Source organism: Thunnus albacares, chromosome 24 (genome assembly GCF_914725855.1).
Source record: "Thunnus albacares chromosome 24, fThuAlb1.1, whole genome shotgun sequence".
Classification (NCBI taxonomy): Eukaryota; Metazoa; Chordata; class Actinopteri; order Scombriformes; family Scombridae; genus Thunnus; species Thunnus albacares.
Window position 1 is genome coordinate 2,007,526 of NC_058129.1, and position 72,089 is coordinate 2,079,614.

The 72,089-nt window shown below is 39.9% G+C and overlaps 1 protein-coding gene across 1 annotated transcript; it reads left to right on the top strand.

The window, feature by feature from the left end:
- Positions 1 to 14,995: 14,995 nt before the first annotated feature.
- prkx (protein kinase X-linked) lies at positions 14,996 to 59,087 on the top strand. Its single transcript, XM_044344979.1, has 9 exons — positions 14,996 to 15,902; positions 27,268 to 27,436; positions 30,973 to 31,236; positions 38,690 to 38,809; positions 44,923 to 45,018; positions 49,227 to 49,284; positions 54,505 to 54,582; positions 55,453 to 57,850; positions 57,886 to 59,087. The coding sequence occupies exons 1-8, from the start codon at positions 15,755 to 15,757 to the stop codon at positions 55,576 to 55,578; spliced, it is 1,059 nt and encodes a 352-aa protein (XP_044200914.1). The 5' UTR covers positions 14,996 to 15,754; the 3' UTR covers positions 55,579 to 57,850; positions 57,886 to 59,087.
- The last annotated feature ends 13,002 nt before the right edge of the window (positions 59,088 to 72,089 follow it).

Consider the following 72,089-nt stretch of genomic DNA (forward strand, 5'->3'; position numbering starts at 1 on the left):
TTCTGTGGAATAAGAATTTTATCTTGATTCACCTTATCTCTGTACCTCATGCACACACTTATATTTTGTACATTCAGTCCACAGTGGGAGAAAAAGTTCACTGCCGAGAACTGTTGCTACTTCTCTTCAGTTGTTTGTAACAGCATTAAAGGAGCTTAGTGAATCAGTTTGGGGCCAAATTGTTTTCCCAAGTGCAGAAAAACTCTCCCAGTGCTAAATTGCAGGAAAATTGAAAATTTCCAATGGGGCAGTACATGTGCTGGGTAGATGTTCACGGAGAAGTCATTTAATCCAGAGCAAAACAAGGTAGACTTAAAACGATCATACCTGTCTGAATGCCAGTATGAATGTAAAATATAAAGCTAGGATGAGACAAACTGCAGGTTTAATTGGACTAACATTTCATTGTTTCACTGCATTTCACAAAATCTTCTACATGGATAAATCAGTGTTTATAATTTATGAACCATTTTATGTAGTAAAATGCAAAAACATTCAGGTGTGGTTATGTTTCTCTTTCTGGACATGCTGACTTTCGCAGTATCAGCTCCACACTGAACAACAAGAAGTGTTACTCAATTTTGCAGAGATTGCTTTTCTTTTTGGCTCTAAGTTAAACAGAGGAGTATTCATTTCCCAGCGGAACAATGAGCCTAAATATGCAGCCACAATACATGCTGATGTGCATGTAAACATACTCAATGCCTCGATCACATCAATCTGTGAGATGTCATCCTCAACTGTTGAGATGACTCACTCTGTACAGAAAGAGACTGGCACTAATGTATACAGAAGTATGAATAACTGGGTTATTGTTCCATACAAACACCATATGTACAACATGATCAAAGACAGGATAAGACTTATAACCTAGAAAGCTGCTGTTTATCTGAAAATATTCACTGTAAAACAGTATTTTTGAAGATGTAGTTTTTCTTTTATTTCTTCCTGGGAATAATGTATGGTAATGTAATGTAATGTATGTATGCAAAATGTATTGATAATCCATCTTATTATTAGTGAATCTGCTTGAATTCAGTCAAATTTAATTCCATGATCTGCATGTTAATCAGACTAAGGCTCAATTCCATTCCACCCCCTACACTCTGACTTCATTTGCGCGTTCATGAGGGTCCGCCACATTAAATACCATTCCAAACCAATTAGCGTTAAGTGGGAGTGGGTTATAAAGCCCTCCACCACTGAGTCTGCTTCGATGCTGGCTTACAGACCACAGTCCTTGAAAATGTGCAGCACATTTTGTGTGAGATTACCAGAATTTATATAGCCTATATTTGGTCTTCTCATGTGTTTAACACAGCAAACAAAGACAGAAAAAAAGAGTTCATCAAATAAAAGATAAATGGAATAATAAATGTAAGCCTACACAAGTTAAAATATGGCTTACAGTAAAATAATGAAGCCTAATAAGACTAATAATAAAGAACAAGAAAGGAGATAAGGATAAGACACATAGGAGCATTCCAGAAAATGTTTTATATGTTGTGAACACCTGAATGCATTTGTAACAGAATACCTGCTGCTGGTACATCAACGCTAAAAAGGCCTTAAAAATCTGTATCCTCCAGCAGGGGATGGACAGCAGCCGCACAAGTCGCCGCAGATGAAAGAGGCTGACAGGACACCATGTTGACACAAGTTCCTGTTCCTAGTGTATTTATACCCCACTCCTTAATTAAAAGAGCCCTCCACAGCTGTAAGTGTGACTCCACACAAAGTTACACTGTTGGTATTTGTTCAAGTACTGGATTATTAAAACTCTGACCTGATGGTGGCACTCAGGGAAAACGATATATTAGCATTTTAGCATTTCAATAATATCCTAAAAGTAGCTGCAGTGTAAGTGTTAAGTCTTTGGGCATTTCTTTGAAAGGGTTATGTAATTTGGTAGTATACAGGAAATGTGCTCATTATAGAGTTTTTAAGGAGCAATCTAATATGCTAATATGTAGTTTGACATAACAAACTACACACTGAAATTAAGTATTTTCTGCCAGTTAAAGAATTTTTAAGAATTTAATTTATTAAGAATGTTTGCAATTGACAACTACATATGAATATAATAATATAATGAGCGAGCACTTATCAACTAAACCATACAATTTTCTCTGTTTTTTCTTATAATGTGTACCAAATTGCACCTCCCTTTGTCCTACAAAATGTCCTAGAAATTAACTGTTACATATCTGCAAATTACTCAGAAAATTTCCAGGAAATTAGTATAAGATAGATAGATAGATAGATAGATAGATAGATAGATAGATAGATAGATAGATAGATAGATAGATAGATAGATAGATAGATAGGTAGGTAGATAGATAGATAGATGGATGGATAGCCTTTATTTTAGCAGGGGAAACCAATTGAGAGCAAAGCTCTCATTTCTTAGAATCTTAAAATGTTCTAGGGATAAAACTTGTCTAATTTAAGGGAGTCATGAAGCTTATTCCACCTATAGAGCATAGTATTGGTAATGCATTCTTGTGAATGAGTGTGGTATCCCATATTTCTAAGTCTTAGAAATGGTGATAAATAAAATGGTAGTTTATTTAGGATGGCTTTATAAATAAAAGAGACAGTGTTGTTCCCTTTGAGTGGTAAGTGATGTCCACCCTACCTTCTCATACAGGAGACAATGATGGGCTCTAAAACTGTCACCTGTAATAAATCTTGGAGAACTATGATACACAGCATCAAGGGGTTTGAGGGTAAGGGCAGCGGCATGCATGTAAATTACATCTGCATAGTCAAGCACTGATAAAAATGTTGCCTGTACAATCTGCAATCTACTGCTAAAAGAGAGGAACTGCTGATTTCTAAAAAAAAGAAACCTAATTTAAACTTAAGCTTTTTAGTCAGTTCCTCATCATGAGTTTAAAAAGATAATGTTTCATCTAACCAGATACTCAGCTACTTATAACAGAATATAACATAACATAACATAACTTTTTTAATTTGAGCCCCAGATATTGTACTAATAGTAAAACTTCATTTGGTATCTGGTGTAGAGCATGTAATTAATCTTATCTGGATTTATTAAGAGCTTAAATTCAATCAGGGCTTTTTGAATTGCCAAAAACTTTGCCTTTAAATTGCACAGAGCTTTGTCAGTAGGGGGCACCATTGAGTAAATTAGTGTGTCATCAGCATAATAATGAATAGAGCTGTTACTAACCATTGAGCCCAGGTCTTTAATGTACACTGTAAACAGGATAGGACCAAGTATTGAGCCCTGTGGCACCCCTTTTGTAACTTCAAGGAAGATAGATTGATGACCATCAGCAACCATTGCTTGAGTTCTACCAATAATAAAATTAAAGGACCTGTCAAATAAAGCGTTATCAAAGTTTTTATGTCCACAGTTTTGTATCTTCAACTTTTTTATCAAAGAACCAGATATTTATTTTCTAACACAGGTATGCACTTTTTTTTACTGATGATTTAACCGGCAGAGTTTCATGCTGATCCAAGCTGTAGTAGAGCTTAAACTGTCGGTCATGTAACACTGTATATGGGAAAAATGAATGGGATTTTTACTTCTGGAACCAGGGGCACCCAAAACAGCTCATCCCTTTTCTCAGCTCTATACTCAAAAGCTCAGGAGCTCTAGGCATCACTATAGAGTCACAAAGACAGACTGATAATGTAAATTACATAATTATTATTATTATTATGTTAAAAAGTTGCATATTATTTCTGGAACCAATGTTTGAATCAGTGATTTGAATTTCCAAATGTTAGAGAAAGTAGTAATTTGACTCCGTTAGATTGCATCCCTTATTTCTATTCTGCTTGTAAAAAGGGAACAATTGCTACAGAAATGTTGTTTTGGGGGGGAAATTGAGGCAGATGGATAATGAGAATGGCTGCTTGCCTCAGGCTCTGTCAGTCTGGATCCTTCAGTTGTCAGAACTGGTCTTTTCTTCCGTGGCCCTGACAGCTCTGTCCTGCTGTGTTTGCTGGTGGAGATGTGAGAGCGAGAAAACATCAAATCAGTTTTTTGGAGATCAAGCACAGTCTGTCCAATTCAAGTCAATTCAGGGCACCGGTTGGCATCATGCATGTATACTTTAGATGGTGCTGAAAGACATCGAAATCCCTCTTGCTCCGTCTCATTTGTTGTACAACACTCTTGGTAGAATGTTATTGCAAAGCTGCCCTTACAAATCTTTGTGTACTACATTCTGTCGATGTAAATTAGATTAATCATGTATATTAATTAGTACAGAGCAGCTTGCCGCCCACACATAAAAGCATTTTGATGTTTCTTTCTTTTTCTCTCAGTAGATGGTTGTGGGAACAGTTAAATGCACAGTGAATGGGGGTTTTCTGACACCTCCAGTAGACAGCTGCCAAAGCTTCATCATTTTATCATGGGCTATAAAGTCAACATCTGGATCTCATGCAAACATAAAGTCCATCAGTAAATGCTGGTTTAATTAACCTTACCAAAAGACCTTTAGAGTCCAATGTGAATATTTGCCTTGCTGCTTTACCTTAATGTTAAGTTACTACCTTGGCTGCTTTTTCTCAGGAAAGGCAACTGAATGGGAACTCAGAGGAAATCCTGTCAGAGAACTTACTTTTAAGACCTCGGTTTTTCTGTATGTGAGACCAAAGACAGAGGACCATCATCAGCTCAGCTTACAGACACCATGATTCTAGAAGAAGGAATAGGCTATCCAACTAACAGCAATGACCAATCAGGACGAGAGAAGAAAGAGGCAAAAGGTGTTTCACATGCGGTAATCAGCTACCTAAGTGTGCTCACACAACCTGCATAGAAAGCAGAATTTATACATAGACAATACATATGTAGAGAGTGTTAAACCTTATATGCACTTAGATATACAGAAAACAAAGAAAAATGAAAAACATCTACATTAACTAATTACTAAATGGACAGCAGCAAGCTGTTACAGAAAATAAGTTAGAGACAGCTCCTCATTGAAACCTTATGAATGAATTGCTCTAATACAGAAAATCCATTTTCCATTCTGATTTAAGTCATTTTTGTTCGTCACCACCTTTTCATGGTTTTGTTAGTTTGATTTATTTGGATCTCTTTTAGCTCACTGGCTAATCACATTAAAAATATTAAAGCACACAATAATTCATAAATAATTCAACACATAATTGTTGATACATACATACATACATATGCATACATACAAACAAATGACCGACATACATTGGCACATATACTGTATGTACCTACATATGTGTTCACATATAGTACCAATACTCTACGAGCCTACTGACAATGCAGTACAATAGTGTGATGATAACTACGTTTGAATCTTAAAATCTTGCCATACTGTCCTTGAGTGACTTAGCGTAATGAATTCCATAATTTAACAGTTCTGAAAAGTGAAAGTCTGTCTTCCCATTTCAGTTTTTATTTTTGGGAGTAAGTTTCTTTTGTTAACTTGATGTTTTTCATGTACTAATAACAGCTTGTCCTTTATACTAACTGGCTTTTTAAACTCTTGAATTTTTAAAAGTAGTGCAATACAATGTTGTCTCACATGCTCTACTACTGTGGGTCATCCCGTTATAATATGTTGTTCACTCACTCCTTATTCAAACCCACACTTTAAGACCGTTCTTGCTGCCATGTTTAGTGTGATTTGCAGTCTCCTCATATCTCTCTGAGCTGCATTGCCCCACACCGCACAGTAATAATTAATGTGACTGCAGATTAGACCATGAGATATTACTTTAAAAATGTCTTTACATAACCTTTTTGTGGTTTTGTTAGTTAGCCAATTAAGTTCATATTGGACGATATTGCACCTCACAACCAGTGCCAGCACTAATACATCAAGTGGTGAGCAATTTATGTAGCAAGGATAAAAGGGTGTTGTGGTCTGAGTGGTGGAATTACATGTAGCACACCTGACTTTCATGCTTTTTTAATCACACATAATCACAAAGGTGATTATGTGTGACATGGACACGCATGCATTTCACATCCTGCCATCAGTTTCATGACATTCTGTCAATGGCGGTATTCGGTTAGTGGTGTTAACGTGCCAGCAAACACAGCAATGCACCAAAAAATGCTAGCAAGAAAACATAGATGTAAGCAATGCATCATTTAAGATCATGGAAACTCACCTCTGCAAATGTTTTATGAGGAAGGAGATGCTTTCCACACATTTTTTAGACATCAAGGATACACACAATGTGTTTGGTGAGAAACACTCAGTGTAAACAGAACTTTTATTTTTTCACAAGAAAACTTTAACCTTTTAACTGAGTGTGTAGTTGTTAACCCTGACCTTGCCATAACCATACTTTATTGCCATATCACAGTCTTTTTCTAATTATAATCATACCATAGTTGCCATGTGCAGTTATTGTAGAAAGCAAGAATTTTAAAAAGGTCCATATGTGTTTTTGGTAACCCTTTATAATACATGATTGCATTCGTAAAGACATGGCTCAGAATTAATTATTATATGTATTAATGCATTGTGACCTCACTTGTCAAGAGTTGAATACATGACCTCAGCATCTGATTCCTCATGTGACCATCTTTAGGGATACCCTATCTAAAAACAATGTTATTTAAACCCATAAGAAAACAAGAGAAGGATCTGACCAGCCATCTCATGTTCTCAGTTGTCATACACAAACCAGGTAGGATCAGGTTACTTTATGTGAAACTATATTTACTCTATTTGGTTGCATAACTGAAGCTCTCAGCATTACGGCATGTGTAGGTACACTGCTGGTGTTGCACATTCAGATGTTACTCTGTCTTATAGTCTGCATACATGAGTAGGCATCAGTGAACAATAATTAAGCACTCCAGTACTTCATGTTGAATTACTAGTTTGGTGCCCTCTCGGTAAAGACATGCAAGGATGCAAAATGAGTCAGTGATTATCTACTGAAAGCACAAGAGTGAGTAAGCATTCATCAAAACTAATTCACCATTAGTGCTTAATGATGATCCAAATACAGTCATTATTAAATAATCAAATCATAATTATAACAAAAAGCAGTTATTAAAGTAATTAATTCACTGGAGCCTCATAGTTCAGATCAGTGACACTGTTCAAGTCAGTGGAACACTTGAACACCCCAGCAGGAGGGGAAAACAGACAAATGTATTTAAAAAAATTAAAAACTCTTTATATCTTATCTATTTTACCAGCCTCACTCCTAACTAAGTACCACCACTTTCTAATGAATGTATGTAGGTACACATCACAGTATTATTGAGTGAGCTAAACAGACCCATGATGACCCATTTTTCTCAAAAGAGAAAACATGTGCAGCTGTTCTTTGAGGTGTTGATGTGTTGTAGTTCAGTCAGAAGTTCTTTAGTCATTGTCAGATTTGTCATTGGTTTTATCTATTTCATCTACAGCAATCTAGCTTAGCACCAGCCTTTCAGCTTCCAGCATTCACAGCACAATTTCTTCAGAAATTGCCTGTTCTAGTTATTATTGGTATTTTCAAGTTTCACAAAAAAATCTCACTGATTTCAACTCTCAACTAATTACTGTTCAATTACTGTTCTATGGAATATCTGGACACCTGAAAAAAATCCTAACAATGCATTTTGTAACTACTTTTCTTGGTGAACCTGAATTCTTTCTGTGTATAATCAAACATTTTCAATTTATAATTAAATGTGATGTTTCAAATGGTCCATGTTATTCTGTGCAAAACACCCATATTTGAAGAAATTGAGAGGCAACAACATTTTTGTCCTGGAAATGGAAGGTGTAAAACCCTCCAATCAGAAATTCTTTCACATGATTCATGCTCTCTAATACAGTATGTGCATCCTAAGCAGGCTGCTGGTTAAAAGTACTGGCACCTTTTTTTTTTATTCCAGTTTAAGCACTGACCTAAAGTAAGCTGAAAACCCTACAGCTGAATGCTGAAATCAGTGTGAGCTGCTTCCATTATCTGCAACCAGGCTCTGCAACTGCACAAATGAGGATTTTCTGGCTCCAGTAACTGTCAAAGATGTTGGTGAAAAACCACAAGTTTATAGGTGAGTTGGAAATGGTTGAAGTCACTTGATGCCACATGTTAAGTGATTCTATATGCGAGGATCATTTATCATGTCAATGTCTTGATTAACTTAATCACTGATAACCGGATAGACTATCTTTATGTATGAACAAGATATGTAACCTCAATGTCACTTTCTAATCTATTTGCGTCGCCTTGAATTTATGATGTTGTGCAATGAGCGACACAGTGAGGGAAGAGTGGAGCGATGGTGGAAAGCAAATAAGATCTGCATTCCTTTCTTGCTTAATGGCAACTGAAAGCATTCAGTATGTGTATCGACCTGTTAGCAGCTTGTCCAGCCATAAGGATGTATTATAGACTCTTTGTATTTGTTTTGTTTTTTCCTACAAAAAGATCCAGAATTCCAATTTTTTCTCCCATTTCCCTAATTCTTGATTCCTTGTTATTTATACTACAAGAGACACTACAATTCTCCACAAAACATAGATAAATAATTACAAAACTGAACAAAATGTTGTATGAGTAATTTCCAGTTAGACAACCAATGTAGTACTGATAAACTCTACAAAACATTTGTAATGAATTAAGAAAAATAATAATAATCACATGAATTTAAAAAAAGTTATGGTATTTCACATGAAATATTTCATATGGATTCATGCTGTCATCTCACATTTTGATCAATTCACTTCCATACATACATTGTATTTCAAGATATTTCACATGAGAAAAATTCACATATAGGCATATGTGGGTTTTGAACATTTCACACGTGAAAAATGATATAAGAACATGTTTTATCCATTTAATTTACACTTGAAATGTACATCATCATATGTGAAAACAAAAATTGCACATTTTTGCACACAATTAAAGCATTTCACAAGTTTATCACATTTTATGTGAAAAAAATGTGAATAATGAGAACATTTTCACTTTGTATAGACCCATGGGATTTTGATGTGAAATATAAAAAAAATCACATGTGAACAATCAACAATTCTCAATGCTATACATGAGACACATTTCACATCTTCATCACTCGTAAAAGACTAATTTAGATGGTTAAAAATGTGGTTTGGGACATTTCACATGTGAAAAATGTACACAGTGGAACATGTGGTTACTGGACATTTCACTTTAGTGATAAACTCACATTTCATTTTTGAATATTTCACTTGTAAAATGTAAGAAATCACAAGTAAACAAGTACATACAACAACTTGACAACTGATAACATACCATATGAATCAAATTTCACATGTTACAATTATAGGTACATGTGGATTTTCACAATTGAAATATTATTTCACATGTGAAAAATTAACATGCACACATATGGTTTTTTAGAGATTTCATGTACATGTATGAAAACTATGTCTTTCTAAAAATGTGATTTTCAGATGTTTCACATGTAAAATATAAGAAGTCACAGTTGACATGTAGTAAATATCACATCCAGTAAGGCACATGAGACTTGTGGACAGTCCACATGTGAAAAGAATCACATGATACATGCACATTTATTCTGACATGTCAAGTGTAAAATGAATTTCACATGTGCTTTTTTTTTTGTAAGGGATACAGCGTCATAGCCATCATTCTAGAAGAAGACTGAAATGACTGTATGGTTCTTCTTTCATTCCTCTTTGAATACAGGAGAAAGTCATGTTAGGACAGGGACAAAGAGAATACATTTTTAGAGCTGACAGGAATTAGGGCCACTGGGCAGACTTCTGAGAAGGCAGACCATTATAAAACCCCACCACCACCACCAACACTGTCTTCACTTCCTCTCCCCCCCCCCCCCCCCCCCATCATCATTCTGATAACACTGCAGCTGAAACACCGGCCAGGAGGCAACATTAAGAAGGAGGAGGAGGAGGAGGAGGAAAAACTTCAAGGGATAGAAGGAGGGATAGACTTGAAATGGGATGGAGAATGTAAGGGGGGCGGGGGTGGGAAACACAGTTTGTAAAGGCAAATTACACAGTCGGATAGCCATATTACACTATACTGACTTCAGCAGATGGGAGAGGCATTTATGAGACCGATAATGGTGGTGGCGGCACACAAAAACACCCGCAGAGAGCAGCGCATTACATGACTTACATTAAAGATATCACAAAAACTTTTTGGTCAAGAACACATTGTGCTCAAGCTTCAGGCGTAGGCTACTGTATCTGCGCACACAGGCATATCTGGGTACCAGGAGGGCTGTGAAATGTGATATTACCAGTATATCCATGGTTACCAGAGGATCATTTCTGATGATTTTGGTGACCCTTTGACCATTTCACTAGTGTTACAATCAGGTCAAGATTTCCTCTTGTATGACAGCTATGATTTAGACTTCGGATGAAAATGTATATTTGTTTTCATTAGATTTTTGTTAGTTTTTGGTCAACAAAAAATAAACATTAACACATTTGTTGTGTCGCCATATTTGTTGTGTAGAGTTACCATGGTTATATGTTAGTGTTTGCTTCTTGACACACACAGTGTCATGTGAAATAGTGTCACATGTGACAAAGTTTCATAAAGGCACGTGTTTCACATATGAAGAAAATCATGATAAAAGCAAATGTTATTTTCAGATATTCTACATATGAAATGCATAATATGTGAAAACAGCAATTGTATCATACATTTCACATGTTTATCACATGTCAAACACCATTTTAGATAAGAAATCACAAGTGAACGATCAACGATTCTCACACAGGCATATCACAAACAGCATTCCACATGGTAAAGGAGAGTGATCTTGATTGCATTGATTTATTTTGGCTGCAGTTCAGTTCTATGTGAGAAAATCTATTACTTGTAAAATGATAATATTACAATCTTCAGGTCCAATTGTATTATAATTAATTGAATAGGAGTAAAACTATCTTCATAAGAAATGAAAAAGAGAATAAGATGCGCAAAAAGCAAGAGTTGGTTTTCTAGCTATTTATAGGTCTGTATTTTTAGTATTTCAGTAACTGATACAGTGCAGCTCTTTCTTTTCCCACCACAACCATCCTTGTGTCTTGTGTAAATCCCATCTGCACTGTTTTTATACGCCTGCTTTTCAGAGGCTGAGAATTTTCTATGGCAAAGTGACCATTGCAAATGATGTGCAAATGATTTTTTTTTTTTTTCCCCCTCAAGTATTTCTCAGGGGTGTAGATTCAGAGTCTCAGAGGAGGAAAAGACCAGATGGAACCTGCACTCAGAAAAAAAAAGGAAAGAAATCCACAGAGATGACATCTGTGAAAAGATATTAGACCTTAAATGTCAAAAATAAAAACTTTAAAAAAAAAAAAGGGGGGGGGGGGGAGGGGGGGGACAGAGAACATTACAGTCAAGAGCTCATCATCTTAACTCTTTCATATATAGTGTGTTGGTTACTTTTGGTCTTTTCCTCAAGCCAGTTTTTTTTTTTAAAAAAGTTGATATTTGATATTCCAAAAAGTTAAAAAAGTGTCATATCAGAATTAAGTGTTGAAATTCCTTCTTTGCTCCTGATGTATGAAGTCATTTTAATAAACTAAGCCCATGATAGCAGCTCATTATATCAGCGAACACATTCTTTGTTAATATAATTACTTAAAGTCTCAATCATGGAGATAACTCATTCAATCACATCAGGTGAATCAGAAGCATTCCAGAGAACCTTATCTATCCCGCTGAAATCCTCCTAAACCCTCATCTCTCCTTTTCTTTGCATTTGACAGACAGCTTCAGAGGAGCTCCGGCGGTATCATAGTGCAGTGCCAAATAGTTTCACAGCTTGAGGACACAAGTGCAAATGTTAGGCCACCTCTGTCTAAATCAAACGCATCTTTATTCCATTCATGCTGCAGACAGTCTGAAAAAAACAGGCTGCTGCATGAATACTAATAGTAGCCGCTCTGCTTTGCATTGCTAATGTGCTCAGATAACTTTCAAACTATGAAATAACTGAATGTGCAAATCAGGAAAATCGCAATTAGGTTTGATAAAAATGAATGCGCTCCTGTTCAACATTCTATACTTTTTATGTGGTGAATTACCCAGATTTATTTAGTCCAGAGGAGGCTAATACCAGACTGAAGGAAAAATTATGTCAGTGTGAAATACAAAATAGTCACAGACTAGACTTCAAAGCGAGCAGAGCTGCTACACCTCGCTCCAAAGAAGTGACAGCGTCCAGGCAAGACTTCAATTCTCTCTGCCTGTAGGAAGTGAAGTGGACAGAGGGCAGCTGCTGACTCAGTATGGAGTATTTTAAGTCTGTGTTAGCAGCACTCGTGTCTTGAGTTTCCTCTTTTGCGCCCTGACAACTTTAACCCCCCCCCCCCAACCCAAATATAGCTTAAACAGCCATGGGCTACTTAAAGGAAACTCTGAGTTCATGAGGTTTAAGACAGCCAGATATACCAGATTCTATACGCAGCACTCTCTTCAGTGTTTGAAATGGCATTTCGAACATGAGGCACGAAACTTGTCCGCTGAAACCATTTCAAATGACATTTCAGCTTTTCAAGGCACTGTCACACCTGGGCTATATTGCTGTCTCTGAACGTACACACTCCCTGAATTTGTAATAGCATCCAATATTATTATACCAAATATGAAATGGTAGGTTGCAATGTTGATATTTTGGCCTGTGGGTGGCGCTAATGCAAAGGTCAATAATGATAAATCTGGTGATATTCTACAGTATGTTCTTATTACCTCGTGTAGACCCAAACCAACAATGGTTTGATCTACTAACAAGAATTTCATGTGTATCTAAAGCTTGATATATCTTATTCCTTTGTACTGTAGAGTTCCATTGTTGTCCAAAGGGTTCAAAGACTCATCAGTGAGCCACACTGTTGCACTGGGTTACATGTTTCTTCATTACCATGAACACTTAACTTTATTCATTTATTTAATCAGGAACAACACACATTAATACACATCAATGTAAATGTGTCATTCACAACCTGGGCAGGTTATTGTCTATCAGCAATAAACAGGACATACTAAAAAAGAGACAAAACATCAAAGCGCATGAAAAAGGTTACAGCATAAATGAATAGACTCTTGATAAAAAAGCACATCAAACAATCCAAACCTGATAAGAACCAACAAGACAAAACAAAGACAAAATCAGAAAATTAATCTTACAGACACACACTTTGACTCAGTCCCACACACACCATCCTGCTGCCACAAATACTCACTAGAGCACCAAATGTGTATTTATCCGCAGCTGAAAATAGTCCCCGACAAATGCACTATTTCCTCCTGTTTGAGTAACGTTTGTTAAAAACTACAGTGACCAGCTGTTTTCGGAAATTGTTAAGCCTTTTTAGAAAATGGAATTATATATCTGTGAGCTGGTTTTAAAGGTATATCAAAGGGCCTAGAGCTGAGAGCCATAAACAGGGTAGGAAAGTTGTAAAGTTTTGTCATACAAACTAACATATTGTTGGTTTTGAGTCTTTTCATGGGATTTATTGCCAGCCTTATCCCTTAAGCATCTAAAATGGAGAGGATTCCTTCTCTGGGGAAGCATGGATGGATTTTTGACCTGATGTGGGCGCTAAATGGAGTCACCAAATCACAGGGACCATTGTCTATGCAGTGGCAGTTCTAGTCCATTTTAAACCACAGGGGCCAGCTGTTGTTGTAGAAGGGCCAGTTAAATTAACTCTGATACTAAGCTCTCATTTTAGCAGTGGTTCAGGAAACAAGTCAGACAGTTTACCATGTCTAAAGAAGTAAAGTACAAAGTAGGACAGTGTGTTATTTTACCGACAAACAAATTGGATCTGTCCCCGTGACTGAGTTCATTAGACAGCACACTGTGACACAACAGCTTCAGTGTCTGGGCCATAAAGCTACAGCACATTATATGATCTGCTTACTGCATTCTTGTTAAGGAGATAAATACAGACAACAGCTGCAGAGAAACTTTTAACCTTCAGAAAAGAAACCAGTGACCAAAGAGACAGAAAGAGAAAGTGTAACTGATTCACATTATCTGATGTCTTCTATCTTTCATGGAGGTGAATGGTGTCATATTACGTGTTATTATTAAGTGTGCACATTAGTGTCCCACTGTATGTGTTGCTGTGTTGGTTTCTTTGTGAACAGAACTCTGTCACAGCTAGCTAACTAGTCTGATATCATGAGCAAAACCGGCAAACAAGCTAATTCTCTCGATTATTTAGTTTAAATTAAGCTAACTTTCTATTGTTGTGAGGACAGACTATGACAAGGTTATTTTCCAGTGACTTCCATTCACAGTTTCACAGTGACATTACTTTGTGTGGCTATTTTTAATCAAAGGATGGAAACTTCACCTTTCTTCCTTTTGATAGATGGCAGTTAGACTTCTATATCATGTTTGACCACACGCTGGCTGACAATTAGCAGCTGTTGTTTCACGCATTTGATGAAACTCAATAAAAATGGGGACGATATGGCTGTGAAATAAGTGTCCACTGTTTGAAAAAGAAATTTGTAAAATATTCATTGAATTTTAGGGGAGGCACAGGAGGTCCAGGTTTGTTGCTATGAGGGCGCTGCCCCCCTGGTCCCGTCCTAGAACTGTAACTATGTCTAAGGACCATATTGTATAGGCTATTTATAACAAATTTCATGACAATTTCATGACTGGCTAGAATAAGTTTGCATGTTTGATTTATCACTTTCTAATGAGAGAACACTCTACCAGACAGTTTAACTTTTTTACTTTTTTTCAAATAACAGCGACATTTAACATCCTTTAATATTAAAATATTTACTGACTGTGGCTTTCCTTGATTTGGGTATTCTTTTCCTTTTTTCTGACTTGATTGAGGGCAGCATACCTGTCTACATCACCACGCCCTTCCTAACACATTATTGGTTAATGTCCCGGGAGAGCTCCATTTTCATTGGCTCCCTCATGTCAACACTGCAGCCTGTCTCCAAGCTGTGTCAAGGTGCTCACAGTCCGGTAGAAAGTACAGGAAGCTGTGCACGTTTAAACACTACGTGTTTGAATTATTTAAAAAATCATGAGTGGAGTAACTTTTTAGAGTTCAGTTTTAATAATTTGATAGTTTAGAATACATTTATTCTTAATAACAACATCAATGTCGCTCATGCTCTTTGTTTCACTGAATAAACGTCGTGACGCCAGGTTATCATTTGCATTTTGAAAGTGTGGAGCGGAAATGACTTGGACGCTGGTGCTGTATCGCTTCCTGGTTGATGTGGACAGAGGGGAGAGCTGCTGGGTGAGGTCTGCTGTTGTAGCTCAGTAAATAATGGAGAAACTCAGTAACTTTGAGTCAGAAAAGCAACGTGATTCTTCGAGTTAGCGAGGCTTTGAAACTCTCTCGTGTCCCGGGCTAACAGCCGTTTATCCCGGAGCACCTCTGATGCCGCTTCCCGTTCATACCGGTAGTGTTGCGGTGCATCTCTGATGTTAACGCTAGCTGCTAACCGAAGTCGCTAACGCTACAGTGCACCTGTCACCGGGTGCTTTGTCTCTCTCATGTCAGTGGCTCAGTTTTCTATTGTCTATTACTTAATATAAACATTAGCTACTTTTCCCGGTTACTTTCACCAGTGTGGAAGCCTTGACTTTGTCCGAAAACAAAGCTAGACAAAGAGGATGAACTGACGACAACTCTCTGCGTCCAGAAATGTATGATATGAGTTGTGTATGCGTCCCACTGGATATTTCTAAACCCAAACAGTAAGCTAGTCTCAAAAATACATAATGGCGTCCTCCAAAGCAAAGGTCGGAGTCAACAATGAGACCAACTCCCTGAAAGACACTAAAAGCAACGCCAGCAGTTCAGCTGGGGAAGCATCACCAAATAACCGGATATATTGCCTTGATGAGCTGGAGACCATTGCTACAGTTGGTGAGTAACAACAACATGTCAGTCAGTACTGGACTGTTGTTTCAGCCAGGACTGGAATGTAACTAAGTACATTTGCTCAAGTACTGGAGAACTTGTATTTTACTTGAGTATTTCCATTTGATACTTTGCTACTTTATACTTCCACTCCACTACATTTATTTGACAGCTTTAGTTACTTTTCAAGATGAAGATTTGAAACAATGGATAATTTAACAAGCTTTTAAAATACAACACATTGTTAAAGATGAAACCAGTGGTTTCCAACCTTTTTGGCTTTTGACGTCTTACATAAAGCAGTGTGTAGTCGGGGTCACATTTCAGATGTCTATGAGTTGTTAACAGCTCCACCAAATAGTGATTTTTCCCTCTAAACTTCTCACATGGTTTAATTTCAATAAATGTTCAAATATTTCAGCAAAAATCAAAGATTAGGGAAAAATTAATCATCTCACCACCCCTCAGATTTATCTGGTGACCCTTTGGAGGGGCGCGACCCCTAGGTTGGGAACTACTGGACTAAACTAGCTAACTGTATATAAAGTAGTGTAAACTAGCTCCACCTCCAGCAGCTACAACAGTAACATGCTGCTCTAACACTGATGTTTCACTATTAATAATCTAATGATGTCATATATAATAATATATCAGTCAGAGGGACCAAATCAATACTTTTACTGTAGTAGGGTTTTTCATGCAGGACTTGTAATGGAGTATTTTTACATTGCTGTATTTGTACTTTTACTCATATACTGAGTACGTCTTCCACTACTGGTCTCAGCTGGCCACAACATGGTCTCCAAACTAGCCTACATCAAAGACAGAAGATTGAAATAGAGCATTCATGTAATAATATAGTTAAATAGTACCTGATAATACATGAGAGGGGCTGGCTATCAAACCTTAATACTTTTTAAATAACAACTGAAATGTGTCTGTAACATTGAGTATCAAACACTGTCAAGAAGAGCTATATGATTATATGAATAATTGAATCATGTGCTGACTAATATCTCAGTCGATTAAATTGTGTAATATAGAACCACAACTATTTTCATTATTGATTAATCTGTTGCTTATTTTCTCATTTAATGAATTAGTTATTTGGTCTATAAATAGGGTTGGGCTGATGTTAAACTTTTCAAACCGGTTTGATATCAAGTCAAATACCAGACCGACCAGTAATACTTAATTTTACTACCAGGTATCACATCAGCCACTACCAAGTGGAACATAATGAGATTCCGTGAATGAGGCTGTAGCGGCGCCACAGTCAGAACAGAACAGAGTGACACATCATGTTTTTATTTCTCACGACAACCATTCAACTTTTTCAAAATGTTCCTCTCGCGCCGGGGTGCTGCGTGTAGCGCACAGCTGGTAAAAAGATCCGTCTCGTCCCTCCGTATCCGTGGCTTGTTTTCAAAACAGGAGCTGCTGTCAGACCGCTGGAAGCTGTAAGCAACCCGGGCCGAGGTTTTATCGGGGTTATTGGTGAGTTCTGCGCCGTTGACCCGGGTCAGCCTACCTCTTCCAGATCGTCTGGGTGGACGGCAGCAGCAGCCAGCCCTGTCGGTGTTGGAGCCTCCGTGTGAGACACTTGGATGTCAGATAATGACAAATGCCAGTTCAGTCGGTTCGCATGAAATCTAACCGGTGTAAGCTCGTACACAGGACCAGACCAGCCAAACCGCAAACCAACCCTATCCCTAGTGAAAAATGTTGATCACTGTTGCCCAAAGTGATGTCTTCAAATTGTGCAACTAACAGTCCACAAATATATTCAGTTTACTGCAATAAAAGACTAAAGAAAACAGAAAATATTCACATTTGAGAAACTGGAATCAGAGAATTTGGAATTTCTTCTCTTTAAAAATGAGTCAGAATGATTCATTGATTAACAATCTGTTAATTCACTAATTGTCGCAGCTCTAATAATCTGAATTACTACTGAGAGCAGAACAACACACTGTACTGTACTGTACACAACATGTAACTCTGTGACTCCCATATAATTAACCTTTTACCAAGGCGACACAATGCACGCTTTTAAAAAAAAAACATAGTGTTACATTCACTGTTATCAAGATAAGCTCTCCCGCAGTTCTACAAATTCATAACGATACGGCGTCATGTCGGAATAACAGCACTTTATCATGTGGCACCCAGTTCCAGCTGACCTACTTGATTCTTCATCTTATCATCTCGTACATTCTGTGCTGGTTTTAAAGTCGTCCCGCTAAAAATCTCTGCAACAGTCCCACAGATATGTTGTGTACAAAATGCACATCCTGTGCTTTGATGGAAAATAATGATTCTTTTTTCCATGCACTGCTGGATTCACCAAACACACTTTAGATCAGGTTTTTAATGAACCCAGGCATGCTGTGTATTGTTTTTTAGGACATGTTAGCACAAATATCCATATAGGAATGGATAGAGGAGATTGTCAGGGTAATATAATGAAAAGTAAATCATAACTCATATAGTATTTCATCTCTAAAGGGCTATAAAAGGCTGTGAATACTTCCTCGTTGTGTGGCGTTTGTGTACAGTTAGGAAAGTTCAAACCTTTAGAATTGGGAGTTACACATTCATCACTAACCACATAATAACCAACGGAGTACAGGTTTGTATACATTCTGTTTCGTGCCGTTGTCATCATAATGAGCGCTCAGTTATGAAGTGAAGCCAGCAGCGGTGCAGTCAGCATGGATAACTTAAACCTCAGGGCTTGATAAGTTAGCTATTAGCAAATTCACCGGAAGAGCTTTACTGTTTCAAAAGCAGCCTGAAGTCATTTTTTTTCCCCAAAAAAAGTCAGAGGTGTGTACACTGGTCAGTGAGAGAGAGAGAGGAAGTTTCTAGAGAAGCTCTCGTGTCAAGGTTAGTCCGTGTTCAAGCAGCAACCTGCCCTTTAGGGAATTAGTCATTACTGTTTGACTTGTTCATCTGATAAAAGTTTGAGTCACACCTACATCACAGGATTACACAACAAATTACTCAGGGATGACCTTTTATGTCCCTTCAAAACACAAAAAAAGGAAGAAGCATCTGCTCCGGGAGAAATCTTTTTGGTTTCTGTTAATCTGATCGTTCTTCATTCCGGAACATATCAACAAGACAACAGTAGTGTCTCTGTGAGGCTGTGTGTCGAGCTAAATGCTAACGTGCATGTTAAGCTGGTATATTTTTTTTTTTTTACTGTCTAGTGATATGTTGTGTTTGCATTTGCTTACGAGCACAAAAGACAGCTGAGGTCATGGTTTTTAGGTGTTTGGTGATAAATTAAAGTGTTGGACAGATTAAAATGTGGAGCTGATAATGAGAGAGAGAGAGGGAAGGAAAGAACTGGGAGAGGGAGGAAGGAAAAGATCTTGTTGTGATCCATCCTGCTCTCTGTGATCACACATACTGTGTTTGAATACAGCTGTATAAGTTCTCATTCACTTATTTTTCTGTTTCTGTCGTCAGACATCGTGTGGGATATGATCACAGCCTCATAAATACTACCTGTTAACCAGCACTCATTACCAAGCTGCTACAGATAAACTTTATATAAATAAACTTTACGATCACGACGTCATCTGATAAAAAGAATAAAAAAATAATGACAGCAGCTGTGATGCGAGATGGGCTATATAGACATGTAAAATGAATGATGACAGAGAAAGTCGGAGGCAACTAAAGGTTGTTATTCAAATACAGCCACGAAAGATCTGTTATCATCCAAAACCAGCCGCGAGCGTGTGTTCAGTACGCTTGTAAAACAAGACAGCCGGATCCTGTGGATATAAGGAGTTAATAACTGTACCAAATTTAATGGCAATCCATGATACTTAAATGATAGCTGTCCTCAGGGGGGGTTTGGGATACTTGACATAGCGGTCAGTAGATAACTGCAGTATATCTGTGGCGTTCACTGCATGTGGGACGTTCGGCCTTTCCAGCAGCAGAGCCACTCAGCCTCATTGATGAAATGTTTGTCTGCACAGATTCAATCTTAAATTTAAGAACTTGTTTGTTTAATTCCAAAATATTTCCATGTGGTCACGATCAGGTGAGATATGAGATGATGTCATCATGCACACACGCATATCATTTGAGTCGTGAATCCACCGTGTGCATCCATCTCTGTTGTTAGACTTTAACATCACACCAACAGATGGTTTTTGTTTCTTACTTTAATTTGGGCCACAGTATGTTCGGCCCCCGCAGGTGGACCTGCGCCTCTCTTGACAGGTGCTATGTGTCTTCGGGCCCCTCACCCACTGTTTCCATTTAATTGAAATGATCCATCCATACGTTTCACAATCCCTCGTCTTCATCATGTAATCAGCGACAGAGCAGCGTAACTTCTCTTCATGTTCCCTCAGCCTATCTGAATGATGGAATTTTATTGTTATTTCTAGCGGTCATAATAGTATTAGTCTGATATGATACTGCACTATAGCAGCAAAGATCAGTGCACTTATTATCAAGTCATGTGTTTCCTTAAGCTGATGACATGTTGCCCCGGAACACACATCCAATTTACACTGATTTGCATGCGGGCGAGAACAAAGCAGTGTTCTGCACACGTTTCACCAATCAAAGAAAAATGAAGAAAAAACATGAGTCAGCGTCAGTTTTTAACAGAGCACATCTCCAAACAAGCGAGCGCTTTACAGAGACACAACCATTATGTTCAGGTAAACATGCACAAAAAAAAAAAAAATAAATGAAATGACTTTCAAAAAGCTATAAATAGACAACAGTGACATCAGGTGGAAGATCTGAAACGTGAGAGCAGATTGAAGAGCAGTGATAGATGCACACGGTGATTATAAATATAAAAAATGATCCCGAATGAATCCTGTACTTTTGAGACACTATTTTGTCCAAGTCCCCAGAGACATGCTGTCCTTTATGACAGCAAGAAATGTGAAATTTAATGGCAATCCATGATACTTAAATGATAGCTGTCCTCGGGGGGGGGGGGGGGGGGGGGGGGGGATACTTGACATAGTAGATAACTGCAGTATATTTGTGGCGTTCACTGCATGTGGGACGTTCGGCCTTTCCAGCAGCAGAGCCACTCAGCCTCATTGATGACATGTTTGTCTGCACAGATTGAACCTTAAATTGTGCTTATTTAATTCCAAAATATTTCCATGTGGTCACAATCAGGTCACTGCTTGATATGAGATGATGTCATCATGCACACGCGTGTATCATTTGAGTCGTGAATCCACCATGTGCATCCGTCTCTGTTGTCCTTTATGACAGCAAGAAACGTGAAAGAGCAGTGACAGTCAGTCTGTAAGTCGTTTGTCGTGTTGTGAGCAAACAGTGAGCGTACGTGAATCCGTTCTGTGTACGTTTTCACTTCAGTCTTGTAAGTCTTGCAGCTCTGTTTTACAGTTGACAGTGTCACAGCGGTGCAGACTGATCATAAAAAGGCCCAGATGGCGTTGGAGTGGAGCGCAGACGCCACAGAAGGATGACACTGCAACCCTCCAACCTTTTTTTCATTAATAGTAATAGTTTCATTCCGCAGGCAGATTTAACATGCTTTCTGATTTATGACATCACGCTACATACTTTATGGGAAGACATCTAGCTCCATAATATGCATTAAGCTACATGAAGGCAACAAAGCTCGATGCTTTAATGTCTGTAAAAGGGAGGTGTTCGGCAGGGGAAAACAGCATCCATCCTGTGCTGTTGGGAGAAAGCTCCGAGCTTATGAGCCCTGTATAAAAAATCCAATTTGCCGAGCCATTTTGTCTGATGAGAGGGGATTTGCTGCCTAAAACAAATCAGCTAAAGCTCTTTATCTGCCCACTGTTGTTTAATTGTCATTGAAATCATGAGGCATCTCTCTTGTGCCATTAGATTTATTCGCCGCTGTCACATGCCTTGGCAGCCTATATGACCCCGAGAATATTACCGGAAGGCAACAACCGGCTGAAAAGTCCTGTCAGGGCAACACGGATTCATCAGCAACATTCCTATCCTCAAATTAATTTTTTTTTTTGTCGACCCGGCTGGCACGAATCTGTTACTCATAAAAGTTGCATCCCGCCAGACGAGAATTTCAGGAGGTGCGTGCGAGTGCGGTTGTTTTTTTCCCTAAGAACCAGAAACGGAGCAGGTGGAAGACGAGTTAAGGGATGACCCAGTTTCCACAGGGGTAAATATCAGTTACAGCACATTACTCTCTTGGAATCAACCGGCCGTTTCTTGATTCAGTCTCATTATCAGTTGCCTTTGTCCCCCGCTCGGTTTCTGATAACAACCCTGGCTCAGGAAATACCAAAGAAGCAGCCCCTATGATTTATAACCCTGCTAAGTGTGTAGAGAGAAGACCTTATCTTGTTTTTCTCTCCCCCCCTCGTCATGTATGTGTTCAAACACTCAAACAATGCAGGCCTTGTGAAGTGAAGGGGTGGTTCAGAGAGGTGAAATGTTACACCGGTTCAGCAGATTGTCATGCAGAGAGGCAGCGGGACTGATAACTGACAGCTTCTCCTGTCTCATCATGGAAAGCACTGACTGCTTGCCCCCCTCCCCCTTGTGTTTTGTTGTTGTGGAACTTCAAAATTCAGGTGATTTTTTTTTTTTTTTCTGCATTATTTTGAATTTGAACCTGATTTGAGGCGTCCTCATTATGCTTCAAACAAAGAGCTTGTTGGATTGTCTGCCAGCGTCTGAAAAGCAATTTCCCAAAGGCAAAATTGTGAGGGAGGCTCTGTCTGAGACTTTTTTGTAATGTTCCAAAACTGATAATCACAGCTAGTTTAAGCAGTGATTGGCCTGATGAACAGTAGTAGTTTGAACCTCAGCAGTTGGAACTTCTCTTTCAAGCTTTTTTTTTTTCATTCTTAATGCAACTAATTCTGTCACTTTCCACGTGTCCACCCGAGTGCAACACCACAGTGCGTCAGTGCGGGAATGTCATACCAGACACCAGATTTACAAACTGTATACTGTGAAATACAGAGAGATTTATCAGCATTGTGTGACCTTGTTTGGTGAGGACTTGAATGTAACGGACGTTCATTTATACGTAAAAGTCCTGCTTTCAATGAACATTTTCCCCTTGTAGTTGTCTGTTAAGGATGATGGGTTTCTCAAGCTGCTCAGACATTCTACATTTATATTGATCTTGTATACATACCTTAGCAACAACCTTAGCAACCAAGGCTACAGAACGGACTGCCGTTTATCTGCACGTGTGACGAGCCGTCATCAGCTCGTCACCTTCACAAGCAAGCGATGGAGCAGGTTTAGCCCTGACTTTTGACTTGCAGGGAGCATTTCTACATGTTCACCTCAAATGTGTTTAACATCCAATATCATAACAGTATATAAATAACAGAAAATCACAAAAAACATGATACGTCACCTGATTTCAAAATAAGTATTATATTAATACTATATTTTATTAATAGGTTTGAATAAGACTTTTATGACATCTGTCATCATCATCTTATTAGCCAACCTCCAGACTGGAGCTCAGGGCAGACTGCTGTACTTGTCCAGGTTTACTGTAGGTAACTTCAGGGTTAATCCGGTCAATATACTCAGTCCTTTATCATAGTGAATGAAGCCGAAGTGCCTGTATGACTTCATTCTCATCCACACCTGCCTCCAGCTGCATTTTTCCAACACTTGAGTCGTTTTGTCTTCACTGGACATGTTTGGTTAATTACATCACTTTTAACTGCAGGTGGACGTTCTGTATGAAGGAATGAATACATTGAATATATTGATATGACTAAAAATAGGTCAGTTAGGGAGTCATAATCTGGATGAAGACTTCAAACACCTTAAAACACCTCAAAATGATAGCAGCACTAGTAGTTACTGTTGAAAAAGATGTTCTCTTATTACTTGGAAAGTTTGTCACCATGGAAATATGCAGTTCTCACCTGACAGCGATGGTGTATTCCTGTTTCTGTGTTGTTATGGCAACACCAATAGGCCCGAGACAAAGGTTCATTGTAGGTAGAGCAGAGTAGCGAGACAGCCGGCATCTCATTAGGAAGTTTGCAGCAGGTCCATGTGTGACTCACAGCGGCTGTTACATCACATATTGTCTTCAGACATTTTATTGTCTCCCCCCCCTCCTCCTCTCCTCTCCGCTCGTCAGCACCGGAGGAACGAAACGCCAAACGCTTCTCCTCACTCTCCTCCTCCGCCGTTCTTCAGGAGAGAAGCAACAGATGTCAGGTGTGACACGAGGCCACGGGAACCCGTGCTCTCAACCCACCTTTCCTCCATTACTGCCCACCCCCGCCGCCTCACCGCCCCCCACTCTGACCCGTCTCCACAGACAGCACTGTTTTCTATTTTTCTACCAAATCCAACCGAGAAATTGATTATTATTTTCATTTAAAGAACACTGGCACAAGCTACCTTTAGTAGAAATACCTTTAGAGTAAAAGTGAAACACAAAAGTAGAAAGAAAAGTTATCTATCATGTTTCTTTGATTGTTTATTGTTTTGCATAGCAACAGATACAAAATAGATGCGCCAGACTTAGCAACAGTGATAATGATATTCTTTTTAGATCAGATTGAAGATGGCAATCTTGTTGAATACCATGACATCTACACAAACTAACAACACAACTCCACAGACAGAGAAAGTGAAAGTGGAGGTTTATAGTTTACTGGAAGGTTAAACCCAGTAATAACAACCAGTCATCAGTTCATCAGAGACTGACTGACACTGGATTCTTAAGGCTTTATTTTCTGTTATTGTTGTCATATACACAAAGGATAGTAATGAAGTCATTAAAGAAGAGCAAGCAGGGTTTGTATTCACACACATCAGTGCTCTCTGGTGGACAAACTGTGTCACAAACACTGTTTCTATATGAACACAAATGTGTCTGTGACATCTCTTATCTGATGTTTACTGTTCATTAGCGGCCGTTCATTAGTAGATAAGATCAATTGTAAAACATTGTAAAAGTTACCGCCACATGTTAGTCCACTCTAATCACAGACTGTTAACACAAACTTGAGGTAAAGCCTTCAGTTATCAGTTGCTACCACTTCAGCTTCAGTCTCAACAGGACCCAAGCTCAAGGAAACATATGATGCCTGATTAAAAACACCCGTGCTTTGGTAGGTTTTTTGACTAAAGCAACAGTATCACATGTATTACATTTGATGCTTTATCTTGTATGTTTATATCAAGGCAGTAGAGCTGGGCCATGAGGACAAAAAATACAATCTTGAGTTTTTATTTTTCTTTTAAATCTTTGGGTTGATTGAATATTTTATTGGGTTTATATTTTTGCCTGCAAACTGTAAGATTGAAACATCCTATTTTTCTGCCAGCATAGGAAGCTCAGCACCTAGAGAGCATACACAGCACGCCTACACAGGTGTCATCCTCAAAAGAAGGCAAGCGTTTGGGTTGCATTTTGGATTTAATAACTTTTTCATGAATACCTCATAAACCATCGCTCAGAGAGGAGTAAAATTAGCAAAAACGCAGCAAAGAAGTCAGCACTAACAAATGAGTCAGACAGCCAGTGAACACTGCAGCTACTGAGAGAAGACTATAACTCTGCTTACACTCTCTCTTTCATTTCTGAGCTAGTGCAGGCTCGTATAACATAACTATGTTGTTTTTACTGTTGCAGCAGAAAACAGTGAGTCCTCCACCTACAGGCAGATACTGTATGTCATGACTCAGCTGCTACTCGTCACTGCAAAATCCTGCCGGACCCAAATTCCGCCTGCATGTCCTTCTCCTCTCTCACTTCCTATAAAACACAAAACAAAATAGATACACGCCCCAACTGCAGCACGGCGGTTAAACTCTTCACATGTGTGCATCAGCGGGTGTACTTCCTACTGCGGTTCAAAATGACTGTTTGTTACAGTCGGAGTTGAACAGAGGCTGTTTAAATCCTCCCTCCACTGATAGTCACCTGCTGTATCACCAGCATCACAAACAGCAAATCCAAATACTGATCACTGATCGGTTACTTGCTCTTAAACTGAACAAAACGGTGTAAAGGCTACCACTTTGCTTCACGTCTATGTGTAAACTGAAGCTGTGCTTACTTCTTAAAACCTATAATCCTCTTTCACAGGGATCAGGCCCCCTTTTTTTTTTTTTTTTTTTTTAGGGATCCCAGGATAAATCTGAAGGGTCACAAGATGATTCAAGTGTTGAGAAAGAAAACCAATTTTAGCTTTTTTCCCCTTGAAAGTTAGTTGAATATAGTAAAGCTAGTTATCAGCAGGTGGTATGTTGTGTTTACTAGCACAGAAAAAGGAATCAATCTTATCTTATTAGTTGTCTCTTATCAGGTTTACTGATGCTAGCAGCAGCTCTGTGTGTGTGAGAAGCACAAACTGAGGCTACAGTTAGCAGTGTGCTGATATTTATACTTGGCAGCATTTCTTCTCTGTGAAACTCATGTACCATTAATAAACATTGTACATTATCTGACTACTTCCTGCTCTTTAAAGTATTTTTTCTTCCTTCTTCAGTTCCAGACAGTGTGATATATCATAGATTATTTCTTTGTGATATATGGCACCTACCTCAGACTTACTGGTCAGCTTGTGTCGTATCAGCTCTCAGATGTACGTCGCTTTGGATAAAAGTTGTAAATTGTAATATTATGTATCAACATTGTTGTAAGAGTATTGTGATAGTGCTGTATGGTGAGTTCATCTGTGATTCCCTTTTCATAGTTTTCTGATGCTTTATAGACAACGTGATTAATCAATAATAATAATAATCATTAGTTGCAGCTCTATTCAGAATATACACATTTTGGACAGTACCAAGACAGTGTTGAAGTTGGAATTCAGCCCCTACAGATATTACTACAAACAAGATGGATCATTAAGAAAGAAAATAGATAAACATCCAAAAGCTAGTTTCATTTCGAGACAACATTAGCTGCATTCATATCATAAGGATACAGCGTGGTGGAGAGCAGACATACATCACTGTCTGAGTGATGGATGTAGTGCTGAAGTGATTCATCGGTTGATATAAAAGTATTTGACAATGATTTTCATTGTTGATTAATCATTTATCAAGCGAAAATGCTAAACATTTGTTCAGTAGTGATTGTTTCACTAGACATAGCCCTTTATTTATTTGTGTGTCATCTATTTTCTGATCAGTTGTTAATGAGTGAATTTTTGCCTGCATTAATTATAAATGATATGTTTAAGCCTCCGTTTAGCACATCACAGCACCCACACATAATCAATACATGCTAAATGTTAGATAAGCATTCATTTGTCATGGTCTACTTCCCCTGTGTGCTGTCATGGTGGTAAATCCTCTCCTCCTCCCTCCCCCGTCCCCCCCCCCCCCCCCCCCTCGTCTCCCGCCTCAGGCACGGGGACTTTTGGCCGAGTCTTCCTGGTCAAGGACAAGAAGACCAGAGCCTTCTACGCCCTGAAGCAGATGAAGATCCCCGACGTGATCCGACTGAAGCAGGAGCAGCACGTCCACAACGAGAAGGAGGTGCTGACAGAAGTCAACCACCCCTTCCTCATCCGACTGTGAGTCCACTCCCCACCACGGTTACCCACACACACACACACACACACACACACACACACACACACACACACACACACACACACACACACACACACACACACACACAGGGAGGGGAGGCAGGGAGGCAGGGACCGCTGGGTGAACGATTATTATAAGAAGTTCAAAGGTCAATGTCTGCTTGTGCATTTTGATCAACTGATTCCAATTAGAATATAGATCTATACAGATCTATATATACACGAGTGATTCTGATGGCTTTAACACATAATTTTATAGTAATTAATATTGATGAGTTTGACTTCCTCTCTCACTACAGGTAATTATCATGAGAAATATAACCCTGTTCTAGCCAGATCTACACATTTCCTATTGTACTTCAATTCAACAGTCTCAACCGCTACTGGTGTTGTAGTAGTTGAGATGAAATGACTTAATTATCATCTGCTACTGTAAAGGGAACATACTACGCACCTTTCCACACACTACTGGAATATCTTTGCATGATTCACAGTTCTAAAAACCTCATGATTTAACGTACATACAGTCCCTCAGTTCAGCCTCTGTCTGAAACAGGCTGTTTTAGCTCCCCACGAGCCCACTCTGTTCTGATTGGCCGGCTTCCGAAAGCTGTCCCTATATGTAAACGAACTACAGTAGCAGGATTTCACTACTTTTTCTTGTTCTTTACTCGAAGTGTGAGCTTTTCAAATACATCCATACATGTTTGAGCCTGATCAGATCTGGAATTTGAGACTCAAACAGCAAAAAGAGAGCAGGGAGCGTTTCCCATACATTCACCTCAAGCATTTGAACTTTGACCGTGTTTAACATCTGACATCATAACAGTATATACAGTAAATTACATGCAATGTGTTCCACACAGAATTAGCAGAGGTGTGTCGTTCATCGACACAGCAAAACATAGACATATTTAGAGCTATTACAGCAGATCTCTTTGAATTAATTAGGGGTGAAACAGTACGTGTATTCGTCCCAAACCATCACAGTACAGACATTATGGTTCAGTGCATGCAGTAGTAAGAAGATTACGCTCCGTGACCCAAACAATTACTGTCAAAACACTTTAATAACCCACTTAGTGCGACGTGCAGAGTTCCACCCGGATCACCACTTAGTTATAGCATGCTCATGGATGTATGCTAGCCGGCTTAGCAAAGGTAGCCTGTTACTCTGGTTACCCTTGTAGTGTCGCTGATGTCAGATTGACAAACCCATAACACTGACCGAGTGCAACACCGTTATTGAAATATATACACCGTTATCTCTGTAGTGAACCAATATCACGTCTCCCCGTCCCCCCTAACTGTTGCCCCCTGCTTTCAGGCTGTATGCTAAGCTAGGCTAACCTAACTTATCACATACATGACACTTGATATCCATCTAAACCCTCATTTCACTATCAGAGAGGAAATTAGTAAGTACATTTACAAAATGTTGAACAATTTCTGTCAAGTACCTTTTGTTTTTTTTTAGTGAATAAACATTCATCCCGTTTGTCCTTTTGTCTCACTAAACATTCATTCTGGTCAATTCTGATAGGAATGAACATGATACATTAAATGTCCCCACTGTTAGAAATCCAATATAATTTCTGTTTATACCAGGATGATACAGAAGAGTCACATTGAACTTTTATTTGATGTAATAAAAACACTGCATCTCTACCTCCCAAGCATTTTCTTTACATAAGTGGGAAAACTGTTTCATGTCTCCCTTGGCAAATTTCCTCCTGTTGCCTTTTATGAATAACAATTTCTCCCATTTTTATGTTGTTGTAGTGTCAGTGTCAAAACACATTTTCAATACAGCTACAAAAAAAAAAGTGAATATATATCTTACATTTCCACTTCCCGCTTACAAAAACATAGTATTTATGACACAAATAGTCCTGTGTGCTGCCTGATCAAAATTATCGTCTGGGTCATAACGGCGTAAGAAGAAGAAGAAGAAGAAGAGAACTTTATTAATCCTGAGGGAAATTCAACATGTTCAATGCAACAGAAACACAGGGTAAACAAAAACATACCTCAGAATCCTGACAGCGGGAACCGTGGAGTGCTAAACTGTGGTCAAACCAGCCGCCATCTGAACTTTGTTGCACCTAAAGTAGTGTAATTACGGTAAGGATTGGCCTCTGAGTGAGGTGAAGGTCCTGAACAATACATATGTGCATTTCTGTGTTCTTTTTTTTCTCATGTTTGACCTGTTGTAAGTCTTCTTTCACCAGTAGGTTATCAGATAAATCCTAACGACTGCTGCTCCAGAAAGTCAAGTCATCCCACTCTACCTGTTTACTGCAAACTAAAATAACCTCTCAGCTCTGTAGGCAGTCTGCTGTGTTTGTTTCATCTATTTTTGGGGGCTTTTTGATGAAACATTTTTGCCTGTCCTGAGGTGCCCTGCGCAGTCAACAAACAATACCATCTATATCACTTAAAGACACCAGTATCTCCCCGATGTTTCAAAATAAAATGAAACTAAACAGGTGGGACGTGTTTGCTTCCATGAAACGGAGCTCTCAAATTCCAGCTGCAGACTTTTCTTTCGGTTATTTATATGCTAAAGTGGCAGCTTGCAGTCCAGCTGTGTGGTTAATTAGTGTGTAGAGTAAGTGTGAACAAAAGTGCTTCTGTATAAACCCAGTGCTATAAGATGCTCGGACACTTATAGAACCACTCCAACTGCTTTACTGTTTTTAACATCAGACTTTATTTCAGGCTAAAACTCACATATTTCCTGGGAAAAAGATTGATTGATATATAAAAAGCGGCAGTTCCAACAATCATGCTGCCTGTTATTGGTTGTCTGGACAGTAAAATGGATTATATAACTCCCCCATCAGCGCTGGTCACTCGTTGACATGCAGGAGCCGTCTACATCCAACTGAGACATGTACTTTTCTCTCTAAATGTACTTTAATGCACTGTGCTTTTTTATTTCTCTTGGGATTTATATGTTTTTATCATTTTTTTTTAAAGGGAATGTTGTTGTTGCACTGCTGTAGGCTGGAAGGAACTGCATTTCATTGTTTGGTGTATGCAAATACACAAGAAATCAAACTGATTATATAATGTTTTGAGGTAACTACGGTTTTAAAAAGCATGAAAAAGTCCGAAGGAGGTGTTGGAGAGAAAGTAGCGGAGTAGAAGAGAGTCAGTAATCGTCTCCGTGGCCAGCAGCCAGCACTTATGGAAAACACTGGAGCCTCTTCCATCTTCATCAGTGACAGTGCTCTCTTGTTTTTTATTCCTCTGAAGTGCCCTTCCAGCTGAAATAGTTGTTGCACACCGCTCCAAATCACACTAGGGGATAAAAGACTTTGAGACTGATACAGCCTCTCATTTTATCTGATTTCCTCACCTTGTCAGACAGTAGATTAACACTTTTTATCTTTGTAGACTGAGGGAAAAACTGATGGGAGTGCCAGTTACTTTGAGCGTTCAAGCAATTATTAAAAGACTTAAAAGATCGAATCATCTGTATGCCGTTTGACCTTTTTTTGGTTGTCGTTCAGGTTCTGGACCCACCACGACGAACGCTTCCTCTACATGCTGATGGACTACGTGCCGGGCGGCGAGCTCTTCAGCTACCTGCGCAGCCGAGGACGCTTCAGCAACACCACGGGCCTCTTCTATACCTCCGAGATCGTATGTGCCATCGAGTACCTCCACTCCAAAGAAATCGTGTACCGCGACCTGAAGCCGGAGAACATCCTGCTAGACAGCGAAGGACACATCCGCCTGACCGACTTCGGCTTCGCTAAGAAGCTTTCTGACAGGTGATACTTAGGCTCTGTATGTTTATCATTTTAAATATGAATATCTTTGGATTGTAAGAAGGATCAAGAAGAAGAAATGGAATCGCTGCAGTTTGTTTTTAGCTGTGTCACTGTACACACACTCAGCGATGCAGGATAACCACATGACACGCTGCGAACTGTAAACCATGTCTTGTCTTAAAATGACCTTACTGCAAAACTAACTGTGACAGAGGGTGTAGCTGCCGCTCTGCTGCTTGCTGCTAAATGTTAGTGAAAGTCAGTCCCGCTAGTTTTGAAGCAGATGCTGTCGCAACCTCCTCTACTGGCTCTGACTCTCCAGCTGTCAGAGCTGTCAGCAGCCAGCCAGGAGCAGAAGATTTTATAACTAAAATATGACCAGGATACACACTCTTTGTTTCTCTTACTTTTCAGATGAAGATTTGACACGATGGATGATATAACAAGCTTTTAAAATACAACACTTAAGTAAAAGTACAGTACAGTATTAGCAGCCAAATGTAGTTTAAAGTATTCAAGTAACAGTAGTGGTTTGGTCTCTCTGACTTCTTCTTCTTCTTCTTTCAGCTGTCCTTGTTAGAGTTCACAGCAGATCATCCATCTCCATCTCTTCCTGTCCTCGTTATCTTCCTCTGTCTCACCAACCACCTGCATGTCTTCCCTCACTATATCCATAAACCTCCTCTTTGGCCTTCCTCTTTTCCTCTTGTCTGGCAGCTCCATCTTCATCATCCTTCTCCTATTATAACCATCATCTCTCCTCCACACATGTTCATCTCAATCTCACCTCTCTCTTGCTTTTTCTGTCAAACCTTCCAACCTGAGCTGTCCCTTTTTAATATATTCATTCCTAATCCTGTCCATCTGCGTCACACCCAACAAAAATAGCATCTTCAACTCTGCCACCAGCTCCTGTCAGTGCCACCGCCTCCGAACCATACAACATAGCTGGTCTCTCTGCCCTCTTGTAAACCTTCCCTTTCACTCTCGCTGCTACCCTTCTGTCGCACATCACTCCTGACACTCTCCTCCACCCTGCCTGCACCCTCTTCATCACCTGTCTTCCACACTCTCCATTACTTTGAACAGTTGGCCCCAAGTATTTAAACTCATCATTCTGCTGTTCTCCCTCCCATTCATGCACATGTATTCCGTCTTGCTCCTACTGACTCATTCCTCTTCCCTCCAGTGCATACCTCCACCTCTCCAGGCTCTTCTCAACCTGCTCCCTACTCTCACTACAGATCACAGTGTCATCCGTGAACATCATAGTACCACGGAGGCTCCCGCCTGATCTCATCCGTCAACCTGTCCGTCACCATCGCAAACAAGAAAGGGCTCAGAGCCGATCCTTGGTGTAATCTCACCTCCGCTGTGAACCCATCCGTCACTCCAACCGCACACCTCATCACTGTCACAATGCCATCATACATATCCTGCACCACTCTATACTTCTCTGCCACTCCCCACTTCCTCCTCTCTCAGCACCCTGTCATATGCTTTATATAGATCCCCAAAGACACAATGCAACTCCTTCTGGCCAACACTCTCAAAGCAAACATTGCATCTGTAACCTGGCATGAAATCATACTGCTGCTCACTTATCATCACCTTTCCTCTTAACACAGCTTCCACTACTCTTTCTCATAACATCATGCAGTGGCTGATCAACTTTATACCTCTGTAGTTACACCAGCTCTACACATGTATGTCATCTGGACCAACCGCCTTTTCAGATTGCACCTCCTGCACCTTCCTCCACTCTTATACATAAACCCTGTGCTTCTTCTTCTTCTTGAAATACATATTCACCACAGCCGTGTTTCCATCCTTTACGGAAAACCCATCACCGTCTGTCCTCTCCTTGACACCGTACCTACCCATCACCTCCTCATCACCTCTGTTCCCTTCGTGCCAACACGCACCATCGAAGTCCACTCCAATCACCGCTCTCTCCTCCTCTGGTACGCTCTCCACCGTTTCATCCGACCCACTCCAGAATTCTTCTGTCTCTTCCGTCTCGCACCCAAATTGCGAGCTTCGTACTCATCGCTCTGTCTCTTCACCTCCAACACGCTCTTGACATACTCTTCCTTCAGGATTACCCCTCACCCATCTCTCCTCCCGTCCACACCATGTTAGAACAGTTTGAACCCGCCTCCGATGCTCCTGGCCTTACTCCCCTTCCACCTGCTCTCTTGCACACATAGTCTCTCCATCATATCAGCCAGCTCTCTCTCTTTACCAGTCACAGTGCTGAACTCCTCCACCCTCCTCTCCTGCTGCCTCCAGACATGTCTTCCCCCCTCTCCTTTTCCTTTACCCAGCAGTAGCATAGTTTCCACCAGCTCCCTGCTGGTCGACAGTACTGGTGTCGGCCGTTGATAATCCGAGCCTCGACTGATCTGGTATGGAAATCTGATTTATGATCCGCATATTTGATTAGGCATAGGTTTTACGCCGGATGCCTTTCCTGACGCAACCCTCCCCATTCATCCAGGCTCTGGACCAGCACTTAGAACTCACTGGTGTGTGTATCCCCCAGTGGTTGAGTTTATTCAGACATGACACCTACATGTAAAACCAGCAGCACATTTATGTAATGAAGCAGCATGTTTGCTCATAAAAAGCAAAGCGTTGTTTAGTTTCGCTGGTGTCCTGCTCTCTTTTGTATTCCTCCAGCAGCGTGTGTGTGGCTGCTGCTGAATGACATCCGGGGGGATACGCTGCTCTTATCTTGGCGGTGTTTGATGCTTGATTGATTGTCAGTAGAAAGTGAATGACAAAGCAGCTGTCAGTCTGCTACCGTTACTGTATGTCTTTGCTTCTACTGTACGTTTCCCACACCAGCTGTGCCTTGCAGGCTGTACTCAGATTCATCCTCTACTGCTACAGTGTGGACATGAAACTCCTGATTAGACCTGGATGAAACACAACTTAGATTTTATGTTGACTGGAGGTCACTTTGTATCAGTTTGGGGCTGCTTCTTTTAAAGGACGGCTTCACAGTTTTTTAAATGTGTTGTAGAACAAGAGTTAGATGCCCAAATGAACAGTGAGAGAGGTTTTCCTCAGCCAAAGTCCAGTGTGTCCACACAGTCATTTTGTGCAGAAATGCTTTTAAAAGTTGGTGTGAAGCTTATATGAGGCTTCAGCAGTCTGAGTTAGTCATATCAAGTGGATATCTGACACATTTACAGTCTTTTTAGCATCAAATTTTGTGTTTCCTCGGACAGTGTTTCCCTGTTGAGCTGCAGGTGGAAGTATAGTAACAAAAAGAGGGACTTTGGCACTAAGAGGAAAACTGTACCATTGAAAGATATCTACTTGATTTGATTCATTTGGATGCTGAAGCTTCGTATTAGCTTCAGATAAACTTTGAACACATTTTTGTACAGAAGGACTGTGGATGTTGTCCTCCATCACATAAAGCCAGTTCATGCAGCCGTGGACTTGCACGTGGACCTGTGGGTTCCATACATACTTTTTTCGGAGGTCCGTGGACACAGACACGTTCCACATGTGTCTGCTAGTAAACAGGGTTGCAGCATGATAACTTCCTAGAGTTGTAAAATCCAAACTGTGAGTATTACAAACTGCTGGACAGTGTTTTTCTGATCAGCCTTGAAACACAATAATCTGTTTCTCGACTGAATTTGCTGGATCGTATTTCATCGTCTCACCCGGCACTTTAAACAACATGTCCACACCAGCACAGCCCCACAGTATTGTTTTACACAGGACTATTGTCAGTCTGAATGCAGTGAGGAGTTCCTGTATGTTGCTGAAGCTGAAAAAGGAAAAGCAAGAGCTTAATGAGACCAGGAGTACAGTACATACATACAGTAGACGAGACAGGCATTCCTGTTTGTATTTTGTACAGTTGGTGCACTTGCTATGCGTACAGTCCATCCGCAGACATCCGCAGAGACTCCACACGGACATGGACGGTTGACCTCATTTATGTCAAGCGGACCAACGCAGAAGCTCACGACCACACAGACGTAGAAAGCATGAATTTCCCTTCACATTGTAAGCGCATTATGAAGGGATTTTCTTGTCTCGTCAGTATAAACAGGAGGAATGATTATGTCAAGAAAAAAACAGTTCCAGTGTTCATCTTGGCACCTGACTGTTGTTTTAAGACAGACTTGAAAAAACTGAACCTGTCCTTTCTAGTCAGTACAAGATGATGGTGAATTATTGCCCCGCCATAAGAGCAACCAGCTGTTACACAGGTTAGTAAAGAAAGAAAACTTCAAAATCACATTCAAAGCCACCTGAGGTCCTCCAAATTGGCACTCATGAAATACAAATAAAGTAATACTAACGTGGTGTTCTGTGGACAGAATATTGTTCTTTGTAACCAACAGACCAAGAGCCAGACATCATTAAAGAGCTGAGCGCAGTCCGTGTGACCGCTGACCATGATTCTTACACATTTTTAGAGAGGCAGCCACTATTCTGTAATTGCAGAATTTACATTTTTAATTGGCCAGGTTGTGTGGGTGTGAGACAGTTGGCAGGGTGTGAATGTCTCAAAGACAGTCTGCCTACAGAGAAGACACAGAATCCTTTTAAAGGGACAGCGGATCGTAGTCAGAACAGGTGGAAACACTTTGGACCTGGTTGAAACATGTCAGCGTCTTCAGAGCCAGAGGTTTCATGCAGACTAAACCTTTGCCTGATGGGGGTAGCCACATTGCATTTCCTGTAATGAAATCTCCCCTGTAATATTTAATTAGTTTGGCACATTACCTCATGACACGATTAACTTTTTAAACAGTGGATGACATTGCTTTGCTTGTGGAGGAGAAGGAGGAGAAGCCGTCCTGCTCTGGTCTTCTGTGTGTGTGTGTGTGTGTTCAGTATCCTTGAAAAGCTCCTCTCTCTTCCTCTGGGAATTTTAAGGGAAATCCTCCCAACTCCAAGAAACCCAAGGCAGTGCCACTAAAGGACAAACTTCCCCCCCGACTGATGTCATTTAGTCTGAATTAGATACACAGCGAGCGAGGCCTCCCGGCGACCTCGGCAGAATTGAAAAGATGCGCCGTAGAGGAGAAGAGACGGCTTTATATCCGCAACTGCAGTGTTTCGCCCGAGCGTTTCAGCCAGCGCCGCGTTGACCCCCGCTGACATGTAAACATAATGGAGTAAGATTACATTTTCCCCCCCAGACTGGGAGAGCAAAACAGATGGGGAGCAGATACCTCTCTGATGTGCAAGTGACCCACTTATATAAATGGAGGGCAGCAGAATTGCCTGGGATAGGAAGACAACTACCTCATTGCCACTGGCTCTCTTACTTTCCATGTCTGCCGTGATGAAGCATCATCAGCGCCCGGCCCTCCCCTCCTCCTCCTCCCCCGCGCTGCCACAGTGTCCCCTGCTGGCAGACACGCTCATCACCACGGTAACACATGGAGCCCCCCGTGTGATGACACACGATGCCCCCCGAAGAGCAACAACACATGTGTCTTATTTCCACCAGTGTCCACCGCCTCCGCTTTTTATTCGCCCGACATCAGCAGCCTCCTCATCCTCCACCGGGCCCAACATCATTTCCATACAAATTACCGTCACCATGGCAACTGGCCGAAAGAGGTCATTACCTAGGTGATATCGGTGACAGACGATGAAAGCCTGGCGTCGGGCCAAGTGCTCTTCATCAGAGGACAAGTGGCTTTCACAGAGAACACTGCATGTTTGTTACACATGCTCAGAGTGTCAATCAGTTGCTCCGTCAGGCACGGAGAGAGAGAGAGAGAGAGAGAGGCAAATGATCTGCCTTAGACTCAGTGTTATTGTTCACGGTCGCCATGCCATCCTTCACTTATTGTCTGATACTTGTATCTGGACTCTCTACCTCATTACGCTTCCATCCTGTGGCTGCCCAGCCAATACCGAGGCTTCAGATCTATTATTCTCTGCATCCATATCATCATAACACCATAGCGGATGACACAGTTAGGTCAGATGGCTCAGGAGGGATCACTTTACCTATGGGTGTTGTCTTCCCCATGCAACCGGAGTCTCCCTTTTTTTTTTTTACACAAAGTGGAGTATGTGCAGATCTATACATAGCAGCAGAGGCTTATCACTTATCACCTGTCAAACAGCGGCGACTACTCAACATGCTAACAATACCTGACAGTGTGGAGGATAATTATGCTTTCACATGGGCAGGAGGAGGACTGTAGTTTTTAGTTCTAGAAACAAGAGACATGCCCCCGCACTAGAGAAGAAAACACATCCTGCATTTCTGCTATAGCTTAAAACAATCAGCTGATTCATCCAGAAAATCTTGCAACAGTTTTGATAACAGATTAATCCTTCAACACTCCACGGTTTCAACCTCCTCAGACATGACCTCAAAACATCTTTTAAAAGGTCTCTGCACAGTCGAATATGTCACGGCTGTGTCAGAGGAAAAGCACAACTTGAATAAAAAAAAGTAAGAAAAACTCCCACACGCTGTCTGACTTACTAGTGGAATATTTATTGGCTTATGACGTTTGGTCTGCCCGACCTTCACCAGGTATATGCGTCATAACCCTTCCATATATATATATAGACATAGTTTCCTCAAATGTGAGGATTTGCTGCTTTTCCTTGTGTTAAATTATAACAGACTGAATATTTTGGGGGGGAGTGGGCTATTGATTGGACAAAACAAGCAATAGTGGTGGTGCAGTCTTACTCATTGAAACTAGTTGATTAGTATTGGAAACAGGTTGAACAGTTCATCTTGGGCTGAGTTGGTTGAATGAAGTTTTTAGAATACATCATTGTACTGTTGAAAGAAAGACAAAACATGAGCTCAGAGTGTGTGTCAGACTGTATGATATCAATCTGAGACTGACAGATAGTGTGATGGATGCACGGTGAATCGTAGCGCTATGATGTGAATAGTAAAAAAAAAAAAAAAAAGATACATCCGCACAGCTCTGATGTTTTCAAAAATGCAGCAAACCTGTGTCCTGTCGTGGCAGCAGCTGGGAGGACACATCGTATTATATAAGCTCCCACAGACTCACTGTTCTTGTGATCTTAAATTTCTGACACAGCTAGAATCCCGCCTCAGACTGTCTTCGGCCTCCGAAGCGCCGAATCAGCTGTCGGGTCCCACGCTGAGATGTAGGACACGGTCGTGGATTGACCGAATTCACTATGTCTCTCTCACGATTGTTGACTTTTGTCTCAGGCAGCCGATAATCTCATGCTGTGAAGGGGCTTTTATTGGTTCCCAGGTCGAGAACCTGGAATGACCTGCTGGAGAAGTAGCCCCTCAACACTGTATGTATGATGTATGAGGATAGAGTGTCAACGCTGCCTCCAGCTGCAACCATTAATCGATCAAGTGACAGAAAATCATTTGGTCATTTGTAATTTTTACATTTTCAGCATGTGATAAGGGATTTTTGACGTCCTCTGTCCTTCTCTGTCTGAGCAGGACCTGGACTCTGTGCGGCACTCCCGAGTACCTGGCTCCAGAGGTCATCCAAAGCAAAGGTCACGGCCGAGCAGTGGACTGGTGGGCTCTGGGCATCCTCATCTTTGAGATGCTGGCCGGGTAAGCTCTGCAGTATATGCTGTGTACATATATATATCTACTCCACCTATTTTAAACACCGGGGGGCACTCTCCTCCACCAGAGCAACTGAGGTAAAGCAGCACTGAACACACACTCGGCATTTATTAAAGAGCAGTTTGAGTTCAGACTGCTTGAACGATTAAAGACACAAAGAAACAGTTTATCTACAAAAAAACCCCAAAAAAAACATTGTGTGTTTGTGTGGAGAGAAAACAGGGTGGGGATCTGCTGCTGTGCACAACATCTCTGAGATGTTAGCCCTGTCTGAGAGATCAGAGAAATGTCTGCAGAAAGAATTTCTCATCCTCTATCCACACACACACACACACACACACACACACACACACATAGAGGTGAAAAAAAAAAAAAAAATCCCTCTGCAAAAGCACCGACAGCGAACACTTTGAGCGCTTCTCCACGTGACTGGAATAATCTCGATGATCATCTTTCAAAACAATCGTGCAGACACACAGTGGGTGGGGTGGACACAATAAGCAGAACATCTGTATAATAATGATGCAATCCAACATAACAGCCCTGCAAGAAAAAAAAAAAAAAAAAAAAAGTAGTCCCGGTGAGAAAGAGAACAGAAGAGTGGAGCCTGTGTACATGGAACAGAGGAATTATTCAATTAATTCCACTGCTGTTATTGTCTCAGTGTGGGGAATCTATTCATTGTGTGCTTATTGGATATTGCAGAGCTGCGACAAATTAATCTGTGAATGGGAATCATTGTTGTAGATGAAGAACAATGACGCTGATCCCCTTTAGAAAGCACTCGGGTTTATTCTAATGTTCTCTCCCTCATCCTCGGTGAATAATAATGTCCCTGCCTTGTTAACATTCCGAGAGAGCAGGCCTGAAGATTGAGATTGACTTTAAAATTGATTGAAACTTTGTTTCAGGGGGCACACACCAGGTATTATGCTGTAATCCAGCAGTTCATTAATTAAAGCGGCTCAATGACATGACTCCTGCCTGAACGTTGTCTGGCGTTCAGTGGCTTTAATTTATATATTTGACTCTTTTCATGCGTAAAATAAGAATAAAAAAAAAATGCAAGTCGCAACGCAGTTTTTCCCTTGAAATGTTGTTTACTTAGCTATGTAAGGCCTCTGAAAGTGTTTTTAAATGTTCTCCTGGGAAATTTTGAAGGGTCAGTTCACAAAATGACATCAAAACATATTTCCTCTCTTCCCTCTAGTGGCGTCTCCACACGCAGATAGTTTTTTAATTAGTCCACGTCTGAGATATTTCTTTGTGGTTTCTTCCTCCTCTACAACAGAGGTATGTGGAATTTATGTTTGTGGTGCTCACAGCACTGAAAAAGATGACGGTTTTCAGTGGATCTACCTTCTATAGAAGCACTGTTGACAGAGTGATCGGTGGGACACTTGTTGCTGTTGAGTTTTTAGCTATAGGATGTAGCTTTGTGGATGGCAGTGTTAGTTTGTTGCTCCGCTGCTTTGCTATGGAGCAGAGAAAAGGCCTAAATAAAGGCCACTGAGAGGCCGGACAGGCTTACGTCTACGTCAAAGCCGGTAACTCATTTAGTCACTAATAAGACAGCGGTGGTGAACGAGGGACCAGCAGGATTTCACTCTCTGACCTGGGCGATCAATTGGCTGAGCCAGCTAATCTACCTGCCAACTTTCACGCGCACAATAAGGCCACTGATGTCACTGCAAATATTATGAGGAAAAAGCATTTAAGCAACTTAAATAAGAGCAAATTTCAGATTATGAGTTATAAATGATGATAAGATCCTCTGACCTCTCAGTGTACTGCAGATGTAGAACACTCCCATCAGCCTCAGCTTTGTGCTAATGAGCAAATGTTAGCTAAACTGAGAGGGTGAACATGGTTAAACATTAAACCTGCTTAGCATCAGTATGTTAAAGCAGTATCAAGTGATTATCATGGCCATCATTAACATCAGCGATCTATTATGTTTAAGATGATGGTGGAACATTCTTAAATGAACTCATGGATATTGGAGAACCTTCCTCCAGCACCCTACCGTCCATGGTCACCCCTACCATCTATTATGTTTAAGATGATGGTGGAACATTCTTAAATGAACTCATGGATATGGAGAACCTTCCTCCAGCACCCTACCGTCCATGGTCACCCCTACCATCTATTATGTTTAAGATGATGGTCCAACATTCTTAAATGAACTCATGGATATTGGAGAACCTTCCTCCAGCACCCTACCGTCCATGGTCACCCCTACCATCTATTATGTTTAAGATGATGGTCCAACATTCTTAAATGAACTCATGGATATTGGAGAACCTTCCTCCAGCACCCTACCGTCCATGGTCACCCCTACCATCTATTATGTTTAAGATGATGGTGGAACATTCTTAAATGAACTCATGGATATTGGAGAACCTTCCTCCAGCACCCTACCATCCATGGTCACCCCTACCATCTATTATGTTTAAGATGATGGTCCAACATTCTTAAATGAACTCATGGATATGGAGAACCTTCCTCCAGCACCCTACCATCCATGGTCACCCCTACCATCCATCTTTTTGGCTGGACCGGCCATGGACCAGCCCTATAACCGTCAGTGAGTGAGTGGGTTGGAAGGAATGCGACCTTCTCCCAGCATTCATCATGGCAGGCTTTGAAGTGTTGCAGTGTTGACACTACGCTGCCCTCAGCACATCACCAGACATGTCCAGGGAGGGGCGCTACTATATGACCCCCCCCCCCCCCCCCCCCCCTTAAACAAAGAGCTCTCTTCATCACGCTGTATTGTGCAGCTGCTCGTCAGTGGTCCCGATCCAGGAATGTAGCGGCTACTTCTGAAAAGTTAGCCGCAGTGGTGGATCATCCTCCTCTGGGGTGAAGCATAAGTTGAAAAAACATTCAGCAAAAGGTCACAGCCCCTGAGGGAGGAAGTCAGGAGAGAGTAGAAGAAAAAGAATGGCTCTTCCCATCTGTAATCCTGCCTTCAGGGTGAGATTTCTGCTCTTAATGGAAACCAATCATTCAAGTGTGTGTGTGTGTGTGTGTGTGTGTGTGTGTGTATGGAGTCGTACAGATGCCGCTGTGTTTATTTGTCTGACTCCACTCACGCTGAAAATCTGCCTCCTGTATTTATCTGTACTCCTCCACATAAAGATCCGCTTCAGTTTGGAAACAGGCCACATGTCGGAAAGTCGTGGTACAATTTCCAGCAGTTCAGCCAGTCATCCAACTCCCCCAGACGCCTGAGAGTTTGGCTCAGGGTCACTTTCATGTTAATTATTGAAATAAGTTGCATCAGAAAGTATTTTAATGCGAAGACGAATCCCATTTTGGAATTTTAATCAAAGCATGTCTACTCCTTGGACTCAATTTTCTGGATTGACTGCATAAAAATGAAATTGACCCCCTTCCCTTTTCTCCATCTCCTCACCTATCCTTGGTTCCCCGGCCAGTCCGCGTCCACTTCAGTTCAGTGGAGCGTCAGCCTGCTGATTAGAGATTGAGATCCTGGAGGAGAAACGCTGTCCTATTACAGCAGCCTGTCACCCAGAAAGTCAAAGTGTCATGGAGTTTGAGCAGTTTTGAATTAGGACACACAGTGTGCTGCCGGGACTCTTTCCTCTATCATGAGTAGTAGCTTTTATCATAAATCATATCAAAGACAGAAAGCAAGAATAAAGGGAAGACCGTCTAGTGACCCCTGGTGGCTGTAGTGGTCATTACACCCCATGATGTAAAAGTTTTGGAAGGAACTACCCTGATACTCTTACCCTAACCATCTCAATCTTCATACCTAAGCAACCTAACCGACGAAGGCAACAACCCTTATCCAATCAGAGGTAGAGTAGGCCTCACACAGTAGGGGTGGGAAAAAAATAGTGCAACAAAAACATACCAATCACTTTGTAGTGGGGCTATACATGTAAAGTTTTCCCTGAGGGTGGTGTTAGAGGAAAGATGATTGGGGCTTTAAAGAAACAGACTTTTTGAGAAATACACTTATTGGTTTCTTGTTGAGAGTTAGATGAAAAGACTGACACCATTCTCATGCCTGCATGAGAAATATGAAACGACAACAAACAGGTCAGCTTAGCATAAAGACCGGAGGCAGGTCAGAAACACATCTAGCAACACCTCTAAAGCTCACTGATTAACAGGTTGTATCTCGTTTGTTTAATCAGCATCACAACTGAAGCAGGACTTCCTGGAGTCTTGCTTGTTACTAGTAGAGACTAGATTTTGGATTTCCCAAAAAGTCAACCTATTAATCAAAAATAACCCCCTTTGCCCCTGAGGACATAAACACTTTGATGCAGCACATAGTGGCTTCAATATTTCTTATATACTATAACTGAAGATTTTGGCCTGATGGTGGCACTAGAGTAAGGCAGTGACCATTGGGAATCATCCTGTAGGGACCTTGAATGATGCTGATTGATGGCAATCTGCTGGTGATACAGATATTTTACTGTGAACAAAGGGTGGATATATTAGTCGTCCTTGACTTTAGCCCATCAGAAACACAGATAAAAGTTAAGACATGAGCAAACCAGCTGCCTGTGCCTACAAGGGTTTAAGTCTTCCAGTCCTAAAAGTGCAGGGGATGTGAAAGCACTTCCATGACACACAGACCCTTTGTTTCCAAAGAGCCTTCAGCTGGCTGGAACTAGAGGTGATGTCAATGCATGCAGTCAATAAAACCAAGTGATAAAAGTTAGATTGATGCATAGAGGTGAAGACTTTTCTGATTTCATGGATGAAAAGTGAGCAGATTATCAGATCACCGTGTCACTCAACTGCAGTGTTCAACCCTTGGTATGAAGAAGGCCTTGAACACAAATGTGATGAATTGGTAGGACTACTTTACGACTACAATTATAGAGGAAACACTGTATTTCATCTCAGAAGTTTAACTGCTGGACACAAGATGTAAAGTCCATTCTCAGTGTTTGTGCACTGGAGGCTTCAAGTTTCCATGTCACACATGTGTAAGCTGAATATTGGACCAGAATTGACTATTTGTGATGTCACAAATCATTCTCATAAGCCCTCCCCTTTTAAAATCAGATTTTCATTGAGCATAGAGAAGCTTTCCACTTTGAGCAGATGAATGTGAAAACAAACTCTGCAGAGAGAAGCTCAAAGATTCAACTGTAGGAACAAGAAGAAAAACATATTTATGAGTGGAGGGGAACTTTAAACGCCCGCCCCCTAACACAGTGTAATGTAATGTTTTGATAGTTTGTTTGAGAGCTTAATATCACAGTTTAAATATTTTTCTATGATGATAATACATCCTGAGCAAAAAGTTTCCACCTTAAAGCATCCAAACCTCCTCTGTGTTAGTTTAATGTATTCGTCACATATTGCTTCGTCTACTGCTGAACCATAAGTCGAAGTCAGAAAATAGTCGTATCATGTCGTCCTCCCCTCCTTTTTTTTTTTTTTTTTGCTACAGTGACCCAGATTCCCCAGTTATGACAGCACCAGTTTTGGAAAAAAAAACACATGAGTGGAGTCTGCGGTGCACAGCCAGCTCCCAGACGCCTCCATGCTGCTGTCTCCTGACTCTGGAGCTTTTTTCTCTCTGAAAAAGCAAGCGGCATGTGACAAAACCGGTTGCGATTATGCGCCCTGTCTGCGCCATGCGTAATGCGTTTAGGGGGCCGGCCCCCATTATGTAATTTGTGGGTAATGACTTGTCCAGGCCAGAGCAGAGGGAAGAACAGGAGAGCTGGGTAAGCATTCAGTGAAGTGCAGCAGAAGAAGAAGGAGTGTGGGTGGTAGAAATACAAACACACACACACACATACACTCATAAATTCGTGAAAATAGCCCTGAACAAAGACTTCTCTGTCTACATCAGAAGCACAAGGTTATCATAGCCCCCCCCCCCCCCCCCCCCCCCACTCAGAAGTGTAACCTCTCCACATGTTCACTCACCCATTTGGCTCCGATTGATCCAGGTGTAAGCTCTTACCTGCATTACCTGTTCCTTGCATCATGCTGTTCTTGCAAAGTACAAATTGAGTTTGCACCCTGTGACGGGGGGGGGGGGGTTAGAGTGCTGCATCAGAGGGGGCCATGACATTTATTTCTCTCTACAGGTACCCTCCTTTCTTTGATGACAATCCATTCGGAATCTACCAGAAGATCCTGGCTGGAAAACTGGAATTCCCACGCCATCTGGATTTCAATGTCAAGTAAGCTCAACCGGAACACCAAGCAAGCCAGGGTCAAACAGCACATGCCAGGAATCTGTCTGTACATTCATCCTTTATTTCCCTGCATGCACCACAACTTCACTACTCGTGTCTTATTTTTGTAGTTTTGATCAACTCGCTAAGTAAAGAAGAGCCAATCAGAGCTTCATATGCAGGGTGAGGACGGGAACATCGTCTTTCAGTGCCAGAGTAAGAATGCGTTTCAAATAAAAATGGTGACAAGTGTAGATCGGATGAAAGCAGCTGTACAGGGGCGTCGTAAGTCAGTTTACAGAAGTAACAACTCGTTAATCGAAATATGTTGCCAACATGACAGATGTTAGGTTAACTGCTCCTAGCAGCAGCCGCTACCGCAGCTACCGTGGTGACTGAAATTGAAGTCGGTGTGGCAGATACATCAGTCTCTACTGACTGGTTAGAGGAGAAAATACAGTCGAAGCAACAGTTTATCCAGATTATTTGGGGGTCAAACTGAAAGTGAGCTCACCTGATATGTTGCTAATAACTCCTCACTCTACAGGAACTCCCCCTCCCCCACCCCCCCAAGAGACAGAGCAGCGCTGGGCTGTGAGGTAATTTTGGCATAGTAGCCCCACAATGACTTCCCCACACACACACACAATCATTAGAAAAGAGACGGCTGTAAGATGATGAAAACATTTTTCATCCTGAAATGATGAGAGTCCTCTCTGTTCATGCTCTCAGAGCCAAAAAATGCTGAAGCCTAAAGAAGTTTTACTGCCTACTTTCCCAGTGAGCAACTTAGAATAGAAGGAATAAGGCACCGTATTGAAACACAGTATCCAGGGCCCGTATATGTCAAACATTAAGAACACTCTAAAGAGCCAACTTATAGGTAAAAAAAAACTTTCTTTAAGACACATTTATCCAGCAGCAGTCATGTAGGATCTACTCTGAACCAGCTCTCTGACATTTAACTGCATTTTGAAGTCAAAAGAAGTTTTTATTGTCAAGATTCTTACTTTTATCTTTCACCTAAGTCCAAATTTATACTTTTAGCAGTTTTATAAATAGAGTCTCTTAATGCATCCATCAGTGATTAATGCTTATAATGGTAATTTTAGAATGTAGCTTAGTTTTCTCTTCCAAATAAGGTTTGACTAACCTGTAAGATCATCTGACATATTTCAGAATGATGAGAAACCCTTCCCCACACTGTCAGGAATTACATTCTGCTGTAGAAATAGTCCATCTTTTATTTATTTATTTTAAATATGCTGAGTCCAAAAATGCTGGAAACAGCCAAAAAAATGTGCATGTTATTAACTTAAGAATGTAAAATCCCCACAAGGTTGCTCAAACATCCCCCCCCCAAAAAAAACCTCCAAAACATGGCCTCAGTGTCCTCATTTGTAGCTACAGCCCTGTTACCATGATTCCAATCTCTAGCCGCACTGGTGTTCATTATAAAGCAAAACCTGGCCAACAGGTGGACCCGTTAAGAGTAATACTCAACATGATTGTGGGGAGCTATATTGGCCGTAGATGTGGTGTCTTAAGTGCTGCAGCATCCCTTTAACACAGGGTCAATGAGCTCCCTGGAGCTAAAGAGGGTCTTCAGGTGGACCTGCAGTCGCTAATGACACACCCAGCTGATTTGGACTCGTTCCCCCCGCTGCTCACACCGCCCATTAGACCAGCTGGAGGGCACAGGAATGTCCAAGATTACAGGCTCAGTGCACTCTCTGTGTGTGTGTGTGTGTGTGAGTGAGTATCTATACACTTACTCAATCAGTCCTGACACAGTGGCCCTGGAGAGGCCAGACACACACTGCTTCCCCTGATAATTCAGCCAACTCAGAGCTTCCTACTGTTAAGCCATCTATCTTGTGGTCAGCAGACAGAGGGATTTTTTAATATTTCCACCATTTATATCACTCTTACACAGTTTCATGTCACACGCTCCCATCCATCAAGAAGTGAAAGGCCTTGCAGAGGACTGCGGGGCAGAGTGGCGTGTCCCCAGCAGCAGCAGCAGCAGCAGCTGCCGCCGAGCATAGACAATCAGACATGCTGGAGATGTGTCCCAGGGTGACCCCAGCCATAAAAGTGGTGTCATACAGAAGTCATAAAATTAGCTGGTAGTTAAGGGGTTGTTATGGACGTGTTGACAATGTGACGACCCGACCTTTAACACTCCGCTCTGCATCTTCCTCTGCTGTCCATATACGGTGAGGAAGCTTCAGGTGTAATCCTTGTGATGTGTTTGGTTCCCAAGAGGAGCTGAGAAAAAAGAGTAGCACTCAGCTTCCCCTCCACAGCTACTGCCACAGTGCTCTTGAGCAATGCACCAAACACACTACAAGTTGTACCTTTGTGTAACAGTATGAAAGCAGCTCAGAAATGAAAAATGATGTTCAACATTCAAAAGCACAAATCGATATTGCAATGAAAAGGCTCAAATTGACAGTTTAAAGCTGCATGTATTGATTTTTTTTTTTTTGGCCACAGCTGAATACACAACATATCATCCCCTCAAGTTGAAGAAGCTTTTAGCAAACAGCTGCATATTTACACATCAGCAACTTTATCGTTTGTTTAGACTTTGTGTTGAATGAAAGGAAGTCCGATATTTACTCTCCTTTCACTCTGGTTTGGTCTCCACCAACTCCTGAAAGAAACATCTGGCTCTTTAACTGCTGGATTTTCTTCACCAGCTGAGTTTATGTGTCTGCTGTTTGGTGCTGGGCGGGTCCACCAATTCAGCGTTGCACTTCTTGAACAAATTGGACTTCTTTGACTGGCTATAGATGTTTGTTTTTTTAAAAAAAATCAAAATTGATACAGCAGAAGCGGAGATACCATCTTTTATATTCTTCTACCCACAATGCACTGAGGCAGTTGATCAGATTTCACACAGCTCCCTCTGGAGACACAAAAGGCTACTTTTTACACACGGAATACCTTGGAAACACATTGTGAGACGTTTAGAAACATGCAATAAGCTAATTCAGACGCTAACATAGCGCGCCGCAAAAACACATCCGAGTCATGAAGAACTGAACCGAAATTTCCAGGGGACATTGGGGAAGAGTTGTTGATGATGCAGGTAGATGAACTGACAATGTTTAATTTAGTTTTAACATGCATGATACTGGTATTACTGGATACACTTGCAACACAGCTAGCGTTAGCCTTTTACTAACTACTAGCATGTTCTGTTGTGTTGTAACTCTGCTCTGTTTTACTCTGCCACTTGCTTTTTGTTTTTCCTACCAGCTTTGTGCTTTTTATATTTGCATTGCATTGTTTTAATCCACATATGTGAAGTCAAGTTAGTGAATGTGTCGCTTGAGTTTTATTTATTTGCATTTTTCTCTAAATCCTGCCTGTTGTTTGTCAAAGTGGTGAGGGTTGCTTTTATGTTCTTGCATTGAAGTCTCTCAGCCACCATTCATTTAATCTATTGTTGATATAAAAATACTGATTAGTGGAGCTTTAGAGGGAAAAGCAAACATCTTTAAACAAATGAAAAAGGAAAGTATATAGAGTAGGCCTTTTTGTTTTCCTCCCTCCTTTCTCTTTCCATTTTTTTTTCCAGATGAACTCTCCTCCAAGAAATCCATGAAAAGGCATAAATACAAACATTTTTCCCCTGGAGCTGATTAAAATATTTCTCTGTGACATATCATTCTAAAGGCCTGTCTTTAAGCATAGGAGGGATTTAGACAAAAAAAAAAATGAGAAATAGCTGACTTGTCAACATCCAGCCGCTGTATTTATGAGCCTGTCAGCAGCTCATCGGATGTGAGATACGGCACCTTTATCGAAAGCTCTCTGTACGTCAGCAGCTATCGCATTTCATCAGAAAGCGTACACTCTGCCATTTTAAGATCCCTGTGAATCATCCCCTATTCCTCTTGCATGGATGTCTACATCACATGCACAAGTTTATAGTCTCAGAAAGTCCCCGTCTGCAAAAAAAAAGTGCTCACTTTTTTCAATTAAAAGATTGTCAAAAGGACACAACTCACCTAGCCAGCCCTCGTCACCTTTTTACGGGCTGTCAGGCTGCCTTTGGTGAGGATGCATTTGTCATTTTGACAGTGCTGGAAGGACCTTCTGGCAGTTTTTCCTTGTGAGAAAGAGAGGCCGCTTCTCAGATACATACTGTACAACTATAGATTCACTGACTGTTTCCTCTCTCCGCCTCCCCCCCTCTCCAGAGACCTCATCAAGAAATTTCTGGTCATTGACCGAGCCAGACGGCTAGGCAACATGAAGGTGAGTTGGTACAACTTCCTGTCTCCCTCAACCACATGGCGGGCTCGCTATATTTCATACCTTCACCGGGTTGGTTTGAAGTCAGCAGTCTGAGAACCAGGGCAGGACAAGAAAGGGCCCACAGTGTGACTAAAGCTCCACATGTTTCCAATTAGTAACAAATGAAGAGAAATTACAGAAGGGCTTGTATAGACTTTTCAAGGCTTTTCACTTCCAGCAGGATGGAGATCTGTCTGTGGCCGCTTCTATTTGTAATACGTCTGACTCGTATTCTAAATATTGTAATTCCCCAGTGAAAGCAACAGCCTTATTTCTCTCAGCAACATAAAGTCATGGAAGGTTATTCATGACTCAACCATGAGTAAGAACAAAACAAATTTTTAGCTTTGACCACTCAAAGGATTTGAGAGCAAGAAATTGGCAGATTTGGAAATGTTTGCACCCATAATCCCAAAAATGATGTGTTAGTAACTTCAAAATCTGACCTCAGGATTTCAATGTTTTCCTCCTGCTCCAGGATTTTTCTCTTAGATCAGTTGAGAATGTGAGAACTGTATCTGGCTGTTAGGGAGGGCTGGATAGCGTTTGAACTTGCACAGAACTCTACATTTTCAATACCTTACTTTGAAATATACATTAAGTTTCTAGTTTATTCATTATTTATCAACACACCGCACATCTTCAGCCTCCAAAATGAGCTCTAACATTGAATCAGATCAACAAAAAAAGACATTAGAACCTTCATGAAGGGAGGATTTTTCATGTTCACACTGACAAAATAATCTTAACTCATGGTCAAGTGATGGCAACTGAGTTAACTCCATGGCAACTGGGGCTTTTTCAGAAAAGCAACATTGGAAGAATGATGAATAACACATAATTTGTCTGAATGAATACAAATGCAGCCTTTATCCTACACTAACAAGTTGTAGAATGAACCTTGCTCCCCTCATTGTGAATTTTTCCACCACATTTGAATGCTAGTTCTTTTAAAAGTGACAGTAAGTGGACCTTGAGTTAAGATTATTTTGTCAAAATAGTCTAAAATTGGCAAAATGATTATTTAAACCAAAAGTGATCAAAGAATAATTTAAGAAGAGTTCAAATCTGCATTTCAGCTTTCAGTACTTGAAAGGACTACCTATTATAAAAAGTATTTAGGTTTGACACCCAGCCACACCGTTAAATGGTAAACTGCATTTATATAGTGTCTTTCTAGTCTTCCGACCCACTTTACTCTGCACACATTCACCCATTCACACAGTGATGGCAGAGGCTGCCATGCAAGGTGCCAACCTGCTCATCAGGATCTAATCTAATGCACATTCACACACACACACTCACACACCGCTGGCACAGCCATCAGGAGCAATTTGGGGTTCAGTATCTTGCCCAAGCACACTTCGACATGCGGACTGGAGGAGCCAGGAATCGAACCGCGGATCTTCCGATTAGCGGGCGACCCGCTCTACCTCCTGAGCCACAGCCGCCCAAGGGTTAGGTAGTATATATATTATAATATTATATATTGGGGACAAATGAAAAAGCAGATGAACCAGTCATGCTTTAGTAGAACAGTTTTAATCCACTCTCTCTGTGTGCAGTGTGCAACTTTTATGTCAGTGAGCAGATGGAGCTCTTGTTTCTCAGAACATTAATTGTGAAAAGATTCTGTTCTCACTTTCTCTCAAATCTGGTTAAGATTAATGACAAGGAACCTTGATCAATGTAGATGTGAATGACTAACAATAATATAATATAATAATAAAAAAACAAAGTTGGCTAAACTACTTTTGAAGCAGAACCTCCTCTACCACCTAGTGTGCTTGACTCTTCAGCTGAAAAAACTCCCCTTTTACCAGGAAGAAACCTCAGGCATAAGCGGGCTCTAGGTGGGCGGCCATCTGCCTTGACCGGTTGGGTTGAGAGAGAGATCTGATGTTTTCACATGACAGACGTTGAACAACAGCATTAAAGTCCCAGTGAAACAGAAGTTCTTCTGTACTTTGTCATTTTTATCCGGACAATTACTTTTGTGCCTGGACAAGTGAAAGATACATTTATTTGTCAAAAGAACAAGTGCCTCAAAAAGTTCATCTCAAGCCCTGAATGAGCATTTCTATGATTACATTATACTCCCTCTTAATAGTTGAGTTATTGAACATCATTAAAGTTAGCTAGCTTAATTGACACAACCTTTCAGAAGAAGGTAAGACTACCTTTGTCTCATGGAGATTCTTTATATCTGGCATAAATAGCTCCAAACGGAGAATTGAATAACCAATTTAGCAATAATATGAAGCCAATTTGATCCCAATTTGACCTTGACTGTTACAGCTCCAACCGCTGCTTTGTGTGCAGTCAAGTTATTTGTCTGGAGTGAATGAATATCCTTGACACCCTCATATTGAGCTTGCCCCTTGATTATGGTAAAGGGGTTAAAAAAACATACAAATCTTCTACATTTGGCTTCTCCCAAACCTCCCTAGCAGCAACACTGCAGAATGTAAACACTGCAGAAGGTTTGAAATGTAGCAGAAAAAGCATTAAGAATCATTCCACTGTGTACCGCCTGAAGAATCTGAAAGATATTTTTATGCCTCTGGACCAGCAACAGCCATGGCCGGAGGCTTTATGTTTTCAGGTTGTCCATCTGTCCGTCCCGTTCTCATGAACACCATATCTCAGGAACACCTTGAAGGAATTTCCTCAAATTTGGCACAAACGTCCACTTGGACTCAAGGATTAGATTGTGTTGGTCAAAGGTCAAGGTCACTGTGACCTGACAAAACACATTTTTGGCCATAACTCAAGAATTCATACACTAATTATGACAAAGTTCCACACAAATTACTGATAGGATAAAATGATGAAGTGATGACATTTTATATCCAATAGGTCAAAGGTCAACTTCACTGTGACATCATAATTTTCTACCAAAATACATTTTCTTGCCATTATTCAACACCATAACTCAGGAACAGAAGGGAGATTGTGACCATAATTCACATTTGGTCCAACACTGAATTGGTGACACTAATCTTGGTGCCACATTGAAACTGTGGTGATTGTTTAGATCTTCTGTGCTGCTGGGTTGAAGATGTGTGTGAAGCATCTACGTTTTAGAAGTTGTAGCTTCTTTGCAGCAGCATCTATATCTGAAGCATCGTCTGCTGTCATAAGTTTTATCAGAATCAGCTTCATTGGCCAAGCATGTGGACACATTCAAGGAAAATACACTGATGACTTTTCTTAAATTCCTTCAAAGTCATCACTACAAATGTTGTATGAGTCTGGACAGACATGGATGTAAACTACTACTTGACTGGTTGGCAGAGGCACACAACCGCAAGGCGGTATTTCTAGTTTTCTAGTAGTATAGTAAAAAAAAAAAAATCTCTTGGAAGAATTACAGAATGGAAAATAGTGTCTACATTTAACATTTCACTGGGAGTCTGCCACTTCATCACTCATCAGTGGGAGCTGTGTAGGTTCCCATTCAAACTGGAGGGTTGGAGCGTTTCAATTAACATTAGTGAAAAGAGCGGGAGACTGAGAGCTGCTCTCAACAAAACAAACACTTCTCTAAGCCTAGTGATTAACTCCACACAATCCCAGACAAGATGATATTGATTTGCGGTTGCCAATATTCCTCTGCAGAGCAGTTGCATCACTCACAGTGATGCTGTTGTGCAGGCACACGCATTCTGTCCCAATGTACGGAGTCTGGAGAGTGCCATTACAATAATGATAGATTATAACAATATTTCATTATAACCAGTTAATACATTCTAAATGAGCCGTTGTAAATCATTAACTGGACTGGATATCGGCACTGATCTCCAGATTAGATTTGATTTTGATCAAGAAAGTCCCCATTTGATATATTTCAAAGATTACACCATACAAAATATTACATGAAGTAATGCAAATTAAGTGCAAATTATAGGATTAATTATTAACACATTTAACTGTTGTAAAATTGCATTGATTTAATAAAGAAGTCAGTCAACAATAACTAAAAAACTAGTCTAGAAATCAATAGCAATAAATAAAAAACTACCAATTAAAACTACAAAATACAGTAGAGGTAATTACTGTATGTAAATCCATTGAATGGCTGTTGTAGAAAAAAATACCATGAATATCATAAAAAAATGTGCGATTTTATAAATATCTTAAATACCATAACTTATAAGTCTGTTCTCTTATTCTTTTTCTCCCACTCTTTGTGTTGATAAAACATCAGCCTGACATCTGCAGACAGCTAGCTAGCTCGCTACAGGAACAGAATGTTCACCTCTTCTAACCACAGACAGTATCTGAGTCCTCACATCAATTGAATTGAATTTTATTACATAAAGATAAAGTCCAACCCACAGAGCAGCAGCAGGAGCTCTGATTGGCCAGCTGTTATTTGTTGGCTGGAGCTTATGAGTCCAGCCAATAAGAGCCCCTATGCTTCTCTGTGGGTTGGACCTGATTTAAATGTTCACTGGTCCATTTTCAATTCATTGTCTAGAGAGACTAAGGAAATAGTTTGTTTTATTTTGTAATTTTTATTTTTAACTTTGATCCATCATTTAATGTGATTTCATTCATCAAAATATAATAGCTTTTAAACATTTAGACTGCATGAGTTAATTAATTAATTTTGTCACACTCTAGACTCCGTACAAACATGCCTTTTCTTGTTACATGTACCTGATATTTAAACCAAAGAAGGAAAGAGTGGTTATTGTTATTTATGTGGTTTTATTTGAAGTGAAGTTACTGGAAGATGATATTATGTTTAAAAACTGCCCTCATGTTTATTATCGTTATGGTGGGAAAGCTGAAACTGTTTTTAAAGTGAAACCATCTTGGAATATGAATCTCCACTGAAAGGCAGACTAGAGGGAGTCTGTCTAACAGCCTCTTTTTAGGCAGCTTCACTGCAGCTTTTACTGTCTGTTGAATAAAATCCTCCCACACCAGACATCAAAATAACACTTTCTGCTGTCATTACAATTAATCTTTATTTTGGCAACAAACACTGGACCAGCTGTTATATGTAGTTTTTTTTACTGTACTGCTTGATAGATGTGACAGGCCAGAAATCAAAAATGAAAGCAATATTATTTTATACAGAGGATGTGTGATGATTCCAGCGAGAAAGAAAACTGCTCAGTGATAAAGTGTGTGTGTCGTACAGTATACAGCCGTGCTTTTCTGTTTCAGAACGGAGCAGACGACGTGAAAAAGCAACGATGGTTCAAGACAATTGACTGGGATGCGGTTCCTCTGAGGAAACTGAAGGTGAGGGCTGTTTGATGAACAATATTTTATCTCAACTGCTTCTTTTACTGTTTGTCTTCACAGCACGTTACATTTTAAGTAGCTGATGATTGAAAACTCCCATTTTCAATATCTTTTAACATCTTTTGAACTGACAGACTAGGAGCTTGGCAGTTTTCTATCTTGGATCTCTTCTTTATCATTTCTCAGAATGCAGTATTTCTGACTGCGCTGTGAGAGTGCTAAAATATCAGCTTATAACCTCGTGCATCCTGCATTCATTCCAACTGATAATCGGTCTCGTGCGTCCTCGGATATTAACTTTTTGGGTGCTTTCCCTCACTTGTGTCTCTGCCGCATGTCTCAGCTTCTCCCAGCAGGGAAGCAGCGAGTTAGACATGTTAGGAAGAGACGTGAGGATGGCAGCATCAATTAAAGGGGAATTATTCATTAAACAGAGTATCGGTTGTCCTGTGACGTGTAGAAATCATGAACTTATAGTTTAAAACACCTGATGACGATTATAGATCTCTGACAGCAGCTAGGATGTATAAAAACTGTACTATAATAATTAGTATATAATACATAATATAAAATAAGTATGTAGTACGGAATACCCTGTTGACATCACTATGACATCATCAGGGTTATTTCCTCAGACTTGACAAAGCGGAATGCTCCTTTAATACTAGAAAGGTTTGCAAAACTGATCCATTAAGTTTACATTCTGTTCTTTTCTGACTCTGTTGTGCTTATTTGTGAAATCTAGAAAGAACAAACACACCTAATGACAGTTACTGAGCTCCATTTCTAATAAATATTGCCCTCCAAGTCATATCTATATGTTGACCATTAGCCAGCCTTTGAACTTGTCTTGTCTTGTCTCCACAGCCTCCTATAGTTCCTAAAGTCTCTCATGAGGGCGACACCTCCAACTTTGATGTTTATCCAGAGGACGACTGGAAGAAAGATCCTCCTGTGCCTCAGAAGGACTTGGAGATCTTCAAGAACTTCTGACCACTCAGCCTGGCTTATTTATTAAGAGAATATCCTGAAATTGACAGAACCTATTGTAAAGTGACACTACTGTTCCAGGTACCCATCATAGAGAAAAAAACACGTATTTATCAAAGCAGGGATGTTTAGTTTAGTGCTAAGAACAGCCCCACCACCCCCCCTATCCCCCCCTCCCCCCTTTCAAAGACAAACTCCAAATGATTGATGCTGTGACGTGTGTCATACCACAAAGATGATTTGCTTTTTATATTTTTATTTATCTGACTAAATTTTTGCTGTTTTAATTTTTTTATCACTGCTTTTTCTCTGAGCCTGGTCATATGCAAAAAAAAAAGAAAAAAAAGAAAAAAAAAATCTGGTTCCTTTGAAACCAAAAGACTGTTACTTTCTAGGTTTGAAAAAGAAAATAATCAGGTCTTTTTTTATATTGTCATGTTTTATATTTTATCTCTTTTTAAAAATGTTCATGTAGTCATATTTAAATGTGACTTCAGACTTCTGACTGGTGCTGTAACTGTCAAAGGTCATTAACATGAGGGGTATTTAGACTTATTACACTGTAAGTACAATGAGTCAGCCACTTTATTTTCAAATTTTACGACCAGTAGCACTTGTAAAAAGGTGCCTTACATCACAGTTTGATGGGCATGATGTCTCGCAAAGTATATAAAACTCACTTGAAACAGTGCTTTTCTCAGCCGTCGGCGCGGCGCTCCGTGCTAATGGAAGTGGAATAACGGGACTCTCAGCGCGTGTGTGAGGTGTCGGTAGAGAACACGCCGCTGAATGTGCCGTCATGTCTCCTACTGTACAGTTTTCTTCTTCCAGCTCTGTTATTTCCTGTCTCAACAGGTTTATTCACAGCCAAAGTACTTTGTTATTATCATACAGGTCACATCTGGTCGACGAATGACTTTCCCATGACACCCTTCACTCACTTCACTCATCACTCATCTTTGTCATGCTTTTGAAGCCCTGTGAGGTGAAAGGTGCTGGGATGTGAGTCGACCTGGTCAGTATTCAGTTTTATCACATAATCAAGGTATAAATATATCAATCAGCAGATATTTCCGGATAATAACGGCCTTTAAAATAAATGATCGCTAACACTAAAAGTAATGATGTGATTTTTGTGCCTCAGCTTTCAACACTGAGCTTCTAGAAAACTAAAAGAATCTCTGTCAGGTGTTCAGACTGACAACAGCACTGTGTTAAATGTGTCAGGTACTGGTGACGCCGTGTCTACACACAGCAGACAAAATCAAATAACGTTATCTGAAAGCCTTTTATTTTCCAATTTATGTCATACATTTTTCTTTATTGTAACTGTGGTTTTGAGTTAAAACAGATGTGCGCTCAGAGGCCAGCACACCAGTCACTGTAAATGGAAGAAAATACTTGAAGTATGTAAAGACATTTCTGCATCATGGGTTCAGGTACAGCTGTGTTGTATATATATATCTGTAGAGCTGAGAGCTGAAAGGCCTGCTGTAAGGATGTCAGGTGATGGAATGCAGTGCAGAGAGGTCAGTGTGAGTGCTAGATTACTCAAAACTACTGTTTATTATAAGGTAGGTTTTATGTTTCTAACTCTTCTAGGGCAGCAACTAATGAGTATTTTCATTATCAATTCATCTCTTCGTTATTTTCTCGATTAATCGATTAGTTGTTTGGTCCAGAAAGTGGTGAAAAATGTGAATAAGTGTTTCCCAAAGCCTGAGATTACATCCTCAAATGTCTTGTTTTGCCCACAATCCAAAGATATTCAGTTTACAGTAGTAGAGGACTAAAGAAACCAGAAAATATTCACATTTAAGAAGCTGGAATCAGCTTAAAAACAACTCAAAAAGCAAAATAGCTGGCGAATCATTTAATATTCGATAACTAATCGACTAATCGTTGCAGCTCTAAACTCTTCATCATGTTTCAAAAATCATTGTGTATGTGGACGTACAGAGCTCTCACAAGTATGACGTTAAACTTAAAGGAGCTCATTAAAGGCTTGAATTTGGTAAAGTTGGCCTGCAGGTAACTGCTGTCTTGTACAACGTCACATCACATCGTGGTCAAAACTTATGTGAGTTTAATCTTGTGCCTCTTTACATGTGAAAGTTTGAAACTATTCACAATAAAGATCTTCACTTAGCCGACGCAGTGCTGATGTCAGTCTGAACAAACCCAGCCAACAGTTTTAAGACACTTTTAACATCTGCAAGTTTCTCATTGTTCTCAACCAGCAAATGGTTTTGATACACAGCTAACAACACAAGCTGTCAGTTCCCTCTGTACTGCTTGACTGTATAGCAGTAAAACACTAGAACCGTATGTTTTCTCTCAACAACCCAGAAATCTAGACTAAATATTTCAGCAGGCACCTGACTTCCTCATCGCTCCATGTCTTCCCTCGTTCACTCATCCTCATCTGCTGCCGCCACACTCACCATCATCTCAATATCTCACATATTAACCGCTATTCTTCTTTAAAAAAAAAAACTACATAAACACATACATACATCAACTAAAGGATCCATGAAGTTGCTTATTAAAGGCTTGTGACTCAGCGGGACATCTTGGAGCAAATGTAAACTTTAGATACATGTGTCGTTCTGGTGCCATTAGGAGGATTTAGTGGTATATGATATGATGCTTTGTCTATACAGCCCTTAAACTATATACCAAATGACAATAAATGTTAAGTGCAGTAGTGTGTGGTGTGGGCAGCAGTAAATGAATTTTTCCTAAATGACCTGTAACATATCTTTGTCATTTCTGTACTACAAGTTCTTGTACTTATATCCACTAATACTAACATATCTAAAATCATATCTATCTGAGCTATAACACTTAATTTCTGGCGGCTTCAGTCCAAACATATTTATTCTATTGTCATAGTTTTCAAAAGTGCATACAAGTCAGTTTAAAAAAAGGTCACTACGGTTTGAATTTCACAGTTATTATTCACATCAGTATCCCCCCCTCCCCCTCTCTCTCTCTCTCTCTCTCTACAGTGAACACACAGTATCATATACAGTACGGGCATGTACAGGACATTAGTATGTATCACCACATTCAGTAGCAGCTCTGTGTAGACGTAGCTTTTATAAAAGTAGAAAAGAGTCATCAATACTGTGTAATCAAACACCATGTTGTATGTAAAGCTTTTTTTATGCTGAATAGAGGAACCTGGTTTGCTCTCCATGTGGTGCTCCTTCATGTGGCGCAGTTTTTGTGCAATGCATGTATTGTCTGTAACTTCCAACCCCCCCAGCCCCCAGCCTCATCATGTCTGACCCAGCAATATGTTTTATAGCTCAACCTTTGCCTTTAAAATGTTTGTTTTGGAGCAATCATACACCATTTTCTACCCAGTACATTACAATGCCTTTTAATATCCCTTTATACCTTTTATTTATGGAACTTTAAGCAATGGCACATGTTTGTATAAAGACTAAAGTGTCTTTGGAAATGTTTGGAAGTAACAAGAAGGAAACATGCTCTTTTTTCTCTTCTTCTCTTGTCCTGCCTGGTCCTTTTCCTGTCTCCTCACTCACTCGCTCTCCATCCTGCAGGTCTCTCCTCAGCAGCTGCTGCTGCTGCTGCTGAGAGACGCTTTGAAGGTCAGACGCCGGCCTGTGTAGTCAAGCAAAGCTTTTATGTTTACAAAATGGAAATATGACATTTGAGGAAATGAACTCTTCGTTTCGACGATGTTAAAAGCTTCTGTAGTTCAGAGTTTCATGACAAAAATGTACTGATTCTCTCCGCCCACAGCTGTGTGTGGAGCTGTGACAGAGAAGAGCATCAGTATAATCACTGTGAGGGGAAAATAAACTGTTCTTGTTCTGATAAAATGCTGTTCTGTACAGACAGGAAGGAGTGGTAGAAAGTAACTAATTACATATATTCAAGTATTATACTTAAGTAAAATTTTGAGGTACTTGTACTTTACTTGAGTATTTCCATGTGATGTTACTTTATACTTCCACTCCACTACATTTCAGAGTGAAATATTGTACTTTCTACTCCACTACATTTATTTGACAGTTTTAGTTACTTTTCAAGATGAAGATTTGACACAATGGATAATATAACAAGCTTTTAAAATACAACACATTGTTAAAGATGAAACCAGTGGTTTCCAACCTTTTTGGCTTTTGATGTCTTACATAAAGCAGCGTGTAGTCGGGGTCACATTTCACATGTCTATGAGTTGTTAACAGCTCCACCAAATAGTGATTTTTCTCTCTAAACTTCTCACATGCTTTCATTTCAATAAATGTTCAAATGATCCAATATTTCAGCAAAAATCAAAGATTAGAGAAAAAGTCTAAAAACTGAAAACAGATTTGTGTATCAGAACTTTTTTCTTCTTTCCTCTCCCATTAATCATCTCACCACCCCTCAGATTTATCTGCTGACCCTTTGGAGGTGCCCGACCCCTAGGTTGGGAACCACTGGACTAAACTAGCTAACTGTATATAAAGTAGTGTAAACTAGCTCCACCTCCAGCAGCTACAACAGTAACATGCTGCTCTAACACTGATGCTTCACTATTAATAATCTAATGATGTCATATATAATAATATATCACAGAGGAACCAAACCACTACTTTTACTGCAATACTTTAAAGTAGTAATATTATTAGTAGTTTTATATTGATGTATTGGATCTGAGTACTTCTTCCACCACTGACAGGAAGTGACAGAATGTCAGAATGCCTCTTCTCTGTTTGATTTGCTTTGATATCTAGCTGACTGTTCTGGCAGTAGAGAAACCATTACATACTATATTTTTTCATCTGAACAGAGAAATATAACATGACAACACTGTGAGAAAATGGAAAAAAAAAACATCACATCAAAATTCAGTTCACTTCAAATATCATCTATCAAATCTGCGAACTGAAGTACACATGAACATTTTTCACACATAAAAATACAAATATGACAATATTAGAAATAGTTGAAACACACTCTTTATCTTACCAAAAAGGCACATTATATTAAAAAATGTCAAAAGTCTTATCAGTGAATATATTATGTAAACCGACCATTTCTTGTGCTGTTGCTGTTCACAAGTCTAATGGCTTCTGGAATAAAACCAAACATTCCTCTTTTTGTTTTACATAGAGGCCTATTCCTGATGGTGAAAGCTTAAAGTAGTCATAGAGGAACTCATGTGTAGGGTTGTTAATCTTATTTGCTGTATAGAGCACTTGTTCAGTATTAAAGGACCAGTGTGTAGGATTTAGTGCCATCTAGTGGTGAGGTTGCAGATTGCAACCAACTGAATACCCCTCCCCTCACCCTCCCCTTCCAAGGAGAACCTACAGTGGCCAAGAAAAAAGCAAAAGGCCCTCTCTAGAGCCAGTGTTTGGCTTGTCCATTCTGGGTTACTGTAGAAACATGGCAGTGCAACATGGCGGGCTCCTTGGAAGAGGACCCACTCCCTATGTATATAAAGGGCTCATTCTAATGTAACGAAAACACAATGATTCTTATTTTCAGGTGATTGTACCCTAATTAAAACATACTTATGAATATTATATTCCATTTCTGCCAAATCCATTCCACTAGATGCCACTAAATTCTGCACACTGGACCTTTTAAAAGGTCTGTAGAGCTGAGGGGAACTGCAGAAGTTTTGATAATGTTCTATGGGTTTGTCACAACAAGCACTTCTGACATTTTTGTTAATCCTTTTTTGATTTATGAAAATATGAGGATCTTTAATTTTGTATATTTTTAAGTCATTTAAGTATCAGAAAAGTCTGTTAATGTTGAGAAAAAAGTGTTGCAACGAGAGAGTCATGAAATGTGTTGCAATGAATTTCCCAAAGTTTGTTAGGGAGTGTCTAGATTGTCTAAACCTCCAGAAGGTCACTGTCTTTCTTCTCTATGACTAAGGAGACTCTTGATTACTGAATAAGTCGCCCAGGAATGGTTTTGACCACAGAAGTAATCTACATGTGGGCGATGGGGAAATTCTGAGTAATCTTGAATTGTTCATATCCTCTGAGACATCGCAACCATTGTACCATCTGCAGTTGACCTCCAGCGCGCTGCAGTTCCTTTATCTACCACGCAGGGTGGTGTGACATTGCCCTTTTTCTGCTTTGTGTTTTCAGTCTTTATCTCAATGCTCAGATGGTTGATATTAAGCACACTTTTTGATAATGAGGCTTTGTTACAGTAGTGAGGTGTTGGTGGTTTACCACCTCATGAGGAATTGCTTACCTAGCATTTCTCAGCTATTACCATGTGTTTTTCAATAGAGGTGTAATTGGCAGTGATGGTCTCCTCTATTACTGCATCTTTTTACATCTAATCACAGTTAAATTCAGTGTTCCACTATGGGTTATGTTAACCCTTATGCCTCACTTTTAAAAAACTTTCACTGATGTTAACGGACAAAAATGTCCGCAGCAAAAAACTGCTATAAAAATATTGCATTTTATTATTATTTTCCACTTTCACGAGTTAAATCTTTTAACCAACATCAGTCCTGAACATAACTACCAAATATTCATTCATTCATTTTCATAATTTTAACCCTTTAAATGCCAGTTTGTTTGCTTAATGTTTTTTATGAGAGAAACACAAAAAATTTTCCGTATACTACATGCTAGGTGGATTTTTTTTTTTTTTTTTTTTTTTTTTTTTGGATTGTCACAGTCTTGGATATGTCAGTGATTATCAATAACATTGATTTTGAGGCATTTTTATTTTTGTGCAGTGTCACATTAAAAAAAAAAAAAATCACACTGAGGACAAACGCATTTCCTTCCTCAAACTGCCGTAAATATTAAAACTATTATTTTCCACTTTCACTGAGTTAAACTTTTTAACCAACTTCAGTCTTAATTATCACTAACAAATCTTCATTTTCAGAATTTTAACCCCTTAAATGCCATTTTTTTAGGGAGAGAGACATACGCACGCACATACATACACACACTAATTTCTCAATACATACACACACCACTCTCCGATGTCCATATAAACACATTGGCCTACTGTGTTCCATAATACAGCAACAATGCCCCTAGTGGAAACCAGGGGCAAGATAGCAAGTAGTTGCTCTGTAGAGCAAACATGAGAAAATTGCTCAGTCTGGTGGAAAATAGTAAAAACTACACTTTTGAAGCCAGGGCTCTAGATTAAAAGCCTGATATAATAGAATGCATGATTTTATGCTGTAATGGCCGTGGGATCAATAACTACAATTTTAATGGGTTTGAATGGGGACATTTTTGTCCTTAAGGAGCTGAGTGTCATTATTTTGATTACACAATTTATTAGAGATGCATTATGGGAAATGAGGTTGAACTTCCAAAATTGGACAAAAAAATCTACACCTTTATCAAATTTTACGCCGTATGGATTAATACAGCCAAAATTATCACAAAATCACAAATTAAAAAGCCAGAAAATGTCCCTAGAGGGAGGCATAAGGGTTAAGTTCTTTGAACTTTAATTTCCTCTCTATAACTGAGAAACTGGTGTTAATGTGCTGAATACTGAGTTTCATGGAGGGTTATTATGTTTACAGTGGAAAAGTGAGTCATGTTTTGTCTGGAGTCCTGCTAGTCTCGCTCTAAGTGATGACAATCAGGACTGTAGAGCCGCACAGCTCTAATAGTCAGCTAATGAATGCCTTATGAAGTGCTTTCAAGGTGAATTTGGCAGAGAGACAGCAGAGACTGTGGGAGTGCAGGGCAAGACTTCCCAGAAGGCCTCACTGACAGGAAATGCTCACAATCAAGAGGTATGAAAAAGTCCCAGCATGTAGTATCAGCTGCATAAAAACCTGCATACACCAAATCTGTAGCATGTAATGTGATGAAGTTAATACAGCATAAATCTTATTCATGCAAACTTTTCATATTTTCAGCGTTAAACTCTTCTAAACTCTAAAAATCTTTTCTTGGGAAAAAAACTGAAATCAAGAAGATGAAAGATGATTATTCATCATGACGAATATCAGCCATGTCTGCTTTTGTTTTAGTCAGAGCCACATTTCCAGCTATGGCAATAACAATGACCTAACCTGGATAACAACAAAAGCTGACATGATATTTACTGATAAATTACCTCACTCATGCTAGTTTCAAGTTTCTGCAAGTTTATTTTCAAATAAACTTGCAACGCATGATTCAACATAGAAGGGCCAACTCCTCAGGTCAAGACTCAGCAGTGTATCCACACCCGAAAGATATGGGACACTTTTTCGAGGATAACAACGCACATATTTTGGATAGGTAGGACAGACTGTTTGAAAGAGGAGTTAAGGAGGCTATCTACGTCAAAGCAGACAAACCATCCCTCAACAGAGGAGCAGGTCTACAACACTACTTATCCCCCATCTACAATGCTGTTCTTTCATCCCTTCCCAGGAAACTTAACAACCATTTACATTTGGCCTTGCGACAACTCCAATGACTGTCGTCTACACTTGGCCTCACCAGTCAATTACAACTGAAGATGAGAGGCAAAAAGTCTTTAACTATCTACAACCAAGTCCAGTTGCCCTTGATTCAACCCCGCTTGGATGAATCTAAATTGAATCTGAATCAACTTTATTGGCCAAGTATGTTAACAAGGAATTTGTGGTAAAACAGATGCAATTTGTAACTTGTAAATTGGCTGCAACTTGTGAAACACAGGTATGGTCCTCAAAATGACCTAACATTTGCTCAACAGTGGCCTCAAGTGGTCATTACAGAATAATGCCACATTGAATTAACCTTGCTTATTAATTAAGCTATGAAATCAGTAGCTTTAAAGCTGCATTAATCAATATTTTTATATTATCAATGGATCAAATGACTACAAGTAATGTGACTGTCACTCATCGTGATGAATCAACAGAGAATTATCATTGTCTTTGCAGTTCCGCTCAGCTCTTGGGAGCTTTTTTTTTTGCCTCTTTTAACTGATTGTTTTGGTTTTAGCAGGTGAAATGGGCAGCTATTTGTTAACATGTTGACATAAAAAACTTCACAAGATTATCATATGTTAAATATCGTGTCATTAGCTTGTTCTGCTGCCCCTAACTGTCCAAAACAAAAAAATAAATGCAGCTTTAACGACACCAATTGTTTCCTACGAAAACCTGAAAGTTCACAAAGGATATGCCTGCAAGCTATCCGGGAAGGCAACAATTTTATCACTACATTTATTATATATATCATTATATTCACTGCCATCAGAACATCCCATGTCTAACTTAAACTCCTGAAACTTCATATAAACTTCTGCTGAACGTGAGGATGCATTTTTAAACATTTTCTCCCCCATAACTTGCATTAATATTGCTTTAAGAAGGGGTCTCTTTGTTATCAGTATGAACAGGAAGAACAATTACAGCAAACAAAAACTCAATTCAACTCAACTTAGTTCAACACATGGGCATGTGAGTATTTTTTTAAGACAGACTTGAAAAATGTGAACCTATCCTTTAAAGGACCAGTGCGTAGGATTAGAGGCATCTAGTGGTGAAGTTGCAGATTGCAACCAACTGAATACCCCTCCTCCTCCCCTTCCCCTTCCAAGTATGTAGGAGAAGCTACGGTGGCCACGAAACTTGCGAAAAATATGAGAGGCCCTCTTTAGAGCCAATGTTTGGTTTGTCTGTTCTGGGCTACTGTAGAAACATGGCGGTGCAACATGGCGGGATCCATGGAAGGGGACCCACTCCCTATGTAGATATAAAGGGCTCATTCTGAGGTAATGAAAACACAAGGTGATTATACACTAATTAAAACAAACTTATGAATATTATATTCCATTTCTGCCAAGTTCATCCCGCTAGATGCCACTCAATTCTACACACCGCAACTTTAAAACTCAAAATGTGACATTACACTAAGCCTGTGTTTTAGGCTCGTGTACCACTCTCTCACATATTACCCCCCCCCCCCCCCCCCCCCCCCCCCAACCAAATCAACTACAGCCTAAAACAGCAACAACATAATAATTAAAGTCCATTTGGATTTTCTACAACAGCAATCTCTATTACAGATGAGGTCCTGTCAAACAAAATGAACTCCTGCTGAACCCTGCGTGTAAATGGGAGCTGCGATGGTGCAGACATAATTAGTGCTCTTGCAGTGAGGCCACAGGCCAGAGACAAATAGAGGCGACGCCACGGGCAACTGTTCCTTGGCTCAGTGACTCGCTCTGGCCAGCGATGTCACTCACTTAATGGGGCCAGTAAACTCAATTTGAAACGTTCTCTTTTGAATAAGACACATTCAGTTTCTCTTAGTTTTATTCTTGTGGACCACATTTCATGTCTGGACTTTAAATTTAAACCTCTGCTTGTATAGGACTGATGTTGCATTTCTAAGGTTAATGTAGACTTTTGAGGTGTTGCAAACAATTTCTTTACATCTGAGTTTCTTACCTTTTTTCAGGATCCCGCACAGACCCAGTTCTACAGTTTTACCGGCCCTGGTTGATTGCTGTGCACAAAAATAACTGGACCGCTATATAGAAGATTTTATCAATGTTGCACACGCTTTACATATAACATCACAGTTTGTACTTACATCACTTATGTTTCTTTCAGGGACCTCATTGAAATTGTGGAATATTTGCAACCTCTAGCATGTTGCTGTTTTGGCAGGTTAGATACGCAGTAAGTTAGCTAAGTTAGTTAAAATTAGCTTTAAAGCTAACTCTGTTGCAGTACATCAAATGTTAACATTTATGTTTAAAACTGTACATTGTCCCAATAAATACAATACTTACTTACTTTCTTACACCAACTTTTCTGTGAACCAGTGCAGATATTCAACTTGGCCAACTGGGCAAACACCCAAGAACCTCAAGCCAGCAAGCTTTTTTTTTTTATAATAGAATAATGAATAATGTGGCTTAGATTAGCTCACAACTACTAATTTGTCTAATCCACTGATTTTTACAATACAAACTGACCACTCAGACATTTTTTTAATTGAGGCGTATGAAGAATGAACTCAAATAAGAAATATAAATAAGAAGAACCAAGAGAGCATCCCTGCTCTGCTATGAAAATGCAATGGTTTTATGAATATATTGACATTAAAACTGATTTAGCAAGTATAGACAGTAGAAAAGTTAGAGTTAGAAAAGTTAATGTAAAATATTCAAAAAGCTAAACCTGACAAATCTGGTATGGGTGAAAAACACCAGAATTTCAAAAAAAGTTTTATGGGATTGACCAGTACTCAGCTGAGCACCACGAGTCTGATGAACCCACCACTGGGACCTATAAGAGGTTAAGACAGAGTCACGGAAACAATAAAGATTTAGAAAATTAAATTTGTTTCAATTCAGTTTTATTTATATAACACCAAATCACAACAAAAGTCATCTCAGGGCACTTTTCACATAGGTAGTAGGTCTAGACTGTACTCTTTAATCCTTTAATACTTTGAAAAGCTGTTATATAGGTTTCACTAACCCTTCAAGTCTGTGTTAAATTGTGTCCATTGGATTCAGTGGTAAAACAGTAAGCAAAGGCACCTGGTCTTTGTGTACAAAAGAGTAAAAAGCTTTAATTTTTCTGTGGCATCACTGGCTGCCTCTGAAACAGCATTTCAACCATGAAGGAACAATGAAAGCCAGACTAATGGAACTATTGATGACTTAGAGCTCTTTAAAGACAGTAAGTAAGTAAAGTTTATTTATTATAGTACCTTTCATAGAGCAAAGTCACAAAGTGCTTCACAATAGTAAAATTACAAAAAATAACATAAAAAGCAGTAAAGAAAGAAAACAAACAATGAAATAAATGCAACAGAAAGACATTAAGACACACAAAATTACAAACACTAGACTGCACAGGTGAGGGCTATATATGTGAGAATAAGAACCTTAAAATGAATCCTAAACTTGATGGGCAGCCAATGTAAAGATGGTAAGATGGATGTGATGTGAGTCGTCCTGCTGGACCGTGGTCAACAGCCTTGCAGCAGTGTTCTAGACCATTTGTAGATGGTCCGGGAATGACTTGCTGAGGCAGGTGAAAAGGGAATTGCAGTAGTCCAGCCGGGATGATGTAAAAACATGAATAATCATCTCTAGCTCAGGTTGTGATACAACAGATCTGAGTTTGGCAATGTTTCTTAAATGAAAGAAACATGTACAGGTTAACGATTTGATGTGTTGATTGAAGCACATAGCCCGATCAAATATTACAGAGATTTCTAAGATTAGACTGTACAGCTGAAGAAAGGGGCCCAATACATTGAGCAACCTTGGAAGCTATGCCATCTGAAGCTATGATAAGGACCTCAGTCTTATCTGCGTTTAGTTGTTAGAAGTTGTCAGCCATCCAGTCCTTTATCGCTGTTAGACAATTGTGCAAAACAGATAGTTTATCAGTCTTATCAGGCTTAAAAGAGACATACACCTGAATATCATCAGTGTAACAGTGATAAGAGATAACGTTAAATTTGCTAATAACCTGGCTGAAGGGAAGCATATACAAAGCAAATAGTATAGGACCCAAGACAGAACCCTGGGGCACACCACAGGAAAGAGCAGCAGTTTCAGACATGTAGGGACCAAGCAGCACAGAAAAACTCCTATCTGAGAGATAGGAGGTGAACCAGTCCAGGGTGCTCCTAGAGACACCCACCCAATGCTTAAGCATTTCTATTAGGATGCTGTGATCTACAGTATCAATAGCTGCACTAAGATCCAGCAGAATGAAAACAGAGCATTCACCCACATCAGAAGACATCATTAAATCATTTTAGTTTCTGAGAAGAGCTGTTTCAGTGGAATGCTCCTGACGGAAACCAGATTGGAATTTATCTAAAATGTGTGCAGTCAAGACAGCAGCGGGGTGTTTGGCAACAACTTTCTCTAAAACTTTTGAGCTAGAATGCAGCTTAGATATAGGCCTGTTGTTCTTGGGAAGGGATGGGTCAAGGTTAGTTTTTTTTAGAGGAGGCTGAACAACTGCATGTTTAAAAAAGACTGGGACACAACTGATTGCAGGGAGCTATTTATAATAGAGAGCAGGCAAGGACCAATAGATCCAAGTACATTTTTAAGCATGGACGTTGTTAAAATATCTGCAGGGCTGGAGGAAGATTTCATACTGCGCACCAGATCAATAAGGTCTTGCAGGGAATTAGGAGAGAAGCAGTCCAAAACTGAAGGCCAAGTTGGATAGGCAGAAAAGGGAGTAGAGGAGGGGATTATGCAAGACCTGACATCTCTAATCTTATCCACAAAGAAAGAAAGGAAGTTGCCGCTACCTTATTTTTAAAAAAAAACAGGCACATCAGGAGGAGCAGGAGTGACAATGTTGCTGATGGTGTCAAACAGGACTTGTGGTTTGTGTTTACTGGAGGAAATTACAGGTTCACAAAAAGGCAAAAAGTCTGTCCTAAAACAACAGTCAGGCACCTAAATAAGTGTTGAAACATGTTTTTCTTGCCATAATCATTCCTTCTGTTCATACTGGCCATTAGAGGATCCCTTCATAACGCACTTACAATGTAAGCGATGGACTTCAGACATCTTTCAACGTTACAGTTTTTTATTGCCAAAATCCCTCTTTTTGTCACTATTCTTCCGCCACAGCTCAACAGGGAAACACTGTCCAAGGAAACACACAAACTGTAAATGTGGCAGATATCTACTTCATATGACTAACTCTGCTGAAGCCTCATATAAGCTTCAGATCAACTTTTAAATATATTTTTGCTCAAAATGATGTGGATTGTATCCCCAGGGATCTTCCAATGATCTGTATGAACAGGAGGAAAGATTACTGTGAGCAAAACTATTTTCAATGTTCATTTGGGCGCCTGACCTGTTTTACTTGAAAAATTGTGACCCTAAGGGTTTTTGTGGTTCCTCCACTTAGACATCTGATAAAGCATACTGATCGGCTCTGTTTATTGAAGAGGAAAACAACATCTAACATCTACTTGAAGATGATATAGAGTACACACTGTGAATCATCCAAGCAAGGTCTTTTTAGTGTTATTGGCCCTGTGAAGCCCCACCCGGGGCAAACAACAGGGTGCACTTGTTTACATGCCCTGTGATATCACTCTAATAACAAGCCTGCACTGTCTTGCAGCACTCAGGTCATGTTAGCAGCGGTCATCTGGGATTCCTGTCATCAGTACAGGTTGTGAATGCACCACACCCCTGCTGGGAAAGAGGTGACACCTCAACACCACCACCCACCCCCACCCAAGGTACCACCCACCCATCTCAGGACTAATGGATGCTCACCTTTGTATCTGCCCTGCTGAGGTACAGTCTGGAATTTACAACCACGCAGAAAAATGTTTTCCTCTAGGAAACAGGATTAGGTATGTGTGAAAAGAATAGTTCTGAGATTACTCCAAAAGTCAGTAATTTAAATCAAAATAGGTTTTTTTTCCTATTAAATTTCTGACTTTTGTCATAAGTTTTTTCTTATGTTCTAATCTATTACAATTTGTTGCTTCAATTATAGCCTACAATTTCCCCACAGACATCAGTGAAATGTCATTCTATCCTATATATATACAGTACGTTGTATGTATGTATAATATACATTGCCTGTTTTTTTGCACCTGACAATGCCCTGAAATCCCCAAATATCCTCACAGATCAGTGTTGATGTTTTGTAACTTATCTGTGACACATGTTGAGTTTAAAAAAAAATCAATCAAGAAAATCAATGTTCATTAAAATAATCAGAGACATTCATACTACAGCTCAAAAAGTGCTTACATTTGGAGAAGTGGCTGTCAGCATGGGAGAAATACTGCAGGAGTGTTTGATTAATCTAATTGTAATTACAGGGAGCCAGGTTTTGGAAGTTTGGTTTGCTTTAATTTGAGAGGCAGTTAATTGTACCTGCCTGACCCCGGTCACTGATGGTCACCACTACTTAAACACCACTGCATGGTGCCAAAGTATTCCTACCCATAAACACACAAACTGAACAAGACTGAGAGTCAGCCATGCTAGCAGCCCTGTGAGGATGTACTTAAGCACTGTGATAATTTGAGCTAAATGCTACTATCAACATACTAACGCGCTCATAATGACAATGCTAACACACTGATGTTTAGCTGATTAAATGTTTACCATGTTCACCATCTTAGTTTAGTGTGTTGGCTTGCTAACATTGGCTAATTATCACTAATTAGAAAGTACAGCAAAGTATTGGACAAATTAAAATTTTTACTTGGTGACGGTGCTAGATGAAGAGTCAGAGGATCACCAGGTTCTTATAATTCATCCTGAGGGGAACATAAATGTCTTAATTTTATGAAAATCCATCCAGTAGTTGTAGAGACATTTCACTCAAATTTGACTCGCTGGTGGTGCTAGAGGAAAGGTCATGGGATCAGCAAAGTCATTAGGATTTATCCTCTGGGGAACATGAATGTCTTTACGTTTCATGGTAATCCATCTAATAATTGTTAAGGTATTTCAGCCTGGACCAAGGTGTTGGACCACCCTACATTGCAGTCTCAATAATTTCGTAACATCAAATTTGTGTTACAGTGTAAAGAACAAGACCAGGTTAACAAACTTGCGTTGTTCAAGTCATGTAGCAGTATTTAAGGGTAATGTCCAATCCAGCATCTGACTCAACCAAAGTAATCAGTCACAGTTACATTTACACACTGTTTAATATGCTGCAGCTGAGCAGCTAATTTGCTATCTAGCAATTCAACAATCTAAGATGCAGGACAAGATGTGTGTTCATGTAAGTTAGATAAAAAGGAGACTTTAGCAGGAAAGCTAATGTAGGTTGTTGTTCAGAGTCTGTGCAGGTGGTTGTATGGAAACAAGGTTTCCATGTACACAGACAGATAGCTAATGGTAATCCATCGAATTAATGCAAAACATCGTCAGCGCCATCATGCAACCAAAAAATATTAATTATAAAATTGGTTTCTTCTGTTTTCAGATTTTGCCTCAAAAGAGAACACAAGACAAGTGATTTATAGAGCAGATATGCTGCTGTAGCAGACAAAAAATGTAATTTAATTTTATTTGGACCTTAATATTTTTAGGGGTATGAGTATTTTGCAAGGAAAAATAGTAACTCTGTAGTATAGTAAATCTAATCCACTCAGTCTTATCTGAATAGAGACTATTTGTTTGACTTTCTGACTTAATTCTCATAACAGCCTCTTATGATCAATCAATCTCAGGTTTATTTTGGCCCTAATACTTGAAAGCAGGAAACCACTAGAGGTAAACAAACCCTTAAATATTAAAAATATTGCTAGACGGAGCCATACACTTTGAATGAAATGTCCATAAACTGAATCATTCAGCTACCTTATCATGGCAAACATGACTCATTATTTGGTCAACATCACTGGATACATCTGGCGTAACATCTAAACTGACAAAATATTTTTTTAGTATGAGTGAGCCTAGAAACTTTTTCAAAGACTTGGATGGACGTTTTGGATTTTTCCATTTCCAGGAAGTACTACTCATATGCCGTTAGACTTTGCCAAAATGTTAAAAAGAAGGGTAAGCCA

Bases quoted from the DNA above. Each gene is read 5' to 3' on its own strand.
- prkx (XM_044344979.1), top strand. From the start codon at position 15,755: ATGGCGTCCTCCAAAGCAAAGGTCGGAGTCAACAATGAGACCAACTCC. The intron at 15,903-27,267 runs GTGAGTAACAAC...CTCCCGCCTCAG, and splicing joins GGAGACCATTGCTACAGTTG to GCACGGGGACTTTTGGCCGA. The intron at 45,019-49,226 runs GTAAGCTCAACC...CCCCCTCTCCAG, and splicing joins CATCTGGATTTCAATGTCAA to AGACCTCATCAAGAAATTTC.